Source organism: Lactuca serriola, chromosome 4 (genome assembly GCF_051521515.1).
Source record: "Lactuca serriola cultivar US96UC23 chromosome 4, Lser_US96UC23_V15, whole genome shotgun sequence".
Taxonomy (NCBI): Eukaryota; Viridiplantae; Streptophyta; class Magnoliopsida; order Asterales; family Asteraceae; genus Lactuca; species Lactuca serriola.
Genome location: NC_136411.1, coordinates 309,111,092 through 309,183,180, shown reverse-complemented (window position 1 = coordinate 309,183,180; position 72,089 = coordinate 309,111,092). Strand labels below are relative to the sequence as shown.

Genomic DNA, 72,089 nt, shown 5'->3' with positions numbered 1-72,089 from the left:
AGTCGAGCGCGTTAGCTTCAAAACCTGACACTTTTGAAAGTGCCAAAGAGCTGGCACAATCTCTAATTGATCACGGAAGTCGTCAGAACTCGGCAATTTCTACACCGGAACCACAAAAGGGAAACAACAACAATAACAGGAAGAGAGGATGGAGTAAAGGGAAGGGTGGGTCTTCCCAAGAATCCTCGAAGAAACAAAAACTAGTTACAGTGAATGCTGCTACTGTACCTACTACCGTTCCTACAAATCCCTACCCGACAAAGCCTTATGCGGGTAACTTTCCAAAGTGCGCCAAATGCACTTACCACCACCATGGACCTTGTAGGGAAATGCAGTGCTCCAACTGCAACAAAAAGGGGCACACTGTCCGTTTCTGCAAGGACCCCGTAAAACCAATCACTCAAGTTCCCAATGCTGGTGTAGGCCGAGCTTGAACGATTGTGGCGAGGTGGGCCACTACAAGAGAAACTGCCCAAAGGTAGCAAATACCGACGGGGTGGGACGAGTGTTGACTATAGGCCACGAAGAATCCGTAGCTGATCCTATAGTAGTTGCTGGTACGTTTCTTCTCGATAATTCATATGCATGCATACTGTTCGCTAGTGGAGCGGATAGAAGCTTCGTGAGTCAAAACTTTATTCACTTACTTAAACATAAACCTAGCAAGTTAGAAAAATCATTCACTATAGAAATGGAAAATGGAAAAACGGAAAACACTAACTACATATACATTGGCTGTACATTAACTTTAGACGGTCATTCTTTCCCAATCAACCTCATGCCAGTCCAAATTAAAAGTTTCGACGTCATAGTCGGCATGGATTGGTTAAGTCTTCTTCGCGCCAACATCATGTGCTTTGAGAAAGCAGTTCGTCTTAGTCTCCCTAACGACGAAACACTAGTGATTTACGGCGACAAATCAAGTACAAACCTCCGCATCATTTCGTGCATCCAAGCTCGAAAGTGTTTGTGGAAGGATTATCATGCATTTCTTGCACACATCGTCGATACGAGTCAGGAAGTAAAGGATATAAGAGCATTCCAGAAGTACGCGACTTTCCCGATATCTTTCCAGAAGAACTACCGGGATTACCACCGCAACGTCAAGTCGAGTTTAGAATCGACTTAGTTCCAGGGGCTACCCCAGTAGCAAAATCGCCTTATCGTCTGGCACCAGCAGAGATGCAAGAACTTTCCAGTCAGCTTAACGGACTCCACCAAAAGGGATTTATTAGACCAAGTTTCTCACCTTGGGGAGCACCGGTCTTGTTTGTAAAGAAGAAAGACGGATCGTTCCGTATGTGCATTGACTACAGGGAACTGAACAAACTTACAGTAAAAAATCGTTACCCTCTGCCCCGCATTGATGACCTATTTGATCAGCTTCAAGGAGCAAACTACTTCTCGAAGATAGATCTACGATCCGGATATCACCAATTACGACTATTAGAGGGGGATATTCCCAAGACAGCCTTCCGAACCCATTATGGACACTACGAATTTGTAGTGATGCCGTTCGGATTAACCAACGCACCAGCAGTATTCATGGACCTAATTAATAAGGTGTGTCGTCCTTACTTGGATCAGTTCGTCATCGTCTTCATCGATGATATACTTATCTACTCCCGAAGTAAGGAAGAGCATAGTCAGCACCTACGAAAAGTCTTAGAAACCTTACGTTCGGAGAAGCTCTATGCGAAGTTCTCTAAATGCGAATTTTGGATTCGAAGAGTCGAATTTTTGGGCCACGTTGTTAGCGAGAAGGGGATACACGTGGACCCCTCCAAAATTAAGGCCATTGAGAACTGGTCGGCACCAAAGACACCTACAGAGATTCGTCAATTTCTAGGTCTCGCTGGCTATTATCGCAGATTCATAAAGAACTTCTCTAGCATTGCGAAACCTCTCACTACATTGACCCAGAAAGGCGTGGCCTTTGACTGGGAAGCAAAACAAGAGAAGGCGTTCCAAACTCTGAAACAGGCTTTGTGCACCGCGCCTATACTATCCCTCCCCGGGGGAATAGAAGATTTCGTAATGTATTGCGATGCATCAAACCAAGGACTTGGTTGTGTTCTTATGCAAAGAGGGAAGGTTATTGCTTATGCCTCTCGTCAGCTTAAGACACACGAAGTAAACTATACAACACACGATCTTGAGTTAGGAGCAGTAGTATTTGCTCTAAAGATCTGGAGACACTACTTGTACGGAACAAAGAGTACTATTTTCACCGATCACAAGAGCCTTCAACACATTTTTGATCAGAAGGAGCTCAACATACGACAACGACGATGGGTCGAGTTACTCAATGACTACGAATGTGAAATTCGTTATCATCCTGGCAAGGCCAATGTGGTAGCTGACGCCCTCAGTCGAAAAGAATACACTGGTCGGAGAGTCAAATCTCTGACTATGACTATCCATTCCCACTTATCCACCCAAATTAAGGAGGCTCAACTGGAAGCTTTGCAACCTGAAAATGTGGCGGGTGAATCCCTGAGAGGAATGGAAAAGAATCTAGAAGTCAAGGTTGGCGGAGCATATTATCTCATGGACCGTATTTGGACACCGAAACATGGTGGTTTCAGAGACGTGGTCATGGCCGAAGCACACAACACGAGATATTCCGTCCACCCAGATTCAGATAAAATGTATCTGGATCTAAAGAAACTGTACCGGTGGCCTAACATGAAATCAGAAATTGCTACCTTTGTAAGTAAATGCCTTACTTGCACTAAGGTTAAGGTCGAGTATCAGAAACCGTCAGGATTACTACAACAGCCGGAGATACCGGAATGGAAATGGGAACGGATTACTATGGACTTCATAACCAAGTTGCCCAAGACGACGGGTGGACTCGATACCATATGGTTCATCGTCGATAGATTGACCAAATCCGCGCATTTCCTACCAATCAAGGAGACTGACAAGATGGAAAGGCTTACAAGAACTTACATAAGGGAAATAGTGCGACTGCATGGTGTTCCAATATCCATTATCTCCGATAGAGATAGTAGATTCACTTCAAGGTTCTGGCAGTCACTACAAAGTTCCCTGGGGACTAGACTAGACATGAGTACAGCCTACCATCCACAAACAGACGGGCAAAGTGAGAGAACGATACAAACTTTGGAAGATATGCCGAGAGCCTGTGTGATTGACTTTGGAAAGGCATGGGATATCCATTTACCCCTTGTCGAATTTTCATACAACAATAGTTATCATACGAGCATAAAGGCTGCTCCATTTGAAGCCCTCTATGGTCGTAAGTGCAGGTCCCCTCTATGCTGGGCTGAAGTTGGCGACACACAGTTAACTAAAGGACGAGTTCCTGAAAGCACTCTCACCGGTCCGGAAATCATACGGGAAACAATAGAGAAGATCGTTCAGATTCGTGAACGGTTGAAAGCCTCTAGAGACCGACAGAAAAGCTACGCTGACCAAAGGAGGAAACCTTTGGAATTCCAGGTAGGAGACCGCGTTCTATTGAAGGTCTCACCGTTGAAGGGCTTAATACGCTTTGGAAAGCATGGAAAGCTAAATCCAAGATACGTAGGGCCTTTCGAGATTCTCTCCAGAATCGGACCTGTAGCTTACAAGCTTAATCTACCACGTGAACTTAGTAACATACATCCAACCTTCCATGTCTCGAACTTGAAAAAGTGTCTGTCCGATGAGACTCTTGTTATTCCACTCGACACGATTGAGATAAGCGAGGGCCTCAACTTTGTAGAGGAACCGGTGGAAATCATGGACCGAGAGGTCAAACAAACGAAACAAAGTCGCATACACATCGTGAAGGTTCGCTGGAACGCCAAGCGAGGACCTGAATTTACATGGGAACGCGAAGATCAGATGAAACAAAAGTACCCTCATCTTTTTCTCTGATTCACAAGTATCTTTCTTACTTTAAATTTCAGGACGAAATTCCCTCTAACGAGGGGATGATGTGACAACCCGATATTTCAACTCTATGTAATGACCTAAAAAGTCAAGTATTGTAACCACTTTTGATATAATGAAATTAACTTCGAAAATAAAAAGTCCAAAAAGTCTCTAAATAATTACCTACTATGTTTGATGTCATTAAACCGTGATTGTACGTAAAAAGAACGCCCAAATCTGACTTCATATAATGAAGTTATGATTTTTCCAAGTTCGGCTTAGCGACAGACAGCTAAAAACTCGAATCGGAGATCGAGCGACTTTTGGACGGGATGACCTAAACGAGAATCGAAGGTCTCGACAATGGTATTTCAATGGTAAAAAGCCTGGCAAAAACAGACGTCAGATAAAGAAGTTATGAATTTCTAACGAAATTTTCTTACCGCGACCTTTTAAAAATAAATAATAAAAATAATTTCAGAATTTTCCGATGGAATCTAAACGAAAGTTGTAGAGCGTAGTCTCACCTACGCATGGATATAAAGAACGTCAAAAACGAAGTTCGTATGAAGAAGATATGAATTTTTGAAGTTTATTAAATATTAAAAATATAATTTTTAATAGAAATTTCGGTATTATCCGAAAGGCTGAGTCGCACACGATTACGCCCAGCGTACGCTCGTACGCCCAGCGTACTCAAGGCCTAGGCCTCGGATCGTCCACGTCGCGCCCTATGCGAGCCTATACCCGTCCCATCTGGAGTCCGAAGCAGTCGAGGATGCGCTCATGCGTGACGCACGAGTACGCCCATCGTACCGAGGCGGTTCCCACACCCTATAAAAGGGATGCGAGGGTTCCGAAGAAATGGCTCATTTTCCTCTCAACTTTCTTGCGTTTTGCCTCGTTTTTCATGCAAGTGATATCCCGAAGCCCCAGTTATCTTGCTCAAGTCCCGAAGGTCGTTTGTGCTCCCGAGATTCCCGAGAATCCCAAGAAAATCCGCTTTCTCGAGTCGAAGTTCTGCTTGGTTTTCATCTCGCCTTTTTCCGATCTTTCAAGTGAGTTCATACCCCTTAATTAACCTTTTAAATGTTCTATAAATGCTTTTATATTCTTTCAGGGGGGGGATACAAGTAAAACACACAATTATTATCGTGTGTTATATAAAGTTTCATTATACACTTTTTATCAACAGAATCATATGTGATTTATAACCTTTATAGGGAAACTTTCGTATGCAAAATATATCACGATAACATTATATCTTTTGAAATGAAAAATGTTGTTATATACGTATAAATCAAACACTCTGCTTAGACTGCATGTATATGTGTCCATCTTAGACACTATAAAAATTTATACTTTCATAACAAGTGATTCATTTTTTTAGGGATTTCTAAACAAACGAGACATATTTAAAGAAAACTATAATAGGTATAGTTTTACGAGAACATTACTAATTTTTACATACTAGAAACACTATTTTCAAGAAGTCACTTTCACATACAAGAACAAACGAACATTTTTACACGTAAATCTGTTTTTATACTAAGTTTTGTGAGACATTAACTTCACGTACGTTCGAGTACACATTTCAAGTCCTGTATTATATACCAGAATCCCTTGGAAGGGGAGCCTGGTGTTTGTGTATAGATCTATACGGGCTTGACAACCCCGCGCCCTGACTGTTAGCTATAGTACACCATTTGGGGTGACAAACGTCAGAACATTCCAACGCCTGAAGAACGTTGTGTATAGGTAAGTCTAGTCAATAGCATGGTTATAAAACTCACATGGGGTATTAAAAATACATTGATTTACGGGGGTTTTCCAGACGTATTGGAAATTTTATATGTACATACATTTTCTAGAAACAAACATTGGTCTTGATAAAAGGCTACATTTATGCTAGTAGAAAATATGGGATTTTCTAGGAACAAACAAACAAAAACAAAACATTTCATTTCATACAAACATTTTCATTTAATACTTATGAAACTCACCAGCTTAAATGCTGATCTACTCTTTCAAAACTACTTGTATGTCCCAGGGATTCAGTAATTACAGGTAACAAACAGCTTTTGAAGAAGGGACGTTGCGGCGCCAATTTAAATTCATATTTTGGCATCATATTGTAATTGGTTTTGAACATGTACCTTTTAACAATGTAAACTTTCAATTATATATATGATGGTTGTATTGCTTTCTTTACTATGTATTCATTTGTTACGCTACCACATGAAGTCATCCGCCCCCGAACGTTTCCGCCGTTCCGGTTTGGGGGTGTGACACTGTCCAACTCACTGAGTCTCCACTCCACTCACTGTTTCGAGTCTTAACTCCAAGGGTTTGGGGTTTCGCGACTTAACTCGCCGAGTCCAAGAACAGACTCGCCGAGTCCAAGGCAATCTTCAACAGACTCGTCGAGTTGTTCATCCAACTTGTCGAGTTTATCTCCATCTTCATACCACTCACCGAGTCCACTCGAAGGACTCGCCGAGTCTATTCAGTCCTTCATACATTCAGAGGCTTTTTGAGTCATGCAGGGACTTCAAACTATAGATCCACTCTTCCAAAGCCTATTCCTCACGTAAAGTTGCAAACTTTACGTGTAGCTAAGGAGTTCTAGGCCCAAAACACTTCAAACTAGGGTTTAATGCAACCATGCTTCACTTACACCCCCAAGACTGATACTTTATGACTCTCTAGACCAAAATACACTTAGATTTGAAGTAGCAACTTCAAATCTGGGCTCTAACTCGAAATGGTTCTTAAACATGGCATAAAAACCCCAAATCTCATAACAAGAATAGATCTAGATGCAAAAGAGTGAAGGTAACAGCTTATTACCTCCAAAATGAGCACAACTGAAGTAGATCTCGGATCTACACCTCTCCTTTGAGGCAAGCCTCTTGATCTTCAAGTTCCTTTCAAAAATTCCCTCCTCCAAAGTTCTTTTCTCTCAAATGGTGAAAGCTCACTCATTTCTAGGGCCTCTGGAACTCAATAGGGACGTAAAGAGGCTGAGGGAGGAATATAATGTTCTTTATATAAGGCACAACCCCCAGAATTAGGGTTTTCCCTCTTCAGCACCAACTCATCGAGTCCAGCTTCCGACTCGGTGAGTTGGTCACTTAATCCGTGACCCAAACCCGCTCCGACTCGGCGAGTAAGTGATCCTACTCGTCGAGTCCATGCTTCAAATTTACACTTAAGCCCTTAAATTATACTTCTGAAATTTGAGATGTTACAAATTTAAAATGAAATTTTTACGTAGTATTTTTGGGACGTTACAAAATATTTGAAAAATGATTTGTCCATAATCAGTGAGCAAGTACCTTTAGTAAAACCAGATTATAGCACGATCACCTTTTCTACAATGTGGTAGTGAAAATATTAGGGAACAAGTACAAAACATCCTTCCTTAGAAAATAATTTTTCGATTCTTCTCATTTTGGTTCCCCACTTGTTAGCATAAATAAACGTTTTGCCCCTGGGAGGAATATCATTAAAATCCACACCATTAACAAAGTTGTTGAAATTCTTCACTAACGTTTGATAGAAATCTCATCAAACCTCTCATTTGGTAACACAAACATCATTAAAATAATATAAAAAATTACAAAAGCACTTGAAATTCTTCTAATAGAGTTAAGAATCAAATTATAAAGAAGTATCTATTTACACATGCCTTGCAATGCATAAATATGAATAAAAATAATGATATTATTCCTGGTTCCCCAAATCACCTCCACTGCTACAAAATGTTCGAAACATGTAAGTTACTTTCTTAAAAAAAATAGATAGATCTCATACAAATGCCTCCCGGTCTACCTTTTTTACTACTACATGAGAAATCAAATTTGTAATTACCTTATCGATCTCAAACTGACATGAGATCAAGTCTCGCCATCTTTGTTTGTTACACATTTAATACATTAATTTGATATGCATGGCACAACCCTTTAACACCACTCTCTTGTATCTGTCATCACTCAAGCATTATTAATAGAGAGCATATTCATTAGAGAATCCTATTGATGATTGTTTTAAGATTTTTCAAACAACCCTTCATATTATAACAAATATTTCCCCACTTTAATCCTTAAAAAAAGTGTCTATTATAGATAAACCATCAGATACCGAACATCTCGGGCTAACATATGCAAAAGATATGGTCGAATGCAATTGAGAACCACACCTACATTTTGTATATGTGAACCATAACTGTACTCCTCGAAAATCTATATGTTGTTTTTCATGGGGCACTCAACCAAATGGATCATACCCCCAACCAAATGGGCACTCAACCTCGAAAATCTATATGAGCTTGATTATTTTTTTCCCACCATCCATGGTTGTAGTAGATCTATGAGGGAAGTCAACAATAGATGTTCAAACTTACTTCTAACTATTTGATCGATACCATATTCAATTGTTTTCTTTATTGTTATCTCATCTAATTTTGTATCAAATTGACCTTATATTCTTTGTGATAATCACCTTCTTCTAAAATACATGAAAGTTATCATGTAAGACAGCCCTATCATTATTAAAGGGTGATTATTTTCTTCCATAATTGTATCATGAAAGCATTCTGAAATATCTTCATCTTTGAAATTATTTTCACTACCAAATTCCCCTAATGACTCCTGAAAAAGAATAAGAACCCAAAGCCTCACCACAACTGATTTGGAATCATCTATTTAATAGAATGATTCTTGCCTTTTTATCTCTTAAATATGCACTACAAATTCAATTCACCTAAAACTACTTCATAGATAATATCCATTCATGTATAAACAATACATACATGACCGATGCACAAGTGAACACTTTTAATATCATATAAACCACATTTATCCATTTGCTAGCCACTTTGATGAATGATTTAGGAGACCAAAAACGCAATGGATTGCCCTTGATTCCAAGCCAGATAAGTCTTTCAGGTACCAAAAAATCACAAGGACTTGGATTTAATTGGGTAAAGAGACCGAGTCCTACTGTTCACGAATTTTTTAAAATGCACGCTCATTAGGGAATTTCAATAGAATCCATTAACCCCGATGTATTTCATACCTAATTCGACAAAGTCTTCATTTTTATGTAATACATGCATGCTTGTGTAATACATGCATACTTGTGTGGTTAACAAGTATGTAATACATGCATACTTGTGTGATTATTTCAATAAGTTTTTCACAACTAACCTTAACAATAGGTTTTTCACAACTAATTCGACAAAGTCTTCTCTTTATTGTTTATTTCAATAGGTTTTTCATAGCTAACCTTAACAACATGAGTGTAATACTTATGCATAAATTGGTTGCATTCTTCTTGTTATTGTTACATGTATTTGGTTTTGGTACTTCAACCTATTGAGCATAAGATTTTTCAATCCAGTCAATCTAGCTAATGATGCATAAAGCCTATGGTTTCCAATCTATATAAAGCATAAATTATTACTTAGGATGCCTGTTTTTTCCACTCTTAAAAAGTGTATGAAGCCAAATATTTTCCTACATCATCAATAACTCCATATTTTGCGTACACATTCCACATTTTGCGACTACCCATAGCAGGTGGGAACTTAGTAATTTAAATAGACTATGAGACTCATTGCAAGTCGGAAGCATTTGAATTATGTGAACGAGGCCCAAGATAATACAAAACCCCTACTTGATTACAATGATGATTTTTTCACCTAGCAACATTACACCCATTTTTCTGCAAGGTCATATCTAGACCCCCAAAAACCACTTTCCACAATTAATTTAAATAAAAAACAATCCAAGAAAAAAAACATAAAGATATTAACTTATGTGAGAAACAATTCACCGGATAATCTCAATTAAATAATTAGGATTGACCAATCAACAATTTGAGTTTGAAAGGCAAATCATAAGGGGAAAAGACAATGACTTGTGTATGAATAACCCCTCTCCCTTGGCAGGAGGATGTTGGTAACCCTGGTCACTGCAAGTTAGTCGACATCGACTGAGAGAGAGGTTACTAAAGCTCAAATGTTCTTTAATAATTGGAACATGTAAGTTTAATATACTTTAAATTTTTATAATAGCTGGAACATGTAACTTTAATAACAACTAACCTAACCAAATTTATGATAGGCTAATAGTTGACATATGCAATTATGCAATCACATATATTCTCACACTATATGAACAAAATCCATAAGATTAAATGCTAAATGTATATCAAGTAAGACCTTTTGGGTAGTTAAACAGTTAAACTTGTTTTTTCATGATACCTTAATGGGAATATCTAAGTTTTATTTCAACTCAATCACCTCCTAATCAAATTTGTTTCATTTATACGAGTGAAGGCATTTTGCAAAAACCCACGATTTAGGAAAATCTAAGGTGTTACTTGCTACCATTCAAATTTAAAATTTGACCAAAAAAAGTCATATCAAACTCAACTATTTTTATGTTGCACGTATTCGAAAATTTTTATCATCTAAAAGGAGCCAGAAGGGTCCTTTTTGAAACCATGGCAGATGCCATATCCATTATGCAATCCATAGGAATCTATATTCCCCAAAAAGGGCCAAATTTTTCTTTCCTTCACACTTTCTTTAAAGTGCAACCTTTGTTTTGTTAACTTTTTCTTTTTTTATAAATAAGTGGATACTATTTTAACAGATGAAAATGACCATTAAAGAAATTCATTTGTGGAACCAATGATAACTAATTCTATAATATTGAAACCTTGAATTGGGAAAAACACAAAATCAATAGAAGCATTCTTGAAAATACTGAAAGTAAACAAACCATAATCAAAAGAGAGCTAAAGTTGATGCTAATATATTTAATCATAATTAGACGAACGATGAATATATCTTCAAGTTGCATTAAGCACGTTTAAGACTTAGGGGTTGTTTGATAATATCTAAAAAAACTATCAAATGTATATTTTAATTGGAGTATTCAATGTGTTTGATACAATTTCCGATCGAATCAATAACATCGAATGATTAAAAAAATCCTAATTTCATTTAACTATAAGAACCTTATAATCATTTAAATTAAACAATTCATTTTAATCAAACAATCCTTTAATAGAAAAAAAATGCATTTTGGATTAACAATATTTTTTTGAGAGCTATATATATGAATATTCTTTTAACCTAATTAAAAAAATGTTTCAATAAAGTAATTATACATAATTAATGATTAAATATAGAAAATTACATATACGTTTCAAATTATAACTTATATAAAAAAAAATTAATTGTTCCTCCATTGCATTTTTAAGCATGTCACGTTTTTTTAAATATCTTTTATATAAAGTTTATAATTTTTTTTCAACAACAAATATAATCTAAATCATAAATTATTTCTAAATTTACCTTTGTCACATACAAAAGTTAAACCCTCAACTCAAATAAATAAATAAATAAAAATAAAATACAAAATACTGATCAACAAAAAGCCTTGTAGTAGATAAAATTTGTATAGACAACATTTAATAACACAGCAAAGACGTAAAATAATCTAACATTGAAGTATAGCTTTTAAATAATTTAAATCATATTTATTAATGAGGCAAATAAAAAGGAAAATAATTTATGAAAAAGAATATTCAAATGTATGAGAGAGAAAGAGAGGGAGAGAGAAACAAGTGTTTAAGTTGGGTACTTGAGTGTCCCTTTAAATCTGTGTGTTTTTGGGGTTTTGTAAGCAAAGTCAGTAACTGAGAGAAAAAGAGAGGGCAATGCGCACAGCGGCGCAAAATACGCGAAACCTACTCTACTGGTCGCCTTTCTCTCCCACTATACACCCGCTACTCCGGCTAACATACGCTCCCATGCTTCCTTCCGTTACATATTCTTGAATAGCCTTCTTCCTCTTCCACAATGCGTCAACGTCCTCCGCCGTTAATGGCGGCCGTTGCTTTTCTCTTCTTTCTCGTTTTCCAATCCCCCACTTTGCTAATACATGCTGATAGTTCTCCAGAAACCCTAGCAGAAATCGACGCACTTGTTGATTTCAAGCTTAATCTCCATGATCCGCTTGGTGCATTCACCAGCTGGGACCGGTCCACTGCTTCGGCTCCATGTGACTGGCGCGGCGTCGGTTGCTCCGATGGCCGTGTCACCGACCTTCGTCTCCCTCGCCTTCAGCTACGCGGTGTGCTCTCGAGCAAGCTTGGTAATTTGAGGATGCTGCGGAGGTTGAGCCTCCGGTCGAATAACTTCAATGGGAGTATTCCTTCGTCGCTGTGGAAATGTGATCTGTTGCAGTATGTTTTTCTTCAGTATAACTCGTTCTCTGGCGACATTCCGCCGGAGATCTCGAACTTAAACGAGCTTCTGATATTTAACGTCGCCGGAAACAATATTTCTGGTGAAGTTCCGGAGAATCTCCCTTCAAGCTTACGGTACCTCGATCTCTCCTCAAATTCACTCTCCGGGGAATTACCTGGTAACCTCTCCGACTTACCTGATCTTCAACTCATAAACCTCTCATACAATCTCTTCACTGGTGCTATTCCGGAGAGATATGGAGCTTTACAGAAGCTTGAGTTCCTCTGGCTTGATCATAATCAGTTGCAAGGGACGTTACCTTCGGCGATTGCGAACTGTACTTCACTTGTTCATTTTAGCGCTGACGGGAATGAAATCGGAGGTGTTATTCCGGCGGGAATAGGCTCGATTCCTAAGATACAAGTAATCTCTCTCTCAAACAACAATCTCACTGGTTTAATTCCGGCGTCTATTTTCTGTAACGTTTCCGTTTCTCCACCTTCTCTGAAGAACGTTCAGTTAGGGTTTAATGCATTCACAGATATTGTACCTCCATCTTCTAGCTGTTTTAGTGTTCTGCAAGTTTTGGATCTTCAACAGAATCAGATTCACGGGGATTTCCCTTTGTGGCTGACTAATTTATCCACATTAACAGCTTTAGATCTTTCTGGTAATCATTTGTCGGGTAAAATTCCAAGTGAGATCGGAAATTTGAAACGATTAGAGGAGCTGAAGTTGGCAAATAATTCGTTAACCGGATTGTTTCCGAGTGAAATCAAGCAAATCAGTAACTTAAAAGTTCTAAATCTCGAAGGGAATTTGTTCTCCGGTGAAATCCCCAAGTTTTTAAGCGAGATGAGAGGGCTTAAAATGCTACATTTGGGTGGAAATCGATTCAATGGCAGCATTCCTTCAAGTTTTAGCAATCTTTCACAGCTCGAAACACTTAGCTTGAGAGATAATTCACTCACCGGAACATTGCCAGAAGATCTCATGTCAATGAGCAATCTCACAACCTTAAACCTCGCCGGAAACAAGTTTTCCGGTGATATTCCGGTGAGCATTGGAAATCTGAAAGCGATATCAGTTCTGAACTTGAGTGGGAATGGATTTTCAGGCAAGATTCCGGGAAGCATTGGGAGTCTCTACAAGCTCACCGCTCTTGATTTGAGCAAACAGAATCTCACCGGAGAGTTGCCGTTGGATCTCTTTGGCTTACCCAGTCTCCAAGTAATTGCTCTACAAGAAAATAAATTCTCCGGCGATGTTCCCGAAGGTTTCAGCAGCTTATTAGGTTTGCATTACTTAAACCTCTCTTCAAATCTCTTCTCCGGTCACATCCCTTCAACTTTCAGCTTCCTCAAGTCATTATCTGTTCTCTCTTTGTCAAACAACAATATCTCCGGCAAGATTCCACCGGAGCTTGGGAACAGTTCCGATCTTCAGATTCTCAATCTGGGTTCAAATACTTTGACTGGGTCAATCCCTTATGATCTTTCACGCCTCTCCCATTTAACCCAACTCGATTTAAGCAACAACAATCTCTCCGGTGAAATCCCACAAGAATTTTCCGGTATCTCATCCCTGAACTCAATCCTTCTGAACTCCAACCATCTTTCCGGCAACATTCCGGCGACCTTCTCTTCTTTACCTAACCTCACTTCACTAGACCTCAGTTCAAACAACTTAACAGGTGAAATCCCAACAAATCTCACAGAAATCCCAACCTTGATTTATCTCAATCTCTCAAACAACAATCTCCAAGGAAAAATACCCGAATCATTAGCTTCAAGATTCAACAACGAATCCGATTTTTCCGGTAACTCTAATTTATGCGGGAAGCCATTGAACAAAAAATGCAAAGATAAAAGCAGCAGCAGCCGGAAAAGACTGATTCTTCTAATCATCGTGGCGGTTGCCGGAGCATTTCTCATGTCAATCTGCTGTTGCTTCTACACCTACAGCCTCCTCCGGTGGCGGAAACGGATCAAACAAAACTCAAAATCCGGTGACAAAAAGCGTCCAAGCCCCCACCGAAGCTCCGGGACACGAAGCTCCGGTGAAAATGGCGGCCCGAAACTCGTCATGTTCAACAACAAGATCACCCTCGCCGAAACCCTAGAAGCCACACGCCAATTCGATGAAGAAAACGTTTTATCCCGAACGCGATTCGGATTAATCTTCAAAGCATGTTACAATGATGGAATGGTGTTATCGATTCGAAGATTACAAAACGGGGTCCTCGAAGAAATCGCGTTTAAAAAAGAAGCCGAACTCCTCGGGAAAATCCGTCACCGGAACCTAACCGTTCTCCGTGGGTACTACGCGGGCCCACCGGACCTCCGACTGCTGGTATACGACTACATGCCAAACGGAAACCTAGCTACACTGCTTCAAGAAGCATCGCATCAAGATGGTCACGTTTTGAATTGGCCAATGAGACATTTAATCGCGCTCGGTATCGCCCGGGGATTAGGGTTTCTCCATTCGACTGCAACCGTACACGGTGACATAAAGCCGCAAAACGTCCTCTTCGATGCGGATTTCGAAGCGCACGTTTCCGAATTCGGCCTTGCGGTCCTCGCCGGAGCGTCGTCGCCGGAAACCGCCGCGTCGGTCGGGTATGCGTCGCCGGAGGTGGTGTTGACCGGAGAAGTTACGCCGGAATCGGATGTTTATAGTTTCGGGATTGTGTTGTTGGAGTTGTTGACGGGGAAGAAACCGGTGATGTTTACGCAAGATGAGGATATTGTGAAATGGGTTAAGAGGATGTTACAAACGGGTCAAGTATCAGAGCTTTTGGAACCCGGGTTACTTGAGTTGGACCCGGAGTCGTCCGAATGGGAAGAGTTTTTGCTTGGTGTGAAGGTCGGGCTGCTGTGTACTGCGCCCGACCCTCATGACCGCCCTACGATGGCGGATATTGTTTTTATGCTGGAAGGTTGTCGGGTCGGGCCAGATATTCCATCGTCTGCTGACCCGACCAGTCAACCTTCACCGGCTTAAAAATCTAACATGTTAGATATGTGGAATGCTAGATTTTTATTTTTAATTTGATTTTTGTTTGTTTGACATTAATTTTCAATTGATGTTTCCGATTTGATTGTAGTAATGTAGTTCAGAAATTCGATGTTTTCAATATGTCAATTTTGTTTATGTATATGAATTATTGGTTGTTTGGAGTCAAAGGGGAGGTGGAGGAGTCATGTGGTGGGGGTCATCGGAAGTAGAAGTTCCGGCGAAGGGGTGTCAGAGGTCACGTGAGGGTCACTGGGGTTACTGACAATATAGCCGTTAATGCATCACATGTCATTTTTTATTTTTTTATTTAATTATTCTTACTTTTGGATGATTTTATATTGGGAATTTATAGCTATGAATCTCGTGATATATCAATGTACACTGCGTACTATTGTCAGTAACAAAATGTACAACAAGAGCATAACAATATTTCGATAAGGACATAAGATCACAAGAAATATGGTTAAGGTTTTAATTTTTTATTAAATGAATTAATGTGAGCAATTTTGGTCTATTTATTTATTTGTTTTTTAAATTTATTTATGTTATAAATAAGTAATGAATTATTATATTTTAAAGAATATTTTTTAACAATGATATTTTGTTAAAAAGATAAATAGTTCATTTTGGTTTTGCAAAGCAATTTGCATGTCAGACAAATATAAGATTATGTATGAGGTTAAAATTTGGATACTTTTATCATAAAGGAAATTACATGACTTGATAATTGGGTGTTTAAATTGTACATTATTATTGATACATTTGTAGATCAGATTTAAAGTTAATAATTCAATCATTCACAATTAAAAAATAAAACTACCAACTAAATTAAAGTGCTTATGGAAAAGTTATTCCTATTTAATAATTGAAATTTTGAAATGGTGAATTATTCAAGAACAAAATTGCAATATAAAATATATTTTCACAAAGCAACCGTTACGCAACAAATAGAGTACTGTATAGAAGCACATGATAATTTTGTCGTTGGTGATTATTAATGTCATAAAATTAATTAAATAAATTTAAATGTCCTTGAAAACCCAACCAAATTTCTTCATTTTGTCTTCTTTCATTCATATATAATAATAATAAATCATGTTGACAGTCAATGCTGACCAATGAGTTATGACATTAAAGACATTCAATTTAACAAAAAGTGAAATGGAAGGACCCCCTACCAAATATGGATCCACTTGAACAACGCTTTAAGAGTGTAAAACTTTTTTTTCTACAAAGTTTTAAAAATTGAAAATTGATTTTTTAATTAAATCGGTTTGATAATTTGTTTACGATTTAATCTTGTATATTTTTTCAGTTTTTATTTTTATTTTCCATCAATGTAACTTGAATTTTCTTTTAAGCCTATTATGATTTAAGTAAAAATTATGTATTATAGAGATGATGTTCTTAGTGAGAATTAAATATTTCATAGTGTGTAAATTTTGAGTTTTTAATACATTTCTTACTAACCATTTTTCGATGTGAAAAATGTCCATTTCTGAGTCGTGGAAATGGCAACATTACACGTTCAGAAATAGACCGCTTTTTCCATAGGACATAGAAAATGGCTACTTTGCTTAGAGAAATGACATTTTCACAATGGTCTTATTTCTCACTAGCTAATCGTTATACTCCTTCCGTCTCAATATTATTGTCCACAGACAAAAAACACACAGATTAAGAAAAGCATTAATTACCACTAACTTTATATAATAAAATGACAGTTTTGTCTTACTTTGCATTTAATGTCCAATTAAATGCTTAGTTGGTTAAGTAATAATGAGAGAGTATTTTGGTATCATTCTATTTCTTCCATATTTGTATGTGACTAATCTGCATTTGCGGTTCGTTAATCAGAAAAAGAAAAAAATACATGTCATTATTTCACGAATCACGAACAAAAAATACATTCACTTTCTATGAATGTTTTCATTTTTCATTTTTATTTGAATGTTGTTGACTTTATGAATTTATGTTGAAAACCTTTTTTTTATGTTAATTACGTTAATCATTTTATAAGTTTATGTTAAAAAAATCTTATTTTTTAAAATGTGTTGTTTATTTATTAAACGGGTTATATAGGTTGGTTTGACCCATTAACTTGTGAACTCGCGAACCCATATACTTAAACAAGTTATATGGGTTGGGTTGGGTTAAGGTTTCCAACCCACCAACTTGTGACCTGCCAACCCGTCAACCCATATATTATATGGGTTGGATTGAGTTTATGTTTTCTGACCCGCCACCCTACCAACCCGAACCCAACCCAATTGTCCGGCCTAGAAAAACATGAACAGTCTCGTGTATGCATGCCACTATTAGAGGTCCATAAATATATAAAGTTAAACAGACGGGGATGATATTATTGATTTAGCAAGTATGATCAAACAATGCTATTTATGAATCAATTTAAATCTACTTAACAATGATATTATTAATTCATCATTTATCATCTTCCACGGCCCTACATCGTAAACAACAATGAAAAATGATAAACTTATTAATTTGGAAAAATTATTTGAAAAACTGGTAAAGATTTCTTCTTGGCCATTTTGTTTATATAAAAGTCTACAAAACAATGAACATGACAATTTTAACCAACATAAATATGTATTACTTTTATTAGAGAAATTTATTATATTGGTTGTTTTCAAATGACCAACATACTTATCTTTTTATAGAATGATGACACACTCAAATATGTACTATCATATAAGAATCGAACTCTCAACTTTTAAACATTTTGAAGAAGTGACATTTCACGATACCACTAGAAGTAATCGATTAAAGATGGACTTGAAACCAAATCCAAAAGGGAAGTCTAGACGACTTCGACCGGAGGGTGAAGCCATTATGGCTTCAACTAGAGGCAAAGTATCAATGGCTTATGCGGAGGGAGAAGTCTTATAGGGTTGGGCCATTGGGGAATTGAGCTTGTGAAGTAAGGTCACTCCTTCTCCACACTAGGGTTCTCCAAACATTCCTTCGAAATAGGGCATTGTTAGGAATATAAGCATTGAAACTGCATTATCCATGATATCATCTAAAGTTTGGTGGGAGTAGCCTTCAGACGATTTTTTTTTTTTTTTTTTTTTTTTTTGGAGTGTGATCGGTCGATTTTACATTATATTTATTAAAAGTCGATTTTATATTACATTTATTAAAAGTTGTGTTCGCAAAACGACCAATTATATCTAAGAACTATGCTATTATTACAACTATTTGATTCTAATCTGTAAATGCTTAAAAAGTGATAAAATGCTACAATATGGTGCATTTACAGATTAGAATCAAATAGTTGTATTCGAGAATGAAGAAAAATGCGATTTAAATTAATTCTGAAGTTCAATTAATATAGTTATTGGGAAATGATCGTTTAATTATTTTCTAATTTTGATTAAATTGATAAATTAGTTTAAATAAAACAAAAGCATCATATTAAGGGTAAAAAGATGGAAATATGAAATGAAGAATCATAGAGGAAGGTGTTTGAGGGGTGCAAACGAGTAAAACTACTCGTAAGCTACTCCGGATCGGCTCGTTAAAAGCTCGACTCAATACCGAATTTAACGAACCTGAGCCGACCTCGAACTCGAGTCTTTGTCACTAAGCTAAATCAGGCTCGCGAGCCTAAACAAGCATATATATATAATACGATTGTTCATTATTTTTATATGTTAAAATAAAAACATATCTTAGGAATTATGGATTTAGGTATTAATAAACGAGTTTCTTAACAAGCTCGAACCAAACTTAAGTTTATTTAGGCTATGTTTGGCGCGCCACAGCTAGCTTATTGTTTGAGTTTTTTTATGTTATCGTGTTTGGTAAGCCAAAAAGTGGCTTATAAGCTAGCTTTTTACTTAGACTAGATTTTTAGGAGTTTTTTTAAAATTTTCCAAATACATCCCTTAATTAATTATAGAAACACATATTCTTACATGTCCTTTTATGTGATTTTATATATTTCAACTAGTTTTTCAGCTAGTTTTACCAAACGTTATTTTTTATCAGCTAGCTTTTTATTTAAAAGCTAACTTTTCAGCTAACAGCTAGTACGCCAAACATAGTCTTAGGCTTGATAGACAATAAACAAGTCGAGCCGAGCTTATATAATTCTTAACGAGTCCGAGTCAAGCTCCATACTACACAACTCGAATCGAGCTCAAGCTCGAGTTAAGCTTATATAATTCTTAACGAGCCCAAGCCGAACTCCATACTACAAAGCTCGAATCAAGTCGAGATTGAGTTCGAAGCCCTTATAACTTAAATGAGCTCGATTCGAGCCTGGTCAGGCTTGGGCTCGGCTCGACTCAGCTCGTTTGCACCCTAGACGTTTCTTTGTATATGGATCCACATTTGACCCATGTGGATCCATTTACACATCTTAACCCGTGTGTTTTAGTTGCCAATCGAAGACCTCACCCCCAAACCATTCCGATTTTACCTGTAAGCACTCCGACTTTTAAAACATCAACCAAAGCCCTAAATTTTTAAAGCTAGCTACTCTAAATAGTATTCACATAACACCCAAAATTACGACCCCTCTGGTTTCAAGCCGAGGACTCCGGTTTTTGGATCCGAGCTTTACGATTTTTATTAGAAATCATTATTTTTTTAATCATTTTCCAACTCTAACTCTTTTAACCCTATTTTCATCATATAAATATAACCCTCTAATTCAAGTATTTGTCTTTCAGCGCTATGTTTTCCATGTTTTCAAGATCGATATGTTGTGTTTTTCATTGAGATGGAAGGCCAAATTCTCCGAGATTACTTTAGTTAGGTTTTACAAAGTTAGGATGAACACATTTCGGTTATTACCATTATATAGTATTATTGTGTTTTTTTGCTAATCATTTGTCTAAAGTACTTACTTTTGTGTTTTATTGCGATGTTTGTTGTTTTAATTAAAATACTATATTGCTAATTCATGCACCGTTTCAAGTTCAGATAATGTAACAATTAAGACTATTCGTTGAATCAACATACAATATTCAAATATTTTTAATATCTAATGTGTAACATTGTAATGGTTTATTATCAAACCACTAATTGTGTTTAATCCAATATATGTAGGTACTAAGACAATTAGGTAGATCAACATATTACATGACTAGAATTAGATCTTTGCATGATAGCATATATTGCTATAATCACTTGTATGTTGATACGAATTTATGTGGCCATCAACACCATATATTGCTATAATCACTTGAACTCATAACATGTAAGCATCATTCAAAAAACAACACTCCACTTAAAAAGTGCCTGAGTGGTGGAACATTCATGTTCCTTTCTTTTGATTTAGCTAGACTTTGATTATAGAGTAAATTACACGAATGGTCCTTATGGTTTGGGGTAATTTGCACGTTTGGTCCTTAACTTATTTTTTAAACTCAGAATGTCCCTACAGTTTGTTTTTATTGCACACGTAGTCCCTGTCTTACCTAAAAAGACTATTTATCCTTGATTTTTTTAATTTATTTAAATAAACACACCCCAACCGCACTTCCACCTAACCTTACCTTACCTACCCCCACCTTATTTAAATAAATTAAACAATCAAAGGCAAAATAGTCTTTTCAGATAAAACAGGGACCAAACACGTAACAAAAGCAAACTATAGGGACCTTCCAAGTTAAAAAAAAATAAGTTAAGGACCAAACATGTAAGTTATCCCAAACCTTAGGGACCATTCGTGTAATTTACTCTTGATTATAAATTACAATATAATTGTTTAGAAACTTTTTTACTACTCGATTTCAATTACTAAAATTCAATGTGCAATCGCAGATATTGAAAACATTGTTTTACAGATTACAATATAATTTAGAAACTTTCTTTAACACGTGTTAAATCATGAGTTACAATTAAATGTTTACATTCATGATAACAAAATCTAATAACATTGTTTATGTTAAGTCTTCAGGATTTTCCTAATTTACAAATCTTCATTGGTTTTCCATGATATAAATTTCTCTTTATTAAATTAGTAGTAATATTTATGTTCACAATTTCTGGAAGAGGGCATAAATCATGTATGTATAATGAAAGTTTTTGGACTTAATGAATTGTCTGAACAAAAATAAATGACTATTTTACCCTTTATATTTACACTTTTTGGAAGATGGCTTGTTTGTTTTTCTCAATTAAGTGTTATATGGATAAATAAAGTTGGTGTAAGGTAAGTGTTGTATGAAACAAAAGTATCTTTTTTTTAACTTATTGAAGGATAAATGACAAATTTACCCTTTATGTTCAAATGTTTTGCCACAATGACTATTTTACCCTTTTGTGCCTATTAAGTCAAAAAGAAACAACACCTAACAATGAGCTTAATAAATAAATAATCATACACCGTTTCACCTTCATGTATTTATGATACAAAATAAGAAAATAAACAATGGTAGCTTTAAGGCTTTATTCAAGGGCAAAAGTGTCATCCAGTTTAATAACTAACAAACAATTTAACAACACAAAGATAAAAGCATGATTTTGAATCCTTCTGAACACTGGTGAAACTAACCTGATAATGGAAGGATAAGAAAGTGTAAAAAGACTTAATCGGCCCTGGACTGACCAGCACGCGAAGAGAGAATGATGCCAACAATGAGACCATATAATGCAAGTGCTTCAGCAAAGATAAGAATCAAAATCATTCCAACAAAAAGCTTTGGCTGCTGTGCATTTGCCCTAATCACATCATTCAAATTAATCATATTAGTATTTTCTTCAGCAAGAAATCTAAGGTAAAACTTGTGATTCACATAGTTTAGTTCATGAAACAAATTGAATGGATGCAATAGTTCCACAAATTGTGTTCTATGAATCAAATCCAGTCATTAATCCAAGGGACAATTTTCCATTGATGAAGCAAAAGTTCTTAAACTTTATGGTTTCAATATCTTAGTAAGTATCTGATTATCTATTGCCTAAGTACTAGCTAACAATTTATGAGGATTGGTATACACAAGACTTCAAAGAATATCAAACAGAAACATAATAAAATAACGATGAAATCAATGTAAAGGAATAGTCTACCTAACACCAGCATCGCCGACGATTCCAATGGCCATTCCAGCGGAAAGTCCGGCAAGACCACAAGCAAGACCAGATGACAGATGAGCGTAACCATCAAACAAGTAATACGATTTCGCCTTTGGATTGATTCCAGTACTAATAATAACAGCAATGATCAATCCGTAAATACCTAACACTCCCGCCATAACAACCGGCACAATCGACTTCATTACCAGCTCCGGCCTCATCACTCCCATCGATGCAACACCAACGCCGCTCTTCGCCGTCCCATACGCCGCTCCCATACCTTTAGATCCAATTAAAAAGTTATATTATTTACAGAGATGTTGCATCAATGAGTAATGAGTAATGAAATTTGAGCTTAGGGTTTGAGCTTACAGGAGAAAACGAGGGCTGCTGCGGCTCCGAGGAAGCCGAAGAACGGAGCAATTTCATCGCCGCTGAAAGTAGACGACATGAATTACAACTTTTGATCTGCGGGAGAGATCGTAATGGATTTCGTTTTCCGGTGAACTTGTCGCCGGAGTATGAATATTGATTGAGCAGATAAATATAGCACGCGTACAATCTTGTAGCCTCACGTTTGATGCCAAATTGCCGATTGGTATTTTGTTCTTCTGGCTTATTAATGGGCTATTGTTTTATTGGGCTACATTTGGGATTTTATTTTTAGAAAATTGCAAAAATAACATTTTTACTAATTAATTTACAAATTTAGCCCAAAAAAAAAGATTTCAAAATAACCACCTAAATCGCAGATGGAAATGAGTCATTTACGATTTTGCCCTTCCATTTGCGAAGGTACAAGTGCCTATAGCACAACTATGCTTTAGGCACTTGTACCTTCGTAGATGGAATAGTCCATCTGCAAAATTGTTGTTCCACCTGCGATTTTACATAAAAAAAAAAGTATAAAACCGTTTTTTTCCTTCATTTTTAATTCTTCAATATAGAAAAACTCTCTTTCGGCGATTCCCTATGACGATTTCTTGAAGAAAATTGACGATTTTTTCAACAATCCCGAAAATATGGTTAGACTTTAACACTTTTTCTATGTTAATTAACATTTATTTGGTATATGTTTTTATTATTTTATTATTTATTGTATTAGTTAGTGTAAAAAAAATAAAATTATATTGTTTGTGATTGGATTTTTTTTTTTTGTGTTTGATAGCTTTAATATTATTTATTAGTAAACTTGAAGTACTAATGCTATTTTGTTGGTGGTTGTATGAATGTACAAGTATAGACTACATAAAATGTGCATTGACTAGTTGTACATTTAGTAAAATTGTTAGAATATGTTATTTTTTTAAGTTCAAAGTTAAATAAATTGTTACAATAATGTTTACAATATGTTTGGTTAGTAGTTTAAGTTGAGAAATTAATATAGCATGGTTAGAATATGTTATTTTTTTGTTTGTATAACTTAAAAAATTGTATATACTTATCATATAAGTGATTGTATAACTTGAAAAATGGTTATAATAATGTTTACAATAGTCATTTGTATATTTGTCGTATGACTTGAAAATTTTTATATACTTGTTGTTTAAGTTGAAAAATTGTTATAGTATGGTTAGAAAATGTTATTTTATTTAATTTGAAAGTTAAAAATCGTTTGTATACTTGTCGTATAACTTGGAAATTTGTATATAGTTTTCGTTTAAGTTGAAAAATTGTTATATTATGTTATTGTTTTTCAATGTAAATATAAAAATTATTAATTAAATGTTGGTTTTTACATTGTTTTTGTTTGTAATTTGAATGTTGGATTATTATTGCATTTAATAATCTGATATTTTAAAATGAAATAGTTATTTAGTTTTCTAATATGTTATTATTTTTTATGCAGCATGATTATAATAATTTCACTGTTAAAGTTATTGTCAACTTAAAAGGATCGGGGTGTAACATATGAGAATTATTTGATGTGTTAGATTGTGTCAGACGTGATATATTTAGAGATACTGTATTTGGTTTCTTGTTGGACGTCCCTCGTTTACAAGGGAACGGATTGCTGTTCCACAATACGGTCGGACGCTGTTTTATCTCCAGGTGGAATAAAACAGTTATATTTTAGAATGGGTGATACGAAAATTGTATATGGCCCGAAAACGTTTTGTTTGATAACCGGGTTGAATTTTAGGGAGTATCCTAAAAATATCGGTAAAAAGTGTCAGAAAAAATAGTTAGTAGTAAAAAAGATGTTTATTGCGTGAACGGCTATTTCTGAACCATACAAATAGTTCGGAGAAAATCGGTGACCTGAAAAGTTTTATTTTAAATCAATCATTCTTAGAAGTTGGCGACGCTAATGCAATTAAAGTATGTTTGATATACATTTTGTGTGAAAGTTTTTTGAGAAAAGAAATAAATGATCGGGTGCTATAAGATTGGTATTTTTTGGTTAAAAATTTGGATGTCTGGAACAAGTATTTTTTGTTTACTTTGAAAGTTTCATATTATTAATGTTAATGTACATTATAACTAATATTTTTTTTGTTTTTTTAGTTTTGCTTGGGGTGCCTATTTATAGGATTTTACTTATGAGGATCTTAAGGATATGTGAAACAAGATAAATAAATATTTATCACTGTCTGAGCGTCGTCAAACTTTAAAATACTCCGTCTCAGGATTTACGACTCCTTTAGGGTATAAAAAATTATTTATATTTAAATGTTTTTACTGTTATGTTAGTTATTTTAATTTTAATTTTTATTACTATAATTGTAAAAATTGTATATATAGATATATGAGATGCTTCCGGCTGTTCGTGTCTGTAGATTTGTATTGAGAAAAAATAGAGATATGCCCCGGATAAAACGATGGAGTGGCATAAAAAAATTGAAATGGGTTGATGTGAACAATATATTTTCAAAGACACAGGTTTATAAAAAAAATTATTTTTAATAAAATTCATTATTATACTTTTATATGCATTTTTAATATGTTCAATTTTTTAGGAGGGACAACCACCAAGAAATAAAATGTCACCGAGTGATGATGAGATGAAATCTTGTTATTATATGTCATTTCAAGAGTATGTATATGGTGGACGAAAATCGTTCCATCCCCAGTACGGGACCATTTTAGGAGGCAAGACGAATCTTTGTCTAGTATGTCGTCTAGTAGTCGTTCTCAGGGTAGAGGTGGGCGTAGTGGGAAACCCAGCTTAGAGGAGGTGTTGAAACGACTACATGCATTGAAGCAACATGTGTTTATGAACCGATAACCTACAGAGGTGTTTGTTGAAGAAGTGAATAATGAAGATCAATGGAATAACATCAATTTTGAGGAGCATGTAGTATTCCAAACAAATTTTCATCAACCGGTTAGTTACACACTACATTTTTTTATAATTTATTAACATATTTGAAATTTTGTGTTCATATTTTATATTTGAAAATGTAGGTTGTAGAAGATGAAGGGCTGAATAAAAACAATACAAATGAAAATGTTTTTGGTGATATCGAAGACGACAAGGTTATTATATATATATATATATATATATATATATATATATATATATATATATATATATATATATATATTACAGTTATGATTTTAATAATTAAATTTTAAGGTCTCTTTCGTTAATAACTATAATGTGTTAATTTTAATGTAGGAGTTGGAGGAGAGGAATGAGAATGTGGGTTGTAGCAGGAACAAATTTGATGATGATGTGTTTGATGTAAATGATTATAATGAAGATAAAGAGGTTGTTATACTTACATTTATTTTAAGTTTTTTTAGTGGATTGAAACATTTCTTAATTAGAGATTATTGCTTATTAATTTAGGTGTCGGATGAAGATGATTTAATAATTACGGGAAATGTAAATTATTATGATGCTTATGGTTTTGATCGCAAAGAAGTTACACCCGATAGACCGAGGGCTCGAAATCCATCAAAGTATTTATGCCCTCTTTACACCAAGGTATTCGTTTAATTTAAAAGCTTATATCGTAATAATAGAATTTTACTTTTATGTGAATTATTTGAAAGATAGAGATTTAAAGATTTTAATATTGTTTTAGATGCACATGACACCGAAGCAAAAAAAAAGTCCAAAAAAGAAGGTTGATATCAAATCAACAATTGTTATTTTATACAATTGTGAGTCGTATAACCATGCTTGATATGAATGATGACCTCTTCGACGTTCTTCAGACATCGGACAATATGATATTTGTCACCCCAGGCATGCCTGCCTAACTGTAGCTAGCAGTTTAGATGTGGGATTGTCAATCCCAAATAGATCTATTCACAAATCTCACGCTCTCCCTCCAAGAGACTCTGGTTACACTAAAAGATAGGATTTATTCCGTACCCCTAAGGGTACAACTGAAGAGATGTCTCGCAATCCTATATTAACTAGTTTACGTGTGGTTCTATATTGTTCTCTTGTATTTGAATTCGTTTGTATACCTTGTAGAGTAATAATAGTTATACTTAAATAATTATATAGTGATGTACTCCTGAAATCCGAAAGTAGTAATGTATATCATAAACTAAGTCTATCATAGTTTATATGTTTGTTGATGTATAAGCTCTGAATTTGTAAAACTGTGTGTTGAAATCCCAAATTATACCTATTATAGTTTGCATGTATGTTATGTACTTGGTTCATGTATTGATCTGAAAACTATGCAATTATGGTTGTAAGTCGAAAACGTCCCTTATGTTCAGCATGTTACAAAAGGGATAAAATATCTAAATATTTTCTAAAATATGATAATCTTTTTGGTTGTATCAATTGCATAAGTTTTAAATCTGTTGAAATTCTTTTGTATCAGCTCACAAAATCATTTGTGTTTGGCTTGTATTCTCCCCCTGAAAACGTTGAAAATAGTAAAAGCGTAGGGGTATGAACTCACTGTTGGTTGCATGAAGGTGTCGGACTGTGAAACTGGAATGAGGACCCTTGAGTTGTTGGACGCGGATTTAACAGAGTCCTAATAATAATTAAACAAATGCATTTTATTAGCGAAACCATTAATTATAGTGTTGGAAAACAATTGATTTTGGTTTAGGAATATTATCGGGACTCGATTAGATCGGAAAAGGGGGTTTTCAGCGTTCACGGCTTAGGGCTGATTGCGGTCGTGAATGGCTCTTGGCTATGAACAGATTTCGGCTTTTGAATGGTTTACGACCCTTGAGTGGTGTACTGCCTGATCTTGGTGTTCTTGGCGAAATATGAAGATTTGAAGGGTTTACGACTGTGAACTCAAGTATGAGGGGTGTTCGATTTTTATGAATTGATGAATGCTTGATGCTCTAAAACAAGTTTCAAGGTGAGTTGGATGATTTCCAGGTGATAAATGAAAGAGTTCTTGAGTTTTCGGGTGAGGGTTTTAGAGAGAGAAAGTAGTGTTTTCGGCCACCCTTGAAGAAATGAGGGTCTGAATATATATATATATATATATATATATATATATATATATATATATATATATATATATATATATATATATATGGCTGGGTTTACCTCCGGGGGTGGGTTCACGGCCGTGAACGGTTTACAGCCGTGAACACCATACTGATCGAATTTCGCTGATTTTCGAAGGAAAAGCCCGGATTTTCACGAGATTTTGGTTTCGCATCTTATATAAATTTTAATTTATATAACTTAAATGATTTTCCTAAACCACAAGAAATTAACGGAACAAATAAAATTCAAATTTTGATTTAACGGAATCGGACTAGCGTTAACGTAAAAGGTTCGGGTTGTCACATCATCCCCCCGATAAAGATAATTATGTCTCGAAATTCTAACATAGAATACAATCATGAAGTCGGAAAAAGATGAGGGTATTTCTGTTGCATTGAATCTTCTCGCTCCCAAGTGAATTCAGGCTCCCGCTTGGCATTCCAGCGGACCTTCACTATCGGTATGCGACTTTGCTTCGTTCGTTTGACTTCTCGATCCATGATTTCGACTAGTTCTTCCACAAAATTAAGGGTATGTTTGAGCCTCTAGTCATGAACTCCTGCAACTTGCTAAACTAAAAAAAACGTAGAACTGAACTAAAATAAGAAAAACTAACTAACAACTAAGAATCTAGTGTTTTAGATGTCCACGCCGTGGCATGTATCTGGCCACGTCGTGGACTCTATGACAGAAAGAAAAATTATACTTTGCTGAAAAATTAACTTTTTGTGGTTTTTACTCCACAAGAAGGATCGATTAATTTAATGAAAATAAATAAGCTAAAAACTAAGTCGTTCCCCGACAACGGCGCCAAAAACTTGATGTGCACAAAAGTACCCACTAATTTTAATATTTATAACCTAACAAACTTAGACTATCTATGCACTTATAGGCAGTGTACCTAGTCAGATTACAGTATAGCTTAGGTAAGTCGGGTGTCGATCACAGGGAACGATGTTACTAATTAATTTACTTACTATTAAATTAACCTAATTATTAACAAGTTTAAAAGGGGTTTTATCTGATTTTACAAGATCAGACGAACTTAAATCAAATTCAATAAGTAAAAACACACTCTTGTTTAGATTGAATCCACTTCTTTCTTATGGCTAGCTAATGATTATGGATTATCAAGTTGGTTTTAATTATATTAGTAATTTAGTTCTAAATTTACCAATAATTAACTAATTCATGTAAAACCATGTATGTTCACACACAATTAAACACAGAACTAATTATGAATGTAAATATGCTATGTAAGATTTGTTTATAAAAACGCAATTATAGTCACAATACACGTTCTCTAGCACAGCTAAGCTCCTTTACTCTAATTACTAACTAAAATTGGTCAATCCTAGCTCTAACAATTCAATGTTCACTAAATCATTAGGTAAACAAGTTCATGCAGTTAATGGTCACTAAGCTACACAGAACATGCAATCAAGTAATTAAAGCAACAAACATAAGCATGCTAGGTAATACAAATTAAACACAAGCAATTTTACCAACTAAATAAATCCATAAAAATTTGAGCTATTCATAAGTTGGAAGCTTCATCTAGCTAAACAAGAGTATCTAGATTCAGCTGCTCATCATAGCAACTAATAAACTAACACAACTTAAAGTAATAAAAAGCATGTTCTTAATTAACTAAAATATGAACCTTTACTCTTTTTGGTGTTGAAAACCTTTTTCCAGAACCTTTCTTTCGCTCCAAATCGTCTTCTGGAACTCCTTTCTTCAGCCAAAAAGTTGCCCTTTCGTAATGATCAATAATACTTAAATAGACTCCAAAATCTCGCGACACGTCGTGGCTATCCAGGCCACGTTGTGGGCTTTAAGTTATCCGTACTGGGCAAGGATTCCTCCAGAACGCGATCTTTATCTTCTAGAATTCTCATGCCACGTTGTGGCCAACTTTGCCACGTCGTGGATTTAGTATCTTTCGTGGATTTATTCATTTCTTGTCTTCCAAGTCTCTCATGTTCTACATATTGTCACTTTTGGTCCCTCTCTTCGAAAATCCTTTTAATTGACTGAAAATAACAATTTAAAGTCATAAGTACCATTATTCTAAACATATTATCAACTTATTAATAAAAATGTACTTAAATATTGCCTAAAAATAAGTATAAATATAGCAATATCAAAATACCCCACACTTAGGCTTTGCTTGCCCTCAAGCAAATTTAAACTTAACCCTTAATTACTAACATCACATAGAACAATCCAACTCCAGCTCAGCCATTATGCCAAGACCTCAACGCATGCATTTGTGTCTAAAGTTTTCCTAAAGTACCCCCCATACTTTAAATACTCACAATCTTCATAATCACTCGCCCACTTTTTCCGAACAATGCTCATTTTATGCAACCCTCCGAATCCATCCGCAGAAAACCTCCTTATCGTCAAGGTATTTTTAGTTGAGCAATCTAAGCATACATAATTTAGAATTACAATCTATGATACCACTATAGAGCTCTTTTGGAATTCTTCACTTCCTTGATAATTTGATCTTTGATTTCTTTGAATTCACCACCTTTGTTGTTTGATTTCTTGTATCTTCAACTTTTTGGAATTTCTTGGAATTTTGATCTTTTGATCTTCACTTTATTTGCTCCAAAATTCTTCAAAATTTTCTTGCAATTCTCTCTTTTTTTTTTAACATGTACCTCACTTTTTTCACTCAAAACCTACATGCTTAAGCAGAGGCGCTCAACCTCAACCTTTATTGGTTAATGATAATAATTTTCCTGGATACATTTCAGGTTTAGGCTGTTAAACATATTGCATCCCTCAAACCGAGCGGGGTTATGTTTTTGTTCCATGATTTCACTAAAATAAGGGAAGCCACAAATGCATTATAACGTGTATCGGCTCAACTAAATATTTGAGCTTTGATCGGATCATCCCATATAACACTAGCAACTACATTTTATTATTATTACTAGATTTAGTTATTAAAAATTTCAATTTTTTTAAATTTTCAATTTTTACTATCAAATTCTATCATTATCTAGCAACTTACTTTTTCTACCCCTACCCCACACTTATTTGATACAATTCCCTCATTGTATGCATAAAAATAAATCAAAATTAAAGAAAAGGGAGAAAAAGGAACAGACTCCCCTGGGATAGTGATGTAAACATCTCCAAAAGTGTGGAAAACGTGCATCCTGAAGATGGACCTCCAAAAAAATATAGAAAGTTGGTGTAGAACTGGACGAATATGTAAATAAACCACGAACATGACTCGAAACTTCAATTCTTCAAAGTGGATGCTAGTAAGTAGAAGAATGTGGGAAAGGATAAACTGATACATGTCGTGGAAAAGAGCACCACGTCGTGATATAAGATGAAAACGTGAACAGCAGGCTGCTTTAATTTTTCAAATTTTATGAGCGCCACGACGTGGCGTAAGGAGCCCACGTCGTGGAAACTGGACATCAACAAAAATGCCTTATTGCTTGATGCATCCTAGCAGCTTGACCAATGTCTAAATGGTGTAAGACTCTTCTATGTAAACATACTTCCCAACTGTAACCTCTCTCCTACTAACGTACCCCACATTTATCTTGAATTGTGGGTTCCAATTCATGACTCTAAGCTTCCTTGACTTGACTAGACAAACACGACTCTAGACTTATCCTTATATGCTCCTGAGAATTCCAATGCTAATCTGAAAAAACGGAACAACCCAAATAAAAGAGTAACATCATAGTTCAAGAAAGTGTTACATTACAAACCAAACTCAAACATAAAAGAAAACACTACTTAAAACAAAATAAACAAAAAAAATCAATCATCATCTCCTTGTTCCTGCGCTCCACTTGGTCCTGCCCCGTCATTTTGTGAACGCCAAAGCTCCTCCCATGTCAGAAAATAAGGATACTGTGGTGGCATAGAAGGCGGTCGGGTCACTCCCAAATGCGAATAAATACCCTCAGTAAGTCGGGTATGATAAACGGCGTGCCCCTGAAGGTTTTCCAAATAAGTTCCCACCCGACTCTGAAAAGGGTCGGTGGGCACTCCATGTACATGTTGTGAAGTAGCAGGCTCTCTCTCCATCTCTCCTCTAGCTCGCACATTTCGACGCTGCGGTATGGCTGGTGGTTGCTGCCCTGGTTGCGCCTCCTCTTGCTCCTCATCTATCGGCGGTATAACAAAACGACCCCCGATATTCACCACTGCCCTCATAACTCCCAAGACTTGAATGGTTAAATCAGTATCCGAGAATCGGGTAAGATTTCTCACAAAGTCGTGAGTCAAAATATGATACGACCTAGCAAGGCGAGTAACCAAATGTCCCCCTGTAATCGGACTCCCGGGCCTAGAATTAGCCGCTTTCTTCCCCATGAACCTCGCCAACATATACGGTAAATCACAGCAAACCTCGGGGGTAATAAGAGTCCACAGATAAAACAAATTCTGAATAGGGACTTTATCGCCATGATGCTTGTGATTTATAGAAAAAGTGATCAAGCGATGTAGAAATCGGAAAACAGGATTCCGAATTTGTGACTCACTCGAGTCACGAGTGTTATACTCATGTTGGAAATACCCCGCCAGAACTGGACATCCATAATACCGGGATTAAAATCCCGAACACGTCCAAGGAGGAATGGTATGAAAAATGGAGATTGAGTCTCCACTTTGGTATAAAGCCCCATCCGCCAAGCGAATTCCCGAAGACTACACTCTCTATAAACACTACCCAAACGAAACACAAGTGCCTGGTTGTAAGTAAAATCAATGGTGCGTTCCTCGAAGCATACAGTAGAGAAAAACTCCACCGATAACTCCCGGTATACGGGTTCTTGAATTGCAAACAAATTCCTCCACCCGTGACAAGTGAAAGAAAATTGATCCCCTTCGTATGTTTTCGTCCAATAGCGTTCCAACTCAGCAACCATCCCCACACCACCGAGCCATCCCCAATCGATAATTGGGGCTATCGCAAATTCCCTATTGTACAACCATCCCAACCGATTTTCATATGCCGTTAACAATGGTCGAGGAATGTTTTGAGGGAACTGATATAAAGGATGTATACTCGCCACATCAATCGGGTTTTCCTCCTGTGGAATAGCTCTTCGAGGCCCCATTTCTGCATCCAAAATTAAACCAAAGCAGCAAACACCCAATACATTAAAAATAAAAAAAATAAAACTGGTTGCCAGGAATCACGACGTGGCCCGGCTCGCCACGTCGTGAATCGCAGTCGAAACCTGTGTATCGATCGGTTACTCTACCTGCGATTTCAACCAAAAATACTGCTTAGGGTTTGTTCCTATGGACATTTAAGGGACATGCAACCTAGAATCAACAACTAGTCTTAACCAATTTCGTGAATCTCATTATTCACATAAACCCTAACCATGAAAATTTAAAATTGTAAGAAATAACTACAATTAATGGGTAGAACACATACCAAATAGAGTTAAATGACAAGAACTTGCAAGGAATTTGGAAGCAAATTAAGAAATTGGTTGTGGGGACCTTGTTCCCGTTCGTGCAGCATTAGCAAGTGGGAATGGGGAGTGTGCGGTCAAAGGGTTTTAAAGAAATGGTCCCCCGTGACTTTTTAAAGGCCACGTCGTGGCTGGCTTTGCCACGTCGTGGACTTTGAAATTTTTATCTGATCCCGTGATTATACTTTTTACCACGACGTGGCATATGCCTGATCGCAAAATTTTGTAAACTCACACATTTTAACTAACTACTTTGCATTTTATTTATTAATTAAAGCTCCCCACAACTAATTCTTTACTAAGTATCAGTTATTAGACGATGAGTTGATATCTTTCCTAAAAAAATCAAAAATTAAAAGAAAAGAAAATGCAAACCAAGCTCGGGTTGCCTCCCGAGAAGCGCTTCTTTTTCTTGGAGTCTTGAGCTGGACTCCGTGCCTTCTACGTTGAATCTTCTGAAGAGTCCACCACTAAAATCTTTTGTTCCTTGAATCGCCTCTTGTAAGCTTGAAGTCGCCTTTTATATGCCTTCTTTGAATTCTCCTTTTAAGCTTTGACCTTTTCTTCAAGCTTGCATTTTGTGCCCTTAGCCTCTTCCTTGCACTCTATAGCATCCTCCTCTTCTTTCACCACCGGCTTTGTCACTGTTGAAGTGACCTCCTCTTCATCACTTGTCATTCCCTCATCCTCTTTGCTCACCCAAGAAGGCGGACTCTTGTAAGCTATGACTTCAACCAAAAATGGAACAGATGCCCTTGGTTTTGTTCTTTTGACTTGACGAATTGCCTTGATCTCTTCTTCCATAAGTTTTTCCAGTTCTTCTAATTCATTGTCTTTGTTAATTGTGAACACCTCTTCTTGAACATGATCCTCTTGGAAGTCATCTTGTATTCCAAAAACTTCTTGTTCATCTCTAACCCTCAAAGTGAGTTTAGACTCACGAATATCAACAAGAGCTCCAGCAGTGTTAAGCAATGGACGACCAAGGATAATTGGGACATCGGGATCTTCCTTCATATCCAACACTACAAAATCTATTGGAAAAACAAATTTTCCAATTTTTACCAAAATATCCTCCACTATGCCCCGAGGTTGTGTCACTGAACGGTTCGCCATGTGAATCGTCATTTTTGCAGCCTTCATCTTCTGAATTTCCAATTTTTGATAAAATGAAAAAGGCATCAAATTAATGCTAGCCCCCGAATCGGCTAAAGCATTAACCTTCATTTTATTACCAAACTAACACGGAAGAGTGAGGCATCCAGGATCCCCCATCTTCTCTGGTGTCTCTCCTAACACGGGTTTTGAGCTTTGTTCACTTAGAACCACCTTAGACTGCTTCTTTAATTGCTCGCGAGTGTCTATCAAATCTTGCAGTAATTTCTGGTGCTCGGGAATTTTGGATAAGGACTCGACAAAGGGAGTATTGATCGGGATCCCCCTCACATGCTTGACAAACTCTATATGCTCCTTCTCCAGTAGACTAAGTGCAGCTCAGGATGGATATGGCAAGGGCGGCTGATAAACCGACACGGGTTCAAAGACTTTTTGATCAGACATGGGCCACGTCGTGGCCAGAGGAGTGCCACATCGTGGCAAAGCTGTTTCAGCAACCCTTTCACTTTCGAACTTTGGCTTCTTTGGGTTTGGATCGGGCTGCTGTGGTTCTTCATCCAATGCCTCCAGGAACTCATATATTGCTTTTTCTTCAGTATCGATGGCCATTACATGAGATTGGGTTTTTACTTCGGGATTTTTCGGGGACAATTTTTCATGAACCAGAGTGGCTAATTGACCAAATTGTACTTCAAGGTTATAGATGGAGGCTTGCTGATTCTTTATTAAACTTTGTTGTTCCTTAATAGCAGAATCAGTGGCATCGTGTCTCTTTTCCGAAGCTTCCATAAACTTCATCAAAATGGTCTCTAGATCGGGTTTCTTCTCAGCTGGTGGCTGCTCCTTTTGATAAAAGCCTCGACTTGTCTGCCTAAACTTCTCTTCTTTTTGCTTCTTATACTCTTCATATGGCAGCCACTCCTTCTTCGGTTTCCTCCAGTCCTCATCAAACTTATCCCCACTAGAGTAGCACACTTGAGCTTTTCTGTTCCCAAACTCATCTACATTGCAATCCTTGGTCAAGTGTGGACCACTACATTTCTCGCAACCCACTCTTATGGCATGTATTGACTGGTCCATTTGTGTTATCCTTCGATCCAAATTATTCAGCATGGCCATTACAGCTGCTATTTCTTCAGTTTGGGCCCCTCCACCGCCTTTGACTCCATCTTGCCTAGGGTTGTGGTATTCGCGAGAGTGCTTCGCGAATTCTTCAATCAGCTCCTTAACCTCCCTTGGATTTTTCTTTGTCAAAGGTCCTTGAGAATCAAGGAGTTGTCTAGTCATAACGTTGACCCCATCATAGAAGATTGACATCTCTTGTTACACATTTAGATCATGCTGAGGGCAATTTCTGAGCAAGCCCTTGTACCGCTCCCATGCTTCATATAATGACTCCCCCGACTGTTGCTCAAAGTTGGCTATTGCCTTCTTGAGTTTGGCTATCTTGGACGGCGGGCAAAACTGGTCCAGGAATTGCTCTCGCATTTGAGCCCAAGTGGTAATTGTACCTGGTGGAAGTGCTTTTAACCACTCCTTAGCAGCTCCTTTGAAAGTGATGGGAAGCATCCTAAGCAAGACTGTGTTTCTGTTGACATTTGGGACATTGAAGTAATCTGCAATGTCGTTGACTTCATCTAGATGCTTAAAAGCATCCTCATGATCTTTCCCAAAAAATGGGATGTCCTTCAGTGCAGTCAAAATGTGCCCCTTCAACTCGAATATGGCAGTGGCAGGTATTGCGGGTTGGACTAAACCGGGACCTATATCTTCTCGGATCCGCTTCTTGTAAGATCCCATGGACATCTCTACAATTGCTGCCTTCTCGTTCCTTGGCTCGTTCTCGGGTTCGCTTGTGTGTTCTTCAAATTCCGGCTCGGTATCGTATTCGGACTCGGTTTGGACGGGTGTTTGATCCAAATGCTCAAAATTTCTCTTGTGCCTCGCGGATGAACTTGACTCTCCTGTCTTCTTTCACGACTTCCTTGAAAAAGTTGACTTCAATTCTTGTAAGGGCGTCTTTTTGTTGTGATTTGCAGACTCGGGATCTTCAAGTGGTGGCACCAAGGGTATGTTTGAGCCTCTGGTCATGAACTCCTGCAACTTGCTAAACTAAAAAAAAAACGTAAAACTGAACTAAAATAAGAAAAACTAACTAACAACTAAGAATCTAGTGTTTTAGATGTCCACGTCGTGGCACGTATCTGGCCACGTCGTGGACTCTATGCCAGAAAGAAAAATTATACTTTGCTGAAAAATTAACTTTTTGTGGTTTTTACTCCACAAGAAGGATCGGTTAATTTAATGCAAATAAATAAGCTAAAAACTAAGCCGTTCCCCGACAACGGCGCCAAAAACTTGATGTGCACAAAAGTACCCACTAATTTTAATATTTATAACCTAACAAACTTAGACTATCTATGCACTTATAGGCAGTGTACCTAGTCAGATTACAGTATAGCTTAGGTAAGTCGGGTGTCGATCACAGGGAACGATGTTACTAACTAATTTACTTACTATTAAATTAACCTAATTATTAACAAGTTTAAAAGGGGCTTTATCTGATTTTACAAGATCAGACGAACTTAAATCAAATTCAATAAGTAAAAACACACTCTTGTTTAGATTGAATCCACTTCTTTCTTATGGCTAGTTAATGATTATGGATTATCAAGTTGGTTTTAATTATATTAGTAATTTAGTTCTAACTTTACCAATAATTAACTAATTCATGTAAAACCATGTATGTTCACACACAATTAAACACAGAACTAATTATGAATGTAAATATGCTATGTAAGATTTGTTTATAAAAATGCAATTATAGTCACAATACACGTTCTCTAGCACAGCTAAGCTCCTTTACTCTAATTACTAACTAAAATTGGTCAATCCTAGCTCTAACAATTCAATGTTCACTAAATCATTAGGTAAACAAGTTCATGCAGTTAATGGTCACTAAGCTACACAGAACATGCAATCAAGTAATTAAAGCAACAAACATAAACATGCTAGGTAATACAAATTAAACACAAGCAATTTTACCAACTAAATAAATCCATAAAAATTTGAGCTATTCATAAGTTGGAAGCTTCATCTAGCTAAACAAGAGTAGCTAGATTCAGCTTCTCATCATAGCAACTAATAAACTAACACAACTTAAAGTAATAAAAAGCATGTTCTTAATTAACTAAAATATGAACCTTTACTCTTTTTGGTGTTGAAAACCTTTTTCCAGAACCTTTCTTTCGCTCCAAATCGTCTTCTGGAACTCCTTTCTTCAGCCAAAAAGTTGCCCTTTCGTAATGATCAATAATACTTAAATAGACTCCAAAATCTCGCGACACGTCGTAGCTATCCAGGCCACGTCGTGGGCTTCAAGTTATCCGTACCGGGCAAGGATTCCTCCAGAACGCGATCTTTATCTTCTAGAATTCTCATGCCACGTCGTGGCCGACTTTGCCACGTCGTGGATTTAGTATCTTTCGTGGATTTATTCATTTATTGTCTTCCAAGTCTCCCATGTTCTACATATTGTCACTTTTGGTCCCTCTCTTCGAAAATCCTTTTAATTGACTAAAAATAACAATTTAAAGTCATAAGTACCATTATTCTAAACATATTATCAACTTATTAATAAAAATGTACTTAAATATTGCCTAAAAATAAGTATAAATATAGCAATATCACTAAGCTCTTGGGGTAAACGAAGTTTGTATGCTACGGGACCGATCCTAGTGAGAATCTCGAATGGACCAATGTATCTTGGATTCAGCTTTCCACACTTCCCAAAGCATATCACGCCCTTCTAGGGTGAGACCTTCAACATAACACACTCACCAACCTGGAACTCCAATGGTTTTCGTCTTCTGTCGGTGTAGCTCTTTTGTCTATCCCTAGAGGCCTTCAGTCGTTCTCAGATTTTCACAATCCTTGCGGTGGTTTCTCGAATGATTTTTGGGCCTGCGAGAGTGTTGTCGGGGACTTGACCCATAGCTAGCTGCGTGTCACCCACCTCAGCCCAACACAGAGGGGATCTGCACTTACGGACATAGAGGGCTTCAAACGGTGCAACCTTGATACTGGTATGATATATGTTGTTGTCGGAGAACTCGACCAAGGGAAAATGGGTGTCCCACAACTTGCCAAAGTCTATAACACATGCCCTCAACATGTCTTCCAATGTCTGAATGGTCCTCTCACTCTGCCCATCGGTTTGTGGATGATATGTTGTGCTCATATCCATCTTAGTTCGAAGAGCCTTCTGCAGTGACTAACAAAATATCGAGGTGAATCTGCTATCCCGATCGGAGTTAATGGACACAGGCACACCATGCAGACAGACTATCTCTTGAATGTAGGTTCGTGTCAGTCTCTCCGTCTTGAAGGTTTCTTTGATTGGCAAGAAGTGGGCGGATTTAGTCAATCTTGTCGACAATTATCTAGATGGTGTCATACCCACTTGGAGTCTTGGGCAATTTAGTGATGAAATCCATCGCAATTCTTTCCCATTTCCACTCAGGTATTTTTGGCTGTTGAAGTAGACCTAAGGGCTTTTGATATTCCACCTTCACCTTGGCGCAAGTCAGGCACTTGCCCATGAATATAGCAATCTCCGCTTTCATATTTGGCAACCAATAGACCTTTTTGAGATCCAGATACATCTTATCTAAACCTGGGTGAACGGATTATTGAGTCCTCTGAGCTTCGCTCATGACAACCTCTCTGTAACTGCCGAACTTTGGGGTCCAAATCTGGTTCATGAAATAGTAGACTCCATCTCCCTTGATCTCTCAAAGCTTCATCCAACATGTTCTCTGGTTTCAAGGCTTCCAGCTGAGCCTCTCTGATTTGAGCGGATAGATGGGAATGGATGGTCATAGTCAGTTCCTTCACTCTGTGACCTGAGTACTCCTTCCGGCTGAGGGCATCTACTACCACATTAGCCTTTCCTGGATGATAGCGTATTTCACACTCATAATCATTGAGTAGCTCCACCCATCGTCGTTGCCTCATGTTCACCTCCTTCTGATCGAAAATGTGTTGTAGGCTCTTATGCTCGGTGAAGACAGTGTTCTTGATTCCGTAGAGATAATGTCTCCATATCTTTAATGCGAAGACCACTGCTCCCAACTCCAAGTTGTGAGTTGTATAATTGACTTATTGTGCTTTCAGCTGTCTCGAGGCATAAGCAATGACTTTTCCTCTCTGCATGAGCACACAACCTAGGCCCTGATTAAATGCATCGCAGTAGACAACAAAGTCCTCTGTCCCTTCTGGCAAAGACAGGATAGGTGTGTTGCATAAGGCCCGCTTTAATGTTTGAAACGCAGTGTCTTGCTTTTCTCCCCAACTAAAGGATACACCTTTCTGAGTTAGGGTGGTTAGAGGCTTAGCAATTCTAGAGAAGTTCTGGATAAATCTGCGATAATAGCCAACTAGACCCAAGAATTGACGGATTTCTGTGGGCGTCTTCGGTGCTGACCATTTCTCAATCGCCTTGATTTTGGATGGGTCCATGTGTATGCCTTCCTCGCTAACCACGTGACCAAGGAAAGTTACCTTTCTGATCCAGAATTCACACTTAGAGAATTTCACATACAGTTTCTCCGCCCGTAAAGTTTCTAGCACTAGCCTCAAGTATTGTCTATAATCTTCCTCGCTTCGAGAATAGAAAAGTATATCATCAATGAATACTATCACGAACTTGTCTAGGAAGGGGCGGCACACCCGATTCATCAGATCAATGAATATTGCCGGTCTGTTGGTTAGATCGAAGGGCATCACTACAAACTTGTAGTGACCATATCGAGTCCGAAAAGCTATCTTAGGAATATCACCCTCATTAACTCGCAATTGATGGTATCCTGATCTCAGGTCTATCTTTGAGAAGTAACTGGCTCCTTGTAGTTGATCGAAGAGGTCGTCTATTCGGGGAAGAGGGTAGCGATTCTTGATGGTGAGCTTATTTAGTTCGCGATAATCTATATACATCCGGAAGGATCCATCCTTATTTTTCACAAATAATATCGGGGCTCCCTAGGGTGAGAAGATCGGTCTAATGAATCCTTTGTTGAGCAGTTCATTGAGCTGGCTGGATAACTCTTGCATTTCTACCGGTGCTAGACGGTAATGGAATTTGGCTATAGGGGTAGCTCGGGGGATTAAGTCGATTCGGAACTCGAATTGGCGTTCGGGAGGGATTCCGGGGAGATCTTCAGGAAAGATATCTAGAAAGTTGCAGACTTCAGGGATGCTCTCGATATCCTTAACTTCCTGATTTTCGTTAACGACATGGGCTAGGAATGCTTGACACTCTTTTCGTAGATATTTTGGGCTTTGATGCATGATATGGTAAGAAGGTTTTTGTTGAGTTTATCGCCATAAATGATGAGAGCTTCGCTTTTAGGCAGATTTAGGTGAATGGATTTCTCGAAACAAAGGATATTGGCACGATGAAGACTTAACCAGTCCATGAAGATAATGACATTGAAACTCTTAATGGAGACCGACATAATATCGATGGGAAATGAATAATTGTTTAGGGTAAGCGTACAACCTATGAATATGTCGTTAGTGCTCTCTTTCTTACGATTAGCCATCTCAATGGTAAATGTTTCGGTTAGAGGTTGGGATTTATGCTTGGGTAGATGTTTGAATGCATGGCTAACAAAAATTCTCTCTGCACCACTATAAAAAAGAATGCATGTATAAGAGTTGTCGAGGAGGAACGTACCCGAAACTATGGTGGGATCAACGAAAGCCCCCTTCTGGCCCATAGCAAGCACTTTCCCTGTGTTTCCAGCTGTTGCCTTTTGGCAATTTCTCTTGAAGTGCTCGGTCTCACCATATCCATAACAGGCTTGGCTTACTCCAGCTCCAGGAGCCTGATTAGTGGCTTGGACTTGTGTCTTGCAAAAATGAGTTGTATGCCCTTTTATGCCACAGTTTTTGCACAACATTTCACCACATGATCCGTGATGGTTGAAGTTACACTTGTCGCACCTCGGGAGGGTTCCAGCATATCTACTGGCAGGTGCTTGAGTTGTAGGGGTAGCGACAGGAGTAGTAGTGGCATGCACTACCACTACTTGCTGCTTCTTGGAGGGCTCCTGCGAAGGCTTGCCCTTGTGCTTATTCTAGAACTTTTTCTTCCCACCGCTCTCCTTAGGTGGTTCGTGGGCAGCTGGCATGGGATCCTGGCGGTCCCCATGGTCAATCAAAGTTTGCGCCAACCGTTTAGCACTATCAAACATCATCGGATTTGTAGCCAGGACATTTTCATGAGTTGGGGGTGTTAATCCACATAAGAATCTTTCTACTTTCTTGCTCTCCGTGGTGACCATTCCCAGGCAGAGAAGAGCAAGATCACTGAATCTCTTAGTGTAAGCAGCAATGTCGGAGCCTTTCATCTTTAAGTTCAGAGATCGTCCTCTAGCTTCTGCATCTCGCCTCGTGGGCAGTACTCAGCGAGCATTAGTTCTTTCAGATCCTCCCAACTCATGGCATTAGCCATCGTAAGAGTTAGAGATTTGACTTCTCCATTCCACCAAGTTAGTGCTCTGTCGGTGAAGGTGCATGCTGCAAACTTCACCTTGTTGGATTTGGGGCAAGCACATATCTCAAAGATTGGCTCTATCTTCTCGAACCACTGAGTCAGGGCAATGACACCTCCAGTGCCATCGAAAGACCGCGGATTAGCATTCGAAAAAAATCTTTGTATGTACATTCCCTGGTATGACCATGACTATCACCAAGATTGGAAGTTTGGGCACCACTACCCGCCCCACTTGTACCGTTGGCGTTAATTTGGGACATTATAGTAACCACGGTGGCTGTCACATCTTCTTGGAAGACAGTTGGGTCGTACTGGGGAGGTGGCGGTGATGGATCTGTCGGGGGATTGTTATTCTTTCTGTTGGGTCTCTTCTTCTGAGGCATCTTACTCTGAAATAATCATGAAGAAGGGGATGGTAAGTCCCCTAGAATTTAGAATCAAGTGATATGAAACAAGACATATCTCAACATGATATATAAAGTGTTCTACCCAGCGATATACAAGGAAAAGCTACCAATACAAGTAAACTATCGCTAGAAAAGAAATAAGTAGCAACACTTGGAATGAATATCTACACTGAGTTCGGCTCTAGATAAAATACTCCTATAGTATTTTAAGTTGTATGTTATGTTCTATCGATCTCTTGTTGTATATAGCGTGGTAATTTTTAGGCCTGTTGCAACACCACAGTCACCCCTAAACACATGTTGGTTGTGTCTCAAATAAATATAGTTGATCAGACTATATTTATTCCAGACATGATTACATAACTATCCATGTTTAACTGCAGTGTCCAACATCCAAATACTTTTGTTTTGTTCTACTTGCGATACTATTTCTGGTATGTATATATACTTCTATACTTCTTATAAAATACTTATGTTTTAAAAAGTATACTTAGTGCACTATAAAACATAGCTCTGATACCAATCTGTCACACCCCCAAACCGAAACGTCGGAAACGTTCGGGGGTGGAGGACGTCATGCACGGTATCACAACAATTGTATCATAGTAATCAAAGTAAACACAACCATTACATTGGAATATAGATATTTACATTTGTTTGATACATAGTTGGTATACATAAAAAGTATAGTAAAATATAGAAGATGTGACTCTATACGCTCCGTCTTCTCAAAAGCCTACAAGAGTACCTGTCTACTGATTTCCTGAGAATACTAGCGATTTTGAAAGAGTATCAACATTAAGTTGGTGAGTTCATAAAATGTTTTTGTATTGTAAACCTGTCATTGAATTTGTAAAAAAAATGTTTGTATGCTTCTCAAGAAAATCCAATATTTTCTAATGTATATGTTCGTTACAGTGTTTAATAAAGTATTAGTTCGAATGCCTGATTACTACCAGCTGTTTTGTATCATGTTGTTTTGAATGAAAACCTTTTGTATGTAAACCCTGGCTACCACCAGTAATGTATGGAATATTTTGTTTGAAAACCCTGGATACCACCAGTATGTATAGTAGTTTCATTACTTAAAATAAAACCATGAGTTGTATTCCCTGGAATCCTCCAGTATAATGTATAGTAGTTCTATTAATTAAAATAAAACTAATGAAGAATGGAATCCCGTTAACAAAGGTTGTTTTATACAATTATGAGTCGTGTAACCATGCTTGATATGAATGATGACCTCTTCGACGTTCTTCAGGCATCGGACAATATGATATTTGTCACCCCAGGCATGCCTGCCTAATTGTAGCTAGCAGTTTAGGTGTGGGATTGTCAGTCTCGAATAGATCTATTCACAAATCTCACACTCTCCCTCCAGGAGACTCTGGTTACACTAAAAGATAGGATTTATTTAGTACCCCTAAGGGTCCAACTGAAGAGATGTCTCACAATCCTGTATTAACTAGTTTACGTGTGGTTCTGTATTGTTCTCTTGTATTTGAATTCATTTGTATACCTTATAGAGTAATAATAGTTATACTTAAATAATTATATAGTGATATACTCCTGAAATCCGAAAGTAGTAATGTATATCATAAACTAAGTCTACCATAGTTTATATGTTTGTTGATGTATAAGCTCTGAATTTGTAAAACTGTGTATTGAAATCCCAAACTATACCTATTATAGTTTGCATGTATGTTATGTACTTGGTTCATGTATTGATCTGAAAACTATGCAATTATGGCTGTAAGTCGAAAACGTCCCTTATGCTCAGCATGTTACAAAAGGGATAAAATATCTAAATATTTTCTAAAATATGATAATCTTTTTGGTTGTATCAATTGCATAAGTTTTAAATCTGTTGAAATTCTTTTGTATAAGCTCACAAAATCATTTGTGTTTGGCTTGTATTCTCCCCCTGAAAACGTTGAAAATAGTAAAAGCGTAGGGGTATGAACTCACTGTTGGTTGCATGAAGGTGTCGGACTGTGAAACTGGAATGAGGACCCTTGAGTTGTTGGACGCGGATTTAACAGAGTCCTAATAATAATTAAACACATAAATGCATTTTATTAGCGAAACCATTAATTATAGTGTTGGAAAACAATTGATTTTGGTTTAGGAATATTATCAGGACTCGATTAGATCGGAAAAGGCGGGTTTTCAGCGTTCACGGCTTAGGGCTGATTGCGGCCGTGAACGGTTCTCGGCCATACACAAATTTCGGCTTTTGAATGGTTTACGGCCCTTGAGTGGTTTACTGCCTGATCTTGGTGTTCTTGGCGAAATATGAAGATTTAAAAGGTTTACGGCCGTGAACTCAAGTATGAGGGGTGTTCGATTTATATGAACTGATGAATGCTTGATTCTCCAAAACAAGTTCCAAGATGAATTGGATGATTTCCGGGTGATAAATGAGATATTTCTTTTGTTTTCGGGTGATGGTTTTAGAGAGAGAAAGTAGTGTTTTCGGCCAGCCTTGAAGAAATGAGGGTGTGAATATATATATATATATATATATAGGTTGGGTTTACCGCGGGGGGTGGGTTCCCGGTCGTGAACGGTTTACGGCCATGATCGGGCTCATGGCCATGAACACCATACTGATCGAATTTTGCTGATTTTCGAAGGAAAATCCGGGATTTTTGTGAGATTTTGGTTCCGACTCTTATATGAATTTAATTTTTATAAATTAAATGATTTTCCTAAACCACAAGAAATTAACGGAACAAATAAAATTCAAAATTTCATTTAACAGAATCGGACTAGCGTTAACGGAAAAGGTTCGGGTTGTCACATAACAGCGTGAGTCTTGGGTTGTGGCCCCTCCTGATCCAGTGTTCTATTTGCCAAGAAGTCTGATCATGAGAGATGGAGAAGCAATCATTCATCGTTCAATCGTTCCGTCGCTAGTCGGTAATCGCTAAATCAAAGTTGTCGGCTCCCACCATTCACCACTGTTACTTGCTACAGTGTTGTTGTCGTTGAGCTGTTATGCACAACACAACTGCACTTCTGTTGTTCTTTCCTATTAACAGAATAGAAGTGAATAAAATCACGTAATTAGGGATTCAGGTATGCTCCCTCCTGTTCGGTTGTAGCATGTTGCCCTGTTCTGTCTTCTCTCTTTTCTAATTTCTATTGTTCTACTTGTTTAGTTGTTGGATACTTGGAATTTGAAAGTTGTAATTTTTCATTCAGGATCATGTTTTGTGGATTTTGTCTAGAAATAAACTGATATGATTATTTCCTCTATATTTGATTGTTGTTGGAATTTTAGGAATCAACTAATTATGTAACACCCGATTCCAGGTACGTAGTTAATTCAAGCATTTCTTATGTTTTTCTCTATGACTCGACGAGTTGGAGGCCCAACTCGTCGAGTAGATTCAAGATTCACGGACAGTTTAAGTGGCCTACTCGACGAGTCGGAAGATTGACTCGGCGAGTAAGTGTTGTTTGAGTAAAACCCTAAATTTGAGGGTTTGCACCCTATTTAAACACCTTATCTCAGCCTCCATCATCCCTATCACTCCCAGAAAGTTGTATATCGAAACCCTAGTTGTTCTTATTGTGTTCTTGAGCCTTGCGGTGCTACTTTTTGTGTTTAAATCTTGGAAGGGAGAAGGAGACTTATGAGTCCAAGGGGAAACAAGAAGATCCAAAGTTTGGAGCTCATTTTCAGCTTATTGGAGGTATGAAGCTGAATCTTTGTCTATAGATCTTGATTTTTTGGGCCTTTTCCTACATCTTTCTAAGCCCTAGAGGGGTTGTATTCGGGATTAAGTGTTGGAAGTTAGTGTATGCTTTATATCCAGGTCTATTGGGGGGGGGGGGGGGGTTATGGCACAAAGGTGCCCACTTTACTGCCATGGACACCCCAAGCACCTTGGAGGCCATCTTTTATGGCTTTTTGGGCCAAAGACCCTATAACGCCTGTGTTTTTGGGCTAAAGCATTAATAATGGTGTAATAGTCTAGGTCAACCTTTGTAACTCATTTTGAAATAATAAAGAGGAATTATGTGAATTATGTGCTTATTTGCTTAATTATTATGATTTAATTAATTAATAATAAAAATAAGTGTTGAAAATAAATTTTAGATAAAGCCGATATCTTTTAAGAAAGTTGTAGTGTCCGAAACAAGGATTCTGGAGATATAAAGAACGCCGAAATCCGAGTTATAACGAAGAAGTTATGACATGTCGAAGTTTCGTGACGGAACTGGCACGGCACCGGGAAACGTAAAAAGTAAATTTATGATAAGGTGCTTTTTAGCCTTAGCAATCTAAACGAAAGTTGTAGTGTTTGTTAAACCGAGATCGTACATAAAAAGAACGCTCAAATCTGACTTCGTATGAGGAAGTTATGATTTTTCTAAATTTTAGCTTAGCAATAGACAGCTAAAAACTCGAATTTAAGATCGAGCGATATTTAGCCGACACAACCTAAACGAGAATCGAAGGTCTCGTCAATAGTAGTACAACGGTAAAAAGACTGACGAAAACGGACGTCGGATGAAGAAGTTATGAATTTTTAACGGATTTTCTTGTCCCGGTCTGTTAAAAATAATAATATAAAAATTAAATTCAAAATTAGCCGACGAAGTCTAAATGAAAGTTGTAGAGCATAATTTTACCTACGCGTGCATATGAAGAACGTCAAAAACGGAGCCCGTATGAGAAAGTTATGGATTTTAGAAGGTTTAGGTGCAATTTCCGAGAAATTCGTATGGATTGGAACCGGCCACGTCACCCTCGCCTCGCTGCTGACCCATGTCCGAAGTAGCTGCGTCATCCGAGTCGTGGCCCAGTCCGAGACCGATGCGTATCGCATGTGTGGCCTGTTCGCAGCGAGCCACGTCTCGCCTACCAGCCTCCGACGCGCCTTCACATCCGAGCCACGTCTCCCCTCCAGGTCCGAGCCTCGCAGCTGCTACGTGGATCCTTCTCAGCCTTTCAAACTCCGGTCTCGCACCCTATAAATAGGGGGTTTCGAGACTTGCTGGCTAGAATTAGAAATTTGCCACTTTTCACCCCTAAACTTATATTTTGACTATTTTGACTTCCCCCGAAGCCCCAGAATCGTTTCCAACACTCGAAACACGTCCCGAAGTGCCCGAAGACCCGGAAAAATTTATCTTTTCGGTTTTGAAGCTCCAACCTCGCAGAGCCTGGTTTTTCATTAAAGCCCCCGGTTTTATCATAAACGATCATTTTAAGAAACGAAGTGTTGCCCGATTATCATTAAATCAAGTGAGTGTATAGTCACATTCATCTTACACATAGATATGAAGTATTGTATATAAATACGTGCTATGTGTATATATATTGATTGTTTATTTGAGATGGTTGTTGAATGAATGTTTATACAAGTTTTAAAATGATTTAAACTATATATATATATATATATATATATATATATATATATATATATATATATATATATATATTATCTACAAATATGTTGGGTATAACGTGGGTAGATGAAATAGTTGGTGTGTGATAAATTGATGAGAGGCCTCGATGTTGTTGTTGTTCCATTCATCTAGCGGAGTATGGATGACGACCACGGACTCTTCTAGACAGTCCAGTGGAACGCTAGCAGGCTCGCAACCTGTATGTCACACCCCAAAACCGGAATGACGGAAACGTTATGGGGTGGATGACGTCATGTCAAGTATCACAACATATGCAGTATAGTAATCAAAGTACAACAACCATTGCATTAATAGTAATAGTTTTTACATAGGTTAAATTTCATAGCAACATCAAAGTAATACAAGGAATAGTATAGATGCAACTCGGTACTAGGCTGTCTCCACAAAAGCTCCCGGGATGTACCTGTCTATCACTGACTTGAGAATACAAGTTATTTTGAAAGCGAGTATCAGCATTTTTATAATGTTGGTGAGTCCATAAGTATTTAGTGTCGTTTGTGTAAGTAAGCATTTTATTCAAAATAACTTTATGAAAGATAGTAGTTTAGAATCTACGGTGTATTAGCGTTCTTTCCAGAAAATCTTATATTTTCTAAATAAAAGAAGTCTTCTACCAAGACCCAGTAGATTTACGTTTTAAGGAGAAATTTTCCCCAAAAATACTATTATTATCAGAATACAGTATTGAATTTTAAAGGAATAATGGGAAAATCACAAGTAGAAATGTCAGGGGAAAATAACATATGCCTCAGCAGTGATACTGCTGACTAAGGCAAAAGAAAATCATAGACTACAGGAGAGTATCGATTGAATGATACGCCTGGCTCAGTTTAACAAAAGGAAGCACTGACTCCAGACAACATCGAATGAACGACACAGCTAGCAAAGTCTAAAACAAGAAAATACAGACTCTAGACAGTATCAAATGAACGATACAGCTAGCAAAGTCTAAACAAGAAAATACAGACTCCAGACAGTATCAAATGAACGATACAGCTAGCAAAGTCTAAACAAGAAAATACACACTCCAGACAGTATCGAATGAACGACACAACTAGCAAAGTCTAAAACAAGAAAATACAGACTCCAGACAGTATCAGATGAACGACACGGCTAGCAAAGTCTAAAACAAGAAAATATAGTGATAAATCTTGTTACCTTAAGGCCATGAATTATAAGGTAAACATGGAGATACTCGTAACCATACTGATTGACAATAGAGTACTAGACACCCTACAAGCGTCGGAATGAATGTGACATCTGTCACCCCTTGGCTTGGTCAGCCGGGGACTGTAGCTAGCAGTCAGGGTGTGGGAGTGTCAGTCTCGTATAGATCTATACACATAATGCCCGTTCTCCCTATAGGAGACTCTGGTTACCAACTTGACAACGGGGAAATCCGTGCCCAGAGGATGCATCTCATATTCTGAATTCTAATGTAGGTACTGGACTAATGATAGAGACTCACAAATGAACTGACTCCTTTGGAATTCTCACACTAGAAAGAGTAAATAGAACCTCCTAACTATTCCTATAATAGTTACTAGTGTCTCTGGTCTATGAACGGTGACTGGAAGGATGCCCTTGCTACCCAAGGGAAATGAACCGGTCGATGGAAACCTTTATGTCTATACATGTATACATAATATATAACTAATGTTTGAACGACCTTCGGACAGATAACCGATACCCACCAGACCACATCCCAACGAGGAAAAGGAAATAGGGCGAACTAGCCTTCCTAAGTCTTTCAAACATTATTTATATAACTATACAAATATAGGCATGCATTTAACGAAATAAAAGCATAGAAGAAAACTCTGAAGAAAACTTTGGAAAAACTTTACACATAAGAAATTTACGACTTGATGTCAGTTTGTAAAACGAGTTTTGAAAATCTTTAGAATCCTTTGAAAGCCTTTCGTAACAACTTTGAAAATGATTTTTATAAAACAGATTAAGTGAAGAAAATCTTTGGAAAACCTTTAACAAGAGTTGAAAGCAAGATTGGAACATTTCAAGCTGGATAAAACAGTTATCATGAAAAAATCTATTTTGCTATACAGTTATTAATCACATGTGATTTATATAATAACTGTATAGATCAACTTGTATTCCCCCCCCCCTATAAAAGCAGTAAAATCATTTAAAAGGTTAATTCAGGGGTATGAACTCACCTATTGTAAGTGGATCGGATGGAGGTGCCAGTTGGGTGCTCGGTGTCAAGTAAAGACTTGAACACACTTAGTGACCTAGTAACATATGAAGGCATATGTTTACATATAATTAGTAATTATAATACTAATTAAACACGTATACGCATCCTAATGTGCGGAAAACACTTTGGTCAAGTGTTAGGAGGCTATTGGGTTGAAATAAGGAAGTGTATGGCCTAGTTAGGGAGTTTACTCTTCAAGAGTAAACTCTTTATGGAGATTTCGGCCCTAAGACCATATCTGCATGAGTTTACTGCCGTAAACTCATGGGTGGTGTGCTATTGGATGCTAAAAGGTCTTAAATCACTTGTAGAGTTTGGCTAGGTTCACATTTAGGGCATAGGAAAGGGTTAAGGCTCCAAATGAACCACTTAAGGGAGTTCACGGATGTAAACTTAGAGTTTACGGCCTTAAACTCTCACTTGGTCATTCCCTTCATGAATTAAGGTCTTAAATGAAAGGGTATAAAGTTCTATGCATTTTTCCAAGTCAAATGGGGAAGTTAGGGCATCATTTGGCTTCATTAGGGGAGTTTACGGCCCATGGACCAATCCTTGGGGGGTTTATGGCCATAAACTCCTAGGTCCTTGGTTTCTTTGATGTTTAAAGCCCTTACTTCATTTGTGGTTGGTTCTAGACATTTACCCAAGCCTTAGGAGGTGTGTAAGGGAAAATTTAACACCTTAAAAGGTGTTCACAGCTCATGAAGAGGGGTTTATGGTCCAAGAGTGTTCTTGGGCCGTAAAATCATGTTTACTCTCCATATGACAAGGTTTTGGTGCTCTAAGCTCCTACATGCAAGTCCACAAGTCATATCTAAGCTCTAGGAGTGATTTAGAAGGGTTTTGGGGCTTCAAAACCCCATTTATGGGTGTTTGCGGTCCAATAGTGTTATTGGGCTGTAAACACATGAATTTGCCCCTTTTGGATGTCTTAACCACAAATTTGCATGCTAAATGAGCTACACAACAAGTTAGGGTAGATTACCTACTAGTTTGGGGCTTGAAGGAGGCGTTTTTGGATCAAAATCGGCTTTGTAGAGAGATAGAGTAGAGAGAGGGTGGAAAGTTTCCAAATGGAGTCCACTCACCCTTATATAGTGTTTGAGTTTGTGGCTCGGTGGAAATCTACCCGATACTGACGTTAAACGGGGCTTTTGGTCGCACCCGATTAAATGGCCACAATTTGACTTGGTTGAAACTAAAAAATTTCAAGGGAATATTGAGGGTGTTACTAATTTGTTTCAATCCTTATGAAGTCATAATAAAAGTCCCAATTTAATTAACCTATTCCAAAAGGTTAACGGACAGTTTAATAACGCGAGGCTTATTAACGGAAGGAGAGGTTAAAATGACGGAATAAATTTCGGGTTGTCACACTGTAGGTGTTTGTGGGCTTGATGTTCACCGGTGTACTCCATCCCCCACATGGTTGCCTTACGGACATATAGGCTGAGGAATCCCCTTAGCAGTAAACTCAATCCCGATGATAAAATCCTTAGACCAGGTCCCTTTTATAGGTGTTTAGGGACGTAAAGTGAGGATAACGGGAATGGGTAATCAGGGTTATTATTGGTTTGATGAAATTAATAAATTTATCGTTGGTCAATGTAATTAATAAATTTATTATTATTTGTGGGTTGAAAACCCTATATGCTCACCAGGCTCCCAAGTCTGACCCACTTAGCTTTCTGTTTTACAGGTAGTGGACCCAGAGCTTAATTTGGATGATGATGACGGATTTTTTGGATTATAGGCCAGTAGTTGTAAATAACTGTTGTAAGGCTTATAATGTACTATTTATGCTTTTGATCTGTATCGAACATGACATCCCGAGTCTTTTTAATGAAATACATTTCTACGAAAATGCTTTGATAAATCTTTATCATATTTTTATTTTGGGAACAAATTACGCAACACTTTTATGTAAAATGTTACTCTGATTTTCAAACAAGCATAAACAAAATCGGTCTTTTCTGGCCGTGAAAATGGGGATGCCACAGACCCCTTGCATGTGCACCAAGTTGAAAACTTTACGTGTGAAATGGACATTAGGAGGCTATATCTATGATTTTGTGGTGTTAAGACCCATTCAAATTGACTGTATAGTGTTGGTCAAGGATGGACTTGACGATTTGTTCTTGGGACTTGGCGAGTCGCGGTGTATTGACCACCAAATCGTTTCTATGGAAGGACCAGTTGTTAGGGAGGAAAGTCCCGTAGATGTTTAGGCACGAAAAGGGGCCTGGGAATCATGGGACTCGACAAGTGTATGAACAGACTCGGCGAGTCCAAGGCAATCTACCAATCTTTAAAGATGGACTCGACGAGTTGTTCATACAACTTCGCGAGTCGTAGACCGGACACATTCTTATGAGGGAGATGAACTCGCCAAGTTCAAGGAAGAACTCGGCGAGTCGGATGAAGATGGTCCCGATTGTTTGAATGAAGGAGAACTCGTCGAGCTCTTGCTAGACTCGACGAGTGGAGTCGGGGTTGGATCGGGTTAGTGGAGTATGGACTCGACGAGTTGGTAGACCAACTCGGCGAGTCAAGTCAACTGGGTGTTGACTTTGACCAATGTTAACTTTGCTTGGGTTTGGGTTGACTCCTGTAAAGGTTATTGGTATGCATAATAATTGAGAAAGATCGTTATGTAGGAATTGAGGAGTCGATACGAGTTGATACCCATGTCGAGGACTGTGTGGGTTCTACACGACATCGAGATGAGTTACCTTCCAGTAGAAGTGGGTCTAAGGCACCAAGGTCGGCCCAATAGTATGAGTTATAGTTGAGATGATTGTCTTCGTGATACTTGTCTGGTATGTGTGCTACGTTATGATTACATGCTAGTATGCTATGATGTTATGTGTTATATGATAATAGAGGTAGGATAGACCCTGGTGTTGGTCGAAAGGACCAAAAGGGTAGTTAATGCCCAGTCATGTTAGTTATCTTATGTGCTATGATTTTATGTGATAGTAGTAGTAGTAGTATTATTATATGGGTGAAATAGTCCCCAATGACCGGTCGAGAGGACCGAAGGGGTAGGCCAGCACCCAGGTATGCTAGGCTAGGTCACCAGTCGAGAAGACCGAAGGGGTAGGCCAGCACCCAGGTATGCTAGGCACGGTTACCGGTCGAGAGGACTGAAGGGGTAGGTCAGGCACCCAGATATGCCTAGCAGTATGTGTTATGTATGGTATGTGGTATGATGGGGGAACTCACTAAGCTTTGTGCTTACAGTTTCAGTTTTGGTTTCAGGTACCTCTTCGTCTAAGGGGAAGGAGTCGGCAGTGTAGCAGCGCATCACACACACACACACTCATATGGATTCCATGTAGAGATCTCTGGGATTGTACTCTGATTTTTATTACTTTTGATGACATGGTTTTCAGACACATTGTTATGGTTTTTCTTAAATTGATATGACATTGGCAATATTTGGTAAACTATGTTATGAATCTCGTAATTAAAAATGAAATTTTTGGCCTCGAAAATTGGGATGTTACAAATTACACATTGTTATATGTTCTCTTGTTGGTTCAACTAATTAGTGATGAGTGATAAGCATTGCTTATTTGCTTATGTTAATCTAATAGGTGATATAAGTTAAAGGGCTGAATGGCTTATTAACTGATTTTGAATGAATTATTCTTCGATTGTGATTTTTATAGATACAATCATGTGAAATATGAAAACCATTCATTCTTTTTTTCAAAACAAAGGTTGATAATGAAGAAATTCATGATGCAAATCAAGAGATTAAACGCCACAAAGCTTCAACAAGTGAACCACGACTGCAAGAACATGAAAAAGGTGCAAAGAAATATCCTCATAGATTCCAATATTCTTGGTTCAACATTTTCCCTAATTGGTTAAAATATTCTCCAACAACACATGCATCCTATTGTTTTATTTGTTTTATATTTGACGATAAACCAATTGTGTGCCATGCTTATGATCCATTTACTGTTAGAGGATTTGACAATTGGAAAAAAATTTAATGATGGGAAAAATCGTGCATTCTTGAAGCACATTGGTTGTTCACAACATAGAAATTTTGTTGCATTCGCTAAAAACTTAATGAACCAAGAAGCACGCATTGAAAATATCATAGTGAAGCAAAATGAAGCGCAAATATTGAAGAATCGTTTATGATTAAAAGCTTCGATTGAAACAATTCGTTGGCTGACATTCCAAGCTTATGCTTTATGAGGACATGATGAATCTCCTAATTTCAAAATCGTGGTAATTTTTTGCAACTACTAAAACTTCTAGCATCTTATAATGATGAAGTTGAAAATGTTATATTAGAGAAAGCTCCTTATAATTCAAAGTATACTTCTTGACAAATTCAAAAAGAAAGTATTAGTATTATTGCAAATAAAGTTAGAAAGCATATTCGTAGTGAAGTAGATGTCATATTCGTATTTAATATTTATTAAAATCAATTTCTAATAAATAATCAATTATATCAAGTTGTTGTTAGTGTTACCCATTAATATCATATGTTAATTAGAAATATCACTTTAATATGACTCTTGAGCATACTAGACCTTTCGGTTACTATCAGAGATTCATTAAGGATTTCTCCAAGATAGCGGTTCATTTGACCCTGTTGACAAAGAAGATCGTCAAGTTTTGTTGGGGGCCTAAGCAGCAGACAACTTTTAAGACTCTGAGGTGAAGATTGTGTAAGGTGCCGATTCTGGCCCTGAAAGAGGGTGTTGAGATTTTTTGGTGTACCATGATGCATCAATCACGATTTTGGGTGTAGTGTTGATGCAGCGGGGTCATGTGATTGTTTACGCTTCGAGGCAGCTGAAGCCTCACAAGGCGAATTATCCTATACATGATTTGGAGTTGGGGGTTGTGGTGTTCGCCCTCAAGATTTATCGATATTACCTCTATGGGGTCCACTGTACTATCCACACGGACAACAAGAGTCGGAGGTATCTGATGAATCAGTTGAATCTGAACATGAAGCAGCGTAAATGGTTGGATGTGGTGAAAGATTATGATTGTGAAATCCTTTATCACCTAGGAAAGGCCAACGCGGTAGCCAATGCTCTCAATGCAAATGCAGTTGCTGCCCCGATTAGGGATGTTTGTTTGAGGATGATAGTGATTACCCCACCTCTAAAGCACATTCAAGTGCCTCATGTCGAGGCTATGAAGGAAAAGAATCGGGAGAGTGAGCGCATAACATGTTATGAGGCTTCCTTTGAGTATGATGGTCGGTGGTTATTGACCCTTCATCGGAGGGTGTGGGTTCCATATTGGGGTAATGCACGTCAGGTATTGATGGGGGAGGCATATAAGTCGAGATTCTCTATTTATCCGAGCAGCAATAAAGATGTATAAAGATCTCCGGCCTAATTATCGGTGGCCATGTATAAAGCGATACGTGTGGTATGTAGAGAGGTACTTGACTTGCAGGAAAGTCAAGGCCGAGCACCAACGACCCCATGGAAAATGGAGTCGTTGGAAGTCCCTATTTGGAAATGGGAAGAGATTACAATTGATTTTATCACTAAATTGCCTAGGACAGCGCACAGAGTGGATCCGATATGGGTCATCGTGGATCGATTGACTAAGAGCGTGCATATTATTCTGATCCAATAGAGCATTTCGGTGGAGAAGTTGGTCGATATCTACATTCGGGAAGTGGTGGCACGTCATAGGGTGCCGGTTTCTGTGGTCTCTAATAGGGATATTCGGTTTACTTCCAGGTTCTGGAAGAGATTCCATTAGGAGTTGGGTACTCGTCTGCATTTCAGCACGGCTTTTCACCTGCAAACTTATGGTCAGAGCAGACTATCCAGACTTCGGAGGACATGTTATGGGCATGTATTTTGGATTTTGGTGGTAGTTAGGATACATATCTTCCTTTGGCGAAAAATCATGTATTTTCTCACCATAAAAACATAAAGAAATGACCATAAAAACTCATGTATTTTCGCACCATAAAAACATAAGAAATGACCATAAAACTCATGTATTTTCTCATAAATGATCGTTAAATGAAATTACCATAAAAATATAAATAAATGATCATTAAAACCATAAATTTGTTTTGTTATTCCATGTATTTTCTCACAAATTTCCCAAAACTCATACTCTACAGTCAACAATCTCACGCTCACATTCAAGTTTTTTTTATCCAATACTCTTTCTTTATATCCATTATCCATTTTTTTTCTTTTCTTTACTGTCTCGTAGCTTACCCTACATTTGTTGCTCGGGTTCCTTATATTCCACTTTCGGCTTTTAGTACTCTGCCTTCTATCATATTCATCATAGATTCATAGACGCCCCAAGACCTTAGCGCATTGTTGGAGCTTCATGAACTACATGCGCTGGGAATGAATTTCGACCGGTCGGAAAACATTTTTTAGAGGAGTTAATGGGTTTTGGTGTAAATTATTTTAGGATCAAAACCGATTTAAGTTTTGAATATGGAGGTATGTGGGAAATCTAATGAATTTAAGTGGTAGATAAGAAATCATAGTTAGTTAGGTGGGTGTTGGTGTGATAATAAAGTAGTCGGTGAGGATTAAATAGTAGGTTGGAATTTGGTTGTACAATTTATTTTAGTGTTAACATGTTTAGACTCTTAACTTTGAAATGAATATTTGTGAGAATTTACTCTCTAACAAAATGGGCACTCCGAATTGGCTACTCCACATTCCGAACTCTATTCTAGAATGCAATGTTCCAAAGGAGGTGGTTATTTTGTAAAAAAAAAAAATATGTATGACTATCTTCTTTAATTGTCATAAACATTTGGTTAGTTTAGTTAATTTCTCTATTTTTATTACGTTAAAAACCCCTCTATTTTTTAAATTGTCTAATTTAAGGTTTTAAGGCCGGTAAACCTATACAACCATAAATGCTAGATAACTGGCTCTTAAAGATTTTCTTGGTACAACCCCTTATATTAAAAAAGAAAATATAGAATTTTTAACACACTGGAAAAAATATAACAATTTTTTATGGTCGGATGAAAATAAGTTGGGTTTTTTTACGTTAGATGTTTTAAATTAGACTTTCAATAAAATATTTTAAAAAGTGTTTGGGATTGAGTTTGAAAAATACATATTACCTTATTAGTTTTTTCAAATATTAGTTTTTTCAATAAGCCGACAAACTTTAAAAAAAATGTTTGGAAAACAGAAAATAGTTTTTGAAAACATTTTTTACTCCCTTATAAATGAGTTTTGAAAGTCACACACTCCTAATTTTGAAAATTACTTATAACTTATTCACCCAAAATGATTATATAAGCTTATATACACATTATTTTTTAAGCGGGCTTATCAACTTGTAGCTTCTTACTATCATATAAATTAATCTAAACATTTTTTATAAACTCAATTTTGTCACAACATAAGCTAATAAACATTTTTATCAAGAAATGTTTGTTGAATTAGTTAAATAACCAGTTCCAAACACCCTCTTAATTGACTCAAGAAATAATATAATGGTTTTTTAAAGAACTAGATAAAAAGATGTTGGATTTTTCTAAGATATGCCTTTTATAAAACAATAAAAAGACAAATATTACCATTTTAGACAAATGCAATCTACTCCTTAGGCTTGAGGGAGTGGCTCAACATGTTCGATGCACACCGGCCTACCATAGTGGCATGCCCAGTGGAGGGGTTAAATGACATTGGGGAGGGAGGGAGGGAGTGGAGGGGTTAAATGAGAGAGAGAGAGAGAGAGAGAGAGAGAGAGAGATTATATACTAGGTGTGAGACCCGTGTAATAATACACGGGTTGATTTTAAAAAAAGATTAAACATTAAATTAAAGTGTAAATAAAAAATATTTTTAATGTACAACTATAAATAAAAAAGGAAGAAATGTATTTATTGCAATTTAATATCATATACATGATATTTAGTACTTTACATATATAAGTATATAACTTTAATTTTAAAAATTGAAACAAATCAAAAATTGACAAGTGAATAATATTTATTTCAAAAATACCACAAAATGACAAGTGTCAAAACTCATGAGAGATTGACATGTGGCAAAAAAATCTTCATTTATTAAGGAGAATTTTTACCACTTTTTTACCTCAATTCGCGTTTCACCTACTTTTTTTATATAAAAAAAAAACTAGCCGTTTTTTTAAAATTCAATTTTTTAAACCTTTTTTTCAATCACTGTAAATATACATATTAACCTCCCATTCTTATCGCACCATAACCTTCAATATCAATTTTTTCTCTCAAGCCCTCCTTATCTCTCAAAATGTCTTCTCCTAACCAACAAAAAACTCCAAGAATAAATAAAAAGGATCTTGAAACCCTTCATCAACTATCTGTCACATTTGGTCTACCGACTCAACTTGATGTACCCATCTTTTTACCACCAATGTATCACTATCCCGGAAATGATCCATATCATACATATTGAGCAAGCCAATCCCAATTCCAAGCGGTGCTAACAATACACATATCATGGCCAAAACTTAAGAATGTTACCGCAGAGAAGGCATTCAAAATTATTGAGTTTTGGTTATTTGTGAAGGATAAAGAAAAATGGCTTAAACTTCAAACAACAGAAGATGTCACAGATAGTTCGAAAAGAATCAAAACATCTTAAAACAACCATAACCAATATTCAGATGCACATATTGGGTTAAACCACAACGAAGAGAAACATAATGATGTTTCGATGTCGAGGCAGTCTATGAGAAGAGATCAAGCCTAAGAGAAAGCAAAAGGGTGTCAAAAGGTTCTTTAAAGTGATGGTGGGGATAAAAGATTGATGGTGAGGATACAAGATCAGGGCTCCATGGGTTGAACAAGAACATCCAAAAAATATAGAAAAAATTAAACAAGAAAAAAACCATGATTATAAAGTTTTAACGAAATTCGTTTCTAATTTGCCCAAAAATAAACATCAAATTGCAATAAAGGTGAAGGTGGAATCATGAAGGAATATAATTTGGAAGATTAGTAATAGTTATGTTTTAAGTAACTCCTACAATCATTACTTCCTCGATGTTTTCAAGTAACCATTGCATGTCATAAGCTAAAGAGAAATTAATATCTTCTTAACTTTTGTACTTTTCTTCCAATCGATTTAAGTGATGACAAATGTACAAATTTAACATCCTATTCCACTTTAAATTGAATCAAATGACACTTCTCACCATCTAAAATAATTAGGAAGATATTAGGAATAAAACGTAAAAGGATATTTAATTTCTCTATGCTAAAACATCTTTTAAGAAACTCTACGTTAGTAGCCAACGATATATAATAACTTGTAAATTAACTAAAAGATATATATTTCACAAAACTTTTAGACATTAAAATCATAAATTTATTTACATTTACCAAAAGAAACTAGGGAATATGTTTTTTGCACAAAAAAGGATCAACCATCTACATAAATAGAACTAATCATCAATCCAATTGATACAAGTAAAGGAAAGGACAACCAATATTTGATAGCAAAAGTTGCAACAAACCATAAATGCATGTATTTTATTAATTCACACAAATATACATACATCATATGCTTCTAAATTCTCTACCTAAAAAAAATATATATATAAATACTTTTAAGAGAGCTTCGAATGAGGCCAGACAAAAGCAGAAACCTACAAATTTGGAACCATGGGCAGCAAAGAATTGAACTTAAAACTTTACCAGAAAAGATAAATTGCAAAATTTAACAATGTACTTTTCCTTTCATAGCTTTAACCTTTACCATAACATAAATAATATTCAATAACTTACTTAAATTTAAGAAAAAATCTCGTCTGCTTACATGGCAAATGACATGGAAACAACTATGCCATGTCATCATTTTCAGGTTAAAAGATGTTATAATCGGTTGAAAATTATAAGTACATTGCTATAGTAGAAGCCAAAGTACATTGCCTATTTTGGTATATAAAAAAAGGATAAAGTAGGTTGCTATTTCTCCAACAAAAATACCTTTTCAATGCAAAAGAAGCTATAACAAGTTACAAGCCTACAGGAAATAACTAAACCAGACTCCATATTCTTCTATCATGTCATGTATATTTACTAATAGCAACCTTATTTTCAACCTTACAATCAATTCCTAAGACAAGTGACACGTGTAAAAGCCTTGCATTTCTCAAAGTATGAAATAACATAGTCATATTCAACTTATTTTCTTGAAATAACACCCAAAAATGATCAAATCCTAATCCTTATAAAAAGTTGTTACAAGTCCTTCAACATACTAGAAACCTTCAGAACATTAAGTGAAAGATACTGTTTTGAACTTTGAACACTCATTATAAAACATACAATCCATTAATTAAGAGTATTATTTCCAGATTTCACAATATCCACAAGTCTCATCTACAGGGCTTAGATTCTATTTTATTTCAAATTCAAATCTTTACCTTTCTCACTTAATATCTGATCCCAGATTTATACCTAACATCTTACTTAGAAGACTAAAATCCTTCACCATATCTTAAAGATTAACCTCCCAATATATATGTCTAAGAAAGCCAAACAACTTGAGAAGGAAAGGAAAGAACATGAATTTTAAAAAAAGATTTTAAAGGGCTTTCCTTCAGAGAGAGAGAGAGAGAGAAGAACATGCCAGCACAGCAACTCAAATCTTGTACACCTGGACACATTTTGTTGAAAAAAGAATCAAAATTATACAAAGAAATTAAATTTGGAAAATTAAAGAAGGGTTTAGAAATTTTTTTTTTTTTTTACCAGTAGTTAAATAGTTTAATAATAATATCGGCCACCATAAGGTTGATTGCCACCATAAGGCCGCTGATCACCACCACCATAGTAAGATGAATATGGACCTTCATACTGCAATAAATCAGATTATCAAAAACTAAAAAAAAAAAAAAAATTTAATTTCTTAATGTACTTTGAAAAGAAAAACAGGTAGAGTTTTCATGGTGTAATATATATATGAAAACTGATTATATTGGATTAAAGAGAATTTTCAAAGTACAATCAATGCCTTAAATAATAAAAGAAAAAATAAATAATAACTTGAAAATACAATGCTGTATATAATACAAAGAAAGATAATAATAATAATAATAATAATAATAATAAAATATTACTCACGTCATAATTATTATTATAGTAGTCTCGTGAATGCATGCCACTACCACCTCCTACAATAACAGAAGGATAATAATTAAAAATTAGGCTTCACATAAACATTTAATTATTGATTTTCTTTTTTTTTTTAGAAAGAAAAAAGAAAACCTCTTAAATGAGATGCAGGAGCTGAATTTGGAGGCTCAGGGTAATCGAAACGAGGCCGAACTCTACTATGCTCCATATACACAGGATCCTGCTCCTAAAAACAAACAAAATTTTAAATGAAGTACTTTTTTCCAATTATAGCATTGTACTTTCAACTTCTTTTCTTATTAAAACATTATACTTAAAAAAATATACCCAAATTTTTTTATGGTATTTCTACAATGAGTAGATCATTTTAATTAAAATGTTGTAATAGAAATAAAAAATTGTAGTATGATGCTATAATAAGCAAATCAAGAGAAGTACGTTGCTATTTCTTGAATTTAACTTAAAAAAAAAAAAAAAAAAAAAAAAAAAAAAAAAAAAGGAGTGAACATAACATACTGCATAATAAGGACGTTTTACACCACGTGAGGAATCTCCATATATGTAGGGGTCTTCATAAGGTCTGTTGAATTGTTCTTCAGGCATAAATGGTGGTCCTCTCATAGGCATAGGATGATGATGATGATTATCATGATGATGATGATCATCGTATCTAGGTGGGAATGGCATAGGGCCTTGAGATTGCTGATGTGGACCCCTGAAATTATTCCACCTCTCTCCTGCAAATATCAATTGGTAGCTAGCTATGTGTTATGAACTTATGATGGAATGGAATTGTTCATTCCTTCTTGGGAATGGAAAGAGAAAGACAAGTCTGTTTTATTTTATATAATGGAATGGAATGAAACTATTTACTCTTCATGGATATGGATGTGATTCTTTATAATTAATCATGGAATAAAAGAAAATTTTGCAATGTAACTGTATAAATCATCTTTACTTATGTAACTTTTTTGTAAAACAAGACATGATTTTTATTTAACAACTACAATTTATTTCAAATATATATATATATATATATATATATATATATATATATATATATATATATATATTGTTATAATTTTATGGACAAATTACAAAAGTAACATTATTTTGGGCAGTTTTGCAGCTTAAGTTTAACCACTAATAGTAATACTTTATACTTTTCAACCAAAATAAAAAAAGTTTCAAGACAGTTTTCCAAAATTGACCTTTTTGGCTGTTATATCAAAGCCAAAGTGATTAATTTGGAAAATTATCCAAAAAGATTATGGTTTGACTGAAAAAAATATAAGGTATACGTGGTCAAACAATAAAAATTGCCTAAAACATAATGATTTAACATAAGTTTCCCTAATCTTATTAGGGTTTTAATGAGATTTTATCATGGTTAATTTTTAACTTTTGTAAATAAAACAAGTCTATAATTAAAATGATGCAGAGAATAGAATCAAATCAATATGACTCAATTAAAAAGAAAAGTAACACAAAAACCAATGATAAATATTCAAAAAGATTACTCAATAACCTTGTCTAAAATCATGTCTCCCTCTGAAAGAAGGATGAGCGCCAGCTGGCGGGTAATCCTCTGTATAACCCATTCTACTGGTTTGACCATGTTGACCATGTTGATAGAAACCTCTGCCACCTCGTGGAAATTCCATATTGTTGTTAGGATATGGACCTCTTCCAAAACCCCTACCTGAAAAAACATTATATATAATCAAGATTTCAACACTATATTGTAAGACCAAATTGTAACAAATAAAGTTTCATTTTTCTTTACACATATTCTTCACACAAAATAGAAAAATACTTACATTTCCTTGCTAATAATAGCAATATGTAACAAATAAAGTTGAGATATTGGTATTATAAGTAAGGAAATGTAAGTATATGCTGTTAGTATGAGTGAAAAATAAAGTGCATTGGTATTCTATTTATTTTTCCTTGTATATATTTTTTATATTAAAGTGTGTTTTATTTTATATACCAGCTCTTTTAAAGGAAGCACCATTTCCATGACCATATCGAAAGCCTCCAGCTATTCCACCTTTCACAGCTTGAGTTTTAGGTGAAGGATTTGAAAGCCTTGCTTTCACTTTAATCTAGCAATATGTATAATTTGTTATACAATTGAAGCAATTAAAGAACAATAAATAGGGTGGATTACAAGAAAAGAAAATAAAAAAATAAAAAAATAAAAACATTGTATTTTGGGCAATTTTGTGGTTTAACCACTTATACTTTATTTTTTTCCAACAAAACTATAAAAGTTTCAGATGTTTTTCGCATTTAAACATTTTGACTTGATATAATATATCAGGTCAAAGTGGTTAAATTTGAGTGTTTCATGTAAAGCCTGATATAACAAACTTACATGTGAAATGTGAAATGTGAAGGTCAAAACGGTTAATTTGGAAAAAATCTGAAACTTTTATGGTTTTTATTAAAAAAAAATAAACTATTAGTGGCTAAACAATGAAACTGCCCAAAATATAATGGCTTTTTAAGGGTTAAAAAACTGTGTTTTTGCTTTAAAAATATTACCATAAATGTGGGTAATGAATTATTTGGTTTTTTTTCTTCAAAAAATGCCATTAAAATAATGGTATTTTGTGAACACAAAGTTCCAGTTGCTTATCAGATACTACTTTTGCAAAACAATTGTGTTTTGTAAAGATTAAAAAAAAAAATTGTTACCCATTTATGAGTTATAACTTATAACATTAACCCTTTTTGTAATTTTCCCAGATAAATATGCAAAACAATCTAGAATCAAAATTTTTAAAAGGGTTAATCTCATAAAAGACGTTATATTTTGTGTTTTTTTCCGAATCAAACCTCAAATTTATCTTTTGCCTGAAAAAGACCTTGTATTTTTTCATTTTTTCCGAAAAAAAACCCTCAACCTTCCAGATGCTTCCAAATAAACCCTCAACTTTTTTAGTTTTTCTCCAAAACCCCTCACATTTTACAATTTTTTTTCCGAAAAAAAAATGACTAAAAGGGCCGGATCAGTAAAAATGAAAAAATACAACAATCTTCTCAAGCAAAAAATAAACTTGAGGTTTATTCCGAAAAAAAAAACACAAAATATAAGGTCTTTTTGCGATTAACCCTTTTAAAAACATACAACAACAAAAAAAAACAGTAGAAATGAATCAATTATGATAAAAAAAAGATTGTGACCTTACTTTCTCATGACCCAATTCTCTTTTATTCAACCCATCAATACAAGCAATAGCAGCATCATGAGTAGTAAAATCAACAAATCCAAAATCTTTCCTTTTAGCAGATGACATATTTCTTGCAAGCATAATCCGATCAATAACACCATAACTTTTTAAATATTCTCTAACAATGTCATCGTCCCAATGAGGTGGCAATCCATCAATAAACACAGATTTAACCTCTTTTAAAACCTCAGGATTAGGTTCATGTAAGGGTTCAGCAAAAGCTACTTTTACAGTTTTATCAGGGTGACCAAATATAGCATCAGGTTTTTGAAGCCTTTTGAATGCCAGCATGGCATCAGGGTGTCCTGAGAATTCAAGAAATGCAAACCCACGATTTAATCCTTTGTGTTGAGGATCAGACACAAGTGTGATCTTTTCTACACCTTCTACACCATAATCTTTGAGTTTTTGTCTTATCTGTTTTGCAATATATCAATGTTGTTAGAAAGTTCTCTACATAGAACAAATAGTGGTTTGTGACTTAAAAAACAGATACAAGCAATAAAGTTGAAGGTAAAGTGGAGCATATACACAAATATTGAAAGAAAAAAGGTCAAAATGAAATGAGAGATGTTGGCCTTACAGCTTCTTTTGTCCATGTATTGCAGATATTGCCCAAGAACAAAGTATCATTGTCCTCACTAGGTGCAGTTCCACATCGCTTTCCATGTATCTAAATAAATAATAATCAACTTTTATTAGCATTTTATACTACAAACAAAAATATAGTAGTATATTAAAAGAGAAGCATAAACATAAACATACAACAGGGTTTTTCATTTCGGCTAAAGCACGTGCTACATGCTCCTTATTAGCAAATCTCACGAATGCATATCCTTTGTTTTTATTGGTTGGAAGTTCTTTATGCATACGGATATCAACAACCTCACCAACATACTGAAAAGCTTTCTTTACTTCTTCTTCTGTGGCATCTCTATCCAATCCACCAACAAATATCTCAAATTCTTTTCTTCTTTTTCTCTCCTCTACAGCTATTTTACATTCTGCTTGTTCCTCTTCTAACCTTGTTTCACTTTGCTCTTCTTGTTGTTGTTGATGTACACCCTTGTCATCTTCTTCATGAATGTCATTGTCATTGTCCTTTTCTTCATCGGTTAAACATACATGTTCTTGTGGATCTTCTTCTCCCTTTACTTCCTCATTTGTATCTTTCTTCATGTCAACTTCATCATCATAACATTCCATTGGTTCCTCTTCAATCTCAACTTTTTTCTCTTTTTCATGAATATCGTTGTCTTTGTGCTTTTCTTCATCACTTAAGCATACATGCTCTTGTGGACATTCTTCTCTTTTTACTTCTTCATTCATATCTTTCTCCATATCGACTTCATCATCATTACATTCCATTGGCTCCTCTTCAATCTCACCTTTTTTCTCTTTTTCATGAACATCATTGTCAATGTCATTGTCTTTGTTCTTTTCTTCATTACTTGAGCATACATGCTCTTGTAGGTCTTCTTCTCTCTTTACTTCTTCATTCATATCTTTCTCCATTTCAACTTCATCATCATTACATTCCATTGGCTCCTCTTCAATCTCAACTTTTTGCTCATTTTCCATGGTGGTTTCTTGATTCTTAATGAGTTGCTCAACTTCACGTTCCTCTTCAGGCTCCTCTTCAGTATCAACTTTTTTTTCATTTTCCATGATGATTTCTTGATTCTTAACGAGTTGCTCAACTTCAGGTTCCTCTTCAGGTTCTTCCTCAGGCTCCTCTTCAATATCAACTTTTTTCTCATTTTCCATGATGATTTCTTGATTCTTAATAAGTTGCTCAACTTCAGGTTCCTCTTCAGGTTCTTCTTCGGGTTCTTCTTCAATCTCAACTTTTTTCTCATTTTCCATGATGATTTCTTGATTCTTAATGAGTTGCTCAACTTCAGGTTCCTCTTCAGGTTCTTCTTCAGGTTCCTCTTCAGGTTCTTCTTCAGGTTCCTCTTCAATCTCAACTTTTTTCTCATTTTCCATGATGATTTCTTGATTCTTCATGAGTTGCTCAAATTCAGGTTCTTCCTCAGGTTCCTCTTCTTCCTCTGTTTGAGCTTCTACAAAGGGTTCTTGGATCTTTAAGGATTTATCATCAATGGTTTCTTCATTTTCCTTCTCTTTTGTTTCCATGTCTTCTTTCATATCCACTTCTGGTTCTTGATTATCAATGGCTTTTGCAACATCTCTTAAATCAGACCTTTCAACAGAGGGCTTAACATCAGTCCCCTCTTCAACATCCTTCATAGTATCTTCATCATCTTTTAAAGGCATACAAACATCATCAACATGTTCTTCCCCTTTGATAGAGTTTTTAGCATCACTTGGGCTAGATTCTTGCAGCTTTGCATGTTCCATATCATTCACCTCCTCGAAGCTATCTTTTTCTGTGAGTAATTCATCATCGTTTTCATCTGCAACTAAATCAGGCTGTGCCTTAGCATCAGCCAATTTAGGTTTTTTCTTGATAACAGTCTTTTTAACCACTTTCTTAACAGTCCTCTTACTTCCAGACCTTGTTCCCGGAGTTGCCTTAACTGTGTCAGCCTGTGGTTTTATTGCACTAACTGCATGCATAACATCACAAAAACTTAGAACTTACATCGATGCAGGATAGTGAATGCACTGCATGGTATTCAACATAACGATTACCATGATAATGACCATGATACCTTCATGTTATTTAGAAAATTGAATGTAAAAACGGAATACTATGGAGAAAACAAAAGTAACTACTTCTTTTTTGGACTTAATCATTCATTCGAACTATGAACATAAAGAAAACAAAAGGCGAAGGTATACATAAATCAAGTTTGAGGTTTGACTTTGTACCTGGTGTTTCTGGAGTTGTTGGCGTGGTATCGTTGGTCGCCATGGTCTTCCCTCTAGGGAGGGAAGCACGCTTAGGAGTAACCGTGGGTTCAGATGTTGATTGCTGGGAGGCATTGGGTGGTGGCGTGGTAGGGGTTTTAGTTGCCGATTTTCTAGCCGGTGGGGTTCTTTTTGCCGCAGGGGGCGATTTGGGATTGTCTGCTTTTCGAGTTCTCATGATGAAATCAAATGTTGATTGGATTATGCAGACAAAAATTGAGATGGAATTAGTATGATGATGGCTTTTAATTGGGAAAATATAGAATCAAACCCTAGATTTTGCTAAACAAAGGAGTGGGAACGGTGTTTCTGGACTCCGGTTGAAGGCGATGAGGACATGAAGTTCCGTGTGATGTTCGGATGCTTTCGGGTTTTGTCTTTGGGTCCGATCTAGTTGAACCATATTTTCAATCTCTCATACACGTTGACTTAATTTAATTGTTCTCCGATCAACTAGTTAGGGTGAGCGCGGTACGGTTCGGTATGGTTATTAGCAAAAACCTTACTGCTAACCGCAAATGCGGTTAATCCATTTTCAAAACCGCATGGTGCGGTTATTTTTGCGATGCGGTTAGGCGATTATTTTTGCGGTGCGGTTTTGTTTTTTCTGTGTTGCGGTTATTAACCGCATTGATTTGGTGCGGTTATTTTGTGTTGTTTTTATTCACGGTTTAGAGCTCAAATAGTTTTAAAAGTTCAAAAATATTACTTGTAATAACAAAACAACTTAAGATATAAGACAATTAACTTAAATCACAAATAAATAATATCTTAAAAACGTCAAATCAATAGTAATTAACAATAAATATCTTAAATTTGTCTAATTTCATCATTTTCAAAGTTAAACATAAGAAAAAACCAACAATTTTGTTTTCTAGTATTTTATCCATCTTCCATTCATGAAACTTGTTTTATTTTTAATATTTAATAAATTAATAATTGATAAAAAAATTGTATATAATATATGCAGTGCGGTGCGGTTTTTTTGCGGTTTTTGAAAACTAATAACCGCACCGCACCGCAAATTTGCGGTTTTTGAAAAACAGATAACCTCGCCATCGGTTTTTATTGCGGTTGCAGTTTATGCGGTTTTTGCGGTTAATTTTAGTTGCGGTGCGGTTTTTGCTCACCCCTAACTTTAACCATAACAATAAAAAAAACAACAATATACAAATAAAATACTCATATATTGTAGATTTATTACATAGAACAAAAGTGACATCCCCTAATCTAATAAATAAATAAAAATTCATCACGTGGCAGTCAATTAGCCCCTTCCCCCCAGTTGAATTATTCCGCCTATTTCATGTAAGTGAATTTCCGCTTATGCCAATACTCCTTTAATTGGTTGCATACCGTATTAGGTATATTGATTGAAGGTGTTTTCATAATCATTCTTCAATTTCTCCTAAATTAACTCTCGATCTGTGATTTAGTCGAATCGAATCCCTACAAAAATGCAATGATAAGTTAAGCAATTCGTATAACCATCATCTTATCTTGGAAAGTATTAATTTCGAACGTCAAAAAATCCGGATATTTTAAATTTTAAATTAGATTTCAATTGATTTTCTTTCTCTTTATCATTATATGACGTTATAGATATAGATAGTTTACAATCATTTGCAAAACGCTTTCAAAAAAAGTCTTTACTGTTTTCGAGTTTATTTTTTCTCAACTAAGAAAATCATTACGCATTCAAAAAAAGTTTTGAATTTTCATTCAATTCCGTTCGAGGAGCATGTTAGTTCTTAATTTTTATTGAAGTTTTATCATTGACTTGTATGTATATGTGTGTGTGTGGCGAATATAAATGTTTTTATTTCATTATGTACCTATGCGTGTGTTGTATATGATTGTAATTGTGTGTCTGTGTGTTTGTGCAATTTAGTCGATAGCATGTATTTCGTTTTGAAAATCTATGCATATAGTTTCTGTTTTCAAATTGATATGGATTTATGATGAACATGACATCAGTAAATCATAAATACCACATATTTCATACATTTTGGTAATTCTTGGCTTTTCCATTTATAGCAATTATAGCAATGCACTTTTAAAGCATTTTGTTATAATTTGAATAGTAGTTCTTATTAGAAAAATTGATCAATTAAAAAGATAGTTTGTGTGTGATCCTCTTTTTTTTTGAAAAAAAAAAACATGTATACCCTTATAGCAATGAACTTTCAAACCACGTTGCTATAATCTGAGTAAATTTAGTATTTCTTCTATTTTAATTGTCGCAATGCAATGGATGTTATACAAGCTAAGGTAAGTTTGGAACCAGTTTGTCACTAATTCGTAGTCCTTTCATAAGGGCACTTTGGACAAATGAAATCACATTGTTATTTTTTAAAATTAGCCTCTGATTGCCCTAAATGCAAGAAATAACTATGAAATTTTTTTGTTTGTTTGCATTAGCATCTTACTTTAATTTGTATTTCTTAGTTCTTTTCAATTTTTTCTTATTACTAGACAAATAGAAGTACATTGTTGTAATTATGTATGTTATAATTACATATACTTTGAAAAAGCTACCCAACGATAACATTGTACATTTAAAAGTATAATGCTTTATTAAAGCTAAAAAGTTAACAAATACAATGTTCTTTAAATTAGCATCGTACTTTAATTTTATTTCTTAATTATTTTCATTTTTTCTTATTTAATCATTCTACTTTGAATCAATCTGGCATATTTAGTATTACACTTTCAATTTTTGTTCATTATAAAAGAAATCTTTAAATAAAACTCAACAATTCTACCATTAGAAAAGAAAAACCTTTTTCTATGCTCCTTCCTATTAAAATATGATAAATAACACAATAACTGAAGTTTGACTTACTTTGTTAATTGCCTTTGCATATCTGATAATGATTTCAGTAGAATGCAATACCATCCTATTGAGATCTTCTACACCCTGGAGAAGCCCCTGCAAAAGAAAGTACAAGATTAGCTCTGTTACCAATTTCCTCATGTTGTGCTTTTCCTACCAAAACCAATATTTTTGTTGCAAGATGCTGGATCTCAAGCTCATTTACAATAGTTATAGAATCCCTTGTCACAAGTAGCTTATCCAAGTGATTACCGACCATTTTGTTCATACCTAAAACGAAAAGGAAGAGGGTAAATAAGTAAACAAAAGTTATGTTAGTGTAGCAAAACATTAATATTGTAGCTTGGATATGTGGTAATAGCTTAGGCATCTTGACACTCATTTTAACTACACCAATAAAGCATCAATACTTTCTTGCCTTAAACAGTTGTGTGCAAAATATCTTTTATTTCTATTTTCCACAATAAGAGCTAATGTGAAAGCTAGTAAGATCATATGACTTTCTATTTTGATAAAAACAAAATATTAATAATCGCAAAGTGCAGAAAAACAAGACAATATGTCAAAGACTTTTCTGTAGACATATAAAAGCTTTATGCATTTATGAAATGTTTTACTACATATTTTATCAGTACACCATAGCCTACAACATTAGATCCGGCAAAACCGTTTATCTTATATAGTATCAACATCCCAAATATTTGTTATGTAGATTTTCCAACTCTCGATTGACATTTTCATTTTGCTAAATAATTGTAAACTCACCTATAGATGAAGAAATAAAATAAAGTGAAAATTTGATCATCCTCAACCCTTGAATGCAACATTCAAATAACCAACCTAAAGGGTCAAGAAGCCCAATACATTGATACTCCCCATGTCCCTTTTTCAAAAGGAATGCACAAGATTATTGCATAATACTTAAATTAAATTGCAATATACTTCGTGAATAGAAAGTGTAACCATGTTCAAATTTCAAACAATATTTATAAATATTACTAAAAATCTAAATCCTAACAAGAATAGGATAAGACAGCATTAGGTAACTGATGGAACAAAGAATCAAGTATAGAATGAATTAGAGTAAATGTTTATGAATCAATTAGTAATTGAACACACGATGTAAATAAGATTTTCACTTCAGCTCAATTACGCTTTAAGAGTTTTTACAGAGAGAATAGACAATCTTGTTCACCTTTTCTAACTCTAGTAAACGATCCTATTTATAGGATACATAAAGCATACAAAAAATATACTAAGGCTAAAACATTTAAGCTTTGAATCTGAAGAGCCCTAGTAAAATATATTACAGACCATACGAAGAGTACATATTAGGCTTCGACTCATTACAACCAAACTACCCTTACATTCTCCCCCTTTGTAAACAGAGTTGAAGAATTCAGTTCGTAAGCAGTTGAATGGAGTACAACATTACTCTTCGTATCTCAGTGTACCATGAGATAACTTTCTTCAATTCCTTTTTATCCCCTTCATTATTCTTCTTGCAATGATTCATACGACCAATCAAGTTCGTATATTGCGAAGTAGAATATCTTTCAACTTCACTCGCCTGGAACAAAAACCTTTTTGATTTTCCTGACTTGTCCTTCCCAGAGAAGACTAAGCCAAAAGGCTTCAAACAGATTTCACCATCTGCATATTTCTTTAAGTCTGCTTGAGTCTTCGAATGAGCCATAGGTGCTGCAATTTCCAGACCTTAGCTATAGCCAACTCCACATCAGTCATTGCTAAACATTCATAATATTTTTCAATAAAAATCTTGATGTGAGTAACTCCCAGCTTGTACTCATCAGGATCTGTGTTCTGAAGATATGAAAATGACCTATCCTTCAGCAGTAATGCAATTTGTATTAGATCATACAAGTTCATTAAAGGAAAGTCAGTAATTGTAAACTCGCACACATTCCCATTTGCCCTGATCACCACATACTTCATGCTTTGGACTGTGTTTTCGAAAACCACATCCTTCTTTATGCTTATGACCTTCTTTATCTTTGTTAATGACTATACATCTTCATCAGGCTTCGCAAGAACCGCATGAAACCTGATTTTCATATGTGTTCCTTCATCCTTTTCCTTGAACTTGCTTTCTGCTTTAAACTGAGGCATGATGAACATCATTTCGTTAATTG

General features: G+C 36.1%; 3 protein-coding genes and 1 non-coding gene across 5 annotated transcripts; 2 read left to right on the top strand and 2 right to left on the bottom strand.

Moving 5' to 3' along the window:
* Positions 1-11,561: 11,561 nt before the first annotated feature.
* Positions 11,562-15,311, top strand: LOC145097276 (Leucine-rich receptor-like protein kinase family protein). The gene has a single exon (XM_079034815.1). The coding sequence runs from the start codon at positions 11,762-11,764 to the stop codon at positions 15,155-15,157; it is 3,396 nt and encodes a 1,131-aa protein (XP_078890941.1). The 5' UTR covers positions 11,562-11,761; the 3' UTR covers positions 15,158-15,311.
* A 6,261-nt stretch (positions 15,312-21,572) lies between these two features.
* On the bottom strand, positions 21,573-22,814 carry LOC145097275 (V-type proton ATPase 16 kDa proteolipid subunit-like). The gene is made up of 3 exons (XM_079034814.1): positions 22,595-22,814; positions 22,217-22,502; positions 21,573-21,868 (listed from the first exon to the last, which is right to left on the bottom strand). Exons 1-3 carry the CDS (start codon positions 22,671-22,673, stop codon positions 21,736-21,738), a joined length of 498 nt encoding a protein of 165 aa, XP_078890940.1. The 5' UTR covers positions 22,674-22,814; the 3' UTR covers positions 21,573-21,735.
* Positions 22,815-35,573: 12,759 nt separating this feature from the next.
* LOC145103373 (small nucleolar RNA R71) lies at positions 35,574-35,680 on the top strand. Its single transcript, XR_013706467.1, has one exon. It is a non-coding gene; the product is annotated as a small nucleolar RNA R71 (small nucleolar RNA).
* Positions 35,681-60,161: 24,481 nt separating this feature from the next.
* On the bottom strand, positions 60,162-67,481 carry LOC145097274 (uncharacterized). 2 transcript variants are annotated; one of them, XM_079034811.1, is made up of 11 exons: positions 67,062-67,481; positions 64,989-66,796; positions 64,807-64,896; positions 64,182-64,640; positions 62,978-63,092; positions 62,513-62,686; positions 61,501-61,721; positions 61,117-61,210; positions 60,973-61,022; positions 60,601-60,705; positions 60,162-60,505 (listed from the first exon to the last, which is right to left on the bottom strand). In XM_079034811.1, exons 1-10 carry the CDS (start codon positions 67,276-67,278, stop codon positions 60,616-60,618), a joined length of 3,318 nt encoding a protein of 1,105 aa, XP_078890937.1. In that variant the 5' UTR covers positions 67,279-67,481; the 3' UTR covers positions 60,162-60,505; positions 60,601-60,615. The 2 variants fall into 2 exon arrangements, with proteins under 2 accessions (XP_078890937.1, XP_078890938.1); XM_079034812.1 differs by having other exon boundaries at positions 61,117-61,204.
* Between the last annotated feature and the right edge of the window lie 4,608 nt (positions 67,482-72,089).

What these genes read in the sequence shown, in the direction of transcription:
- LOC145097276 (XM_079034815.1), top strand. Translation starts at nt 11,762, where the DNA reads ATGCGTCAACGTCCTCCGCCGTTAATGGCGGCCGTTGCTTTTCTCTTC.
- LOC145097275 (XM_079034814.1), bottom strand. Translation starts at nt 22,673, where the DNA reads ATGTCGTCTACTTTCAGCGGCGATGAAATTGCTCCGTTCTTCGGCTTC. An exon ending in AGCAGCCCTCGTTTTCTCCT is followed by an intron (nt 22,503 to 22,594) that starts GTAAGCTCAAAC and finishes TTGGATCTAAAG; the next exon opens with GTATGGGAGCGGCGTATGGG. An exon ending in GTCGGCGATGCTGGTGTTAG is followed by an intron (nt 21,869 to 22,216) that starts GTAGACTATTCC and finishes TGATGTGATTAG; the next exon opens with GGCAAATGCACAGCAGCCAA.
- LOC145097274 (XM_079034811.1), bottom strand. Translation starts at nt 67,278, where the DNA reads ATGAGAACTCGAAAAGCAGACAATCCCAAATCGCCCCCTGCGGCAAAA. An exon ending in AACAACTCCAGAAACACCAG is followed by an intron (nt 66,797 to 67,061) that starts GTACAAAGTCAA and finishes TTATGCATGCAG; the next exon opens with TTAGTGCAATAAAACCACAG. An exon ending in TGCTTCCTTTAAAAGAGCTG is followed by an intron (nt 62,687 to 62,977) that starts GTATATAAAATA and finishes ATGTTTTTTCAG; the next exon opens with GTAGGGGTTTTGGAAGAGGT.